At 43.7% G+C, this 72089-nt stretch overlaps 2 protein-coding genes across 2 annotated transcripts in view; both read right to left on the bottom strand.

Annotated features, from left to right (window-relative positions):
- CPN2 (carboxypeptidase N subunit 2) overlaps positions 1–2901 on the bottom strand; it is a 5700-nt gene extending 2799 nt beyond the window's left edge. Inside the window, exon 1 of the mRNA XM_068281161.1 lies at positions 2825–2901. Coding sequence (XP_068137262.1) covers positions 2825–2827 — 3 coding nt within the window. The 5' untranslated portion in view covers positions 2828–2901. The remainder of the gene's footprint in view (positions 1–2824) is intronic.
- Positions 2902–25201: 22300 nt separating this feature from the next.
- LOC137571668 (leucine-rich repeat-containing protein 15-like) lies at positions 25202–69088 on the bottom strand. Its single transcript, XM_068281160.1, has 2 exons — positions 69019–69088; positions 25202–28265 (listed from the first exon to the last, which is right to left on the bottom strand). The coding sequence occupies exon 2, from the start codon at positions 28258–28260 to the stop codon at positions 26458–26460; it is 1803 nt and encodes a 600-aa protein (XP_068137261.1). The 5' UTR covers positions 28261–28265; positions 69019–69088; the 3' UTR covers positions 25202–26457.
- Positions 69089–72089: the final 3001 nt, after the last annotated feature.

The following is a 72089-nucleotide window of genomic DNA, read 5'->3' as shown; positions in this document are numbered from 1 at the left end:
AGCTCTTACTGAATAACACTAGTGTGCAGTGAATATTAATTAGCCATGTGGCTAGGAACAATAGCGGACTCCTGCAGTGTACTCTGCCCGGAGATTTTTCAGTGCTGTGCGCTGGACTGAGTTACAAGCTGCTGAAACTTGATCCTGTAACTTCTCATTAGCAGCCGAGGGGAGGGCCCCAGAATACTTTGCAGTATGGTATGCGGCTTGCGTCCTCTTAAGAGCTTGGGTCTAACAGCTTTGCTGATAAGCACACATCAAATGTAAGAGAGATTTTTAACTACAGTATTGCCTTTTTGGCTTCCTTCTAAACTGTTTAACACAGGAGAATAGAGGTTCAAATTAGCTTCTGCAGCCTGACAGTTACTCTTTAATGTTGTACTCTTGACAAAGACATAGGCCTCAATTCACTAAGCTTTATCAAACACTTTATCAAACGTTTGATAATTTACCTCATGGGTAAAATCTAATTTTGAATTCACTAAGGTGTTATAGATTTATTGAACGTTTTATTGATAAAACATTCGATAAATCTATAACAACTTAGTGAATTCATTAGATTTTACTTAGAAAATTAGAATTTAAAGGTAAATTATCAAATGTTTGATAAAGTGTTTGATAAAGCTTAGTGAATTGAGGCCAATTGAGGCCAATTTTTAAAAGTATACCTGAGACGAACAGGGGGGGGGGGATTATACATACCTGGGGCTTCCTCCAGCCCCCTCCAGACTTTATTGCTTCCTCACCACCCTCCTCCGCCTCCTGGATATTCTACAGTTGGCCATGAGATGTCCTCCAGTCGGGTTCAGATGGCACAGGCGCAGTCTGGCCACGTGCTCTCCCCAGCGGCTGTCCTTTAGCCTGGATTCCTGCTCCTGTGCAGTAGTACTGCACAGGTGCAGAACACTCCCGACCACAGGAGTGTGATGGAGGCGCGCATGCGGCTGGCCCATGATTGTGCAGTATTCCCTGGGCAGTAGGACTTTCTGGGTCCAATTGCAGAAGATCCAGGAGGAGGAGGGCAAGGGAGAGATAAGTCTGGAGGAGGCTGGAGGAAGCCCCAGGTATGTATAACTCCGCCTCCCCCCCCCCCTTCATCTCAGGTTTAGGTGGGGGAGTACACTAATACTGGCCACACTGATAGAGGGACACTAGTGCTGCCTGCAGGCTAGCAATGTGTCTGTTGTTATGGAGGAAGGAGGAGGGACAATGAGCAGCTTCTGGCAGGAGGGTTAGTGGGAGAACATTGTGTTGGGGGCGGGAACGGGGGGGGGGGGGAGGGATGCTCAGGCATTGGTGGTCGCTAAAGATCTGGCATGCTGGAACTTTAGACAAAGTCAGGGGGCTCTTTTACAACTTTTAAATTCTTGTCTGAGGCAATCTTTATCAGTTGCCTTGGTTGAGTTAAATCATGAAAGTGTGTACGTAGCTTAATAGACTAGGTAGATAGGTAGACAGAGAATCAGCACAACAGCCAGGCAAGTAGCATTTATTAATAAGGAATGCAGACTGCAGGATAGCAGCCTCCATATTCCTATATGTTTCCTTTAAAAGTTGAGTATTGATAATCAGAACAACAGTTGGGCAAGTTGTATTCTTTAAAGGAAATCAGCAAATGGAGCCCTCTATCTTCCTCACACCCATTTTCCTATAATGCCCAAATCCAGCCAAAATGTTTGGAACCAAAGGAAAAACAGATATAACAGCTTTTTGGTTTAGCTGCTGTCTCTGTCTCCACATTTCCTTTCCTAACAGATGTGAACGATGAATCTCTACAAATGGAGAAGACAATAACAAAACTCAGATTTCTTCTGCTTCATGTATCTCTCATAGAGAAAACTCCTCTTTCTTACCATCGGGGATAACATGCAGACCTGCAATATGAACCTCAGAGAGCAATAAAGACCTGACAGAGTGTCATCATCAGTGTTGTGAATGGCAATGGTCACACATTGTAGTAAACATGTAGATATTCTGTGAACAATTGCCTCATTGTAATGTGTAGGTGCCCAGATAGCTGAAATAAATATTTGCTGCCATAGGCCTGACAGATTCTTCAGCTGGTCACTTCCACAGCCATCTGTATCAGCCAACACCATCAAAGCCAACTGTCTTTTGTCACATGCGCATGCCCACTCTTCATCAGCATCTCTTATAGTCACAACATGCCCCATGTTCACACTAACATGTTGACAATATTTACTGCCACAGACTTATTCCAAATCAATGATTATCTTGGCATTTTCGGGTACTTTCACACCAACACATTGTGGTGCATTGCAATAAGCACGGCATGCATTGCATGTGACATGCTGCCATTTAGTGTTTATGAACAGTTCACACCTTATCAGTTGCACTGCAATGCCATAGATTTCATTATTACAATGCAGAACACGCAATGTGTTGATAGAAGCACACATGTGGACGTGTGCAATGTCAGTCAATGGAAGTGCAGATTGGTCAGTTGGTCAGTTGCAACGCCCCACCCAGTGCAAAAGTCACCTATGTCTAATGTGATGGCTGTAATGCAATGCAAGCAACGCCCCAGTGCAAAAGGCGACGAAGTCTCAGAAAGCTAGTTAGTAATTATTGTGTTTATGTGCTATATTAGCAGCCAGAATAACATAAAAAAAACCACTTGGTAAATGATATATGTGAAAATGAAACAATTCATATTACAGGCATAAATAAATTCTGAAATCACCATCTAAGTATTTCAAGCAATGTAGCCATATTGTTAGCACAATTATCAAATACAATGTATACATCTCTTGTTAAATCGCTACAAAAAAAGCTAGCTTTTATAGGAAATAAAGGAACGTACCATTTTAAGTTCAATCTGTGTAACATCCACTCAGTGCTTTTATCACAGAGTAATAACTGATTCTGTTTGGGGAGTCACTAAAAACACTAAGAGGATCTGAACTAGCAGTTTGCTGATGGGCGGAGTGTCGGTTTTCTGCTTTCTTATCACAATTTCAAAAACATCTCCAGTCCTTGCGTCTGCCTCTTTTCCTTCAGTGGAAATGTGTGTTTCCTTCCTAAAATATAAGCAGTTTACTGGAAATTGAATGAAAGAGGTACTGTCGTGAAAATCTTAAAATTTAAAACACATACAAATAGGAAGTACATTTTTCCCAGAATAAAATGAGCCATAAATCACTTTTCAACTATTTTGCTGTCACGTATAGTAAGTAGTAGAAATCTGACATTACCAACAGAGTTTGGACTCGCCTATCTTCTCATAGGGGGGTTTTAAGGGTTGTCTTTATTTTTAAAAGCACTTAGTGAATGGCAGTTGCTCCGTCCAACTGCCAAAATAGTGTGCAGCGAGCAGGGAGGCTGGCCAGCATCTTTGTATTAATAGTTTTCAGGAAATGTCTTTATAAAGAATAAAGGCCATGCTGAGAATCCCCCATAGAGAGATGGACTAGCCCAAAACCTGTCGGTAATGTCAGATTTCTACTACCTGCTGTAAGTGACAGCAACATAGGAGAAAAGTGATTTATGGCTCATTTTACTCTGGTAGAAATGTACTTCTTATTTGTATGTGTTTTAAATTTTAAGATTTTTATGACAGTTCCTCTTGAAACAGTTTCTAGGCAAAAAAAAGTTGTCCCAGCTTTCTGAATGAGAAAGAGGAAAACACATTTTAGAGGAAACGTATATAAGAGAAATACACACACCCTCTACAACTCCAGGCACATCTCTACCTCACTTCCAGCCCAGGAACACCCCACCAAACCTCCAGACAAACATCCATCACACCCCTCCACACCTCCACCGCCAGAGGAGGGACAAGGTCCTCCAACACCCAAGACTGAGATACCAAAGTGCACCCCTCCATCCCTTCCACCCCAGCCGTCACACACCGATTGCTATTAGACTAAGAGGGCCACAGGGCCCACAACCTCCCCAACACCTTAATATCTAGTTATCTGGCTTGCAGTCACTGCTATGTATCCCCTTTTCTTATTTCTTTCTGCTTCATACACAATTAGGAATGACAACTGATTGAATTGTGCGCCCCCTCCTACACTGCGCCCTGAGGCTGGAGCCTCTCGAGCCTATGCCTTGGCCCGGCCCTGTCCACCGCACCCTCAGGCTCACCCCACTACACCTCCAGGTACCAAACACCTCTTGACACACCTCCATACACACCTTTAGGTGCACCCCACCATACCTCCAGGCACACCCACACCTCCACCACACCTTCAGGTTCACCCCACTATACCTCCAGGTACAAAACACCTCTTAACACACCTCCAGGCACACCCCACCACATCTCCACTGCACCTTCAGGCTCACTCAACTATAGCTCCAGGCAGAAAACTCCTCCCGACACCTCCAGACACACTTTTAGGTACACCCCCGCACCTCCAGGCACACCGCCCACACCTTCAGGCTCACCCCACTACACCTACAGGTACAAATCACCTCCTGACACACATCCAGGCACACCCCACCACACCTCCCCTGCACCTTCAGGCTCACCCCACTGTACCTCCAGGTACAAAACACCTCCTGACACAGCTCCATGCACACCCCACCACACCTCCAGGCACACCCCCACCACACCTTACTATACCTCCAGGTACAAAGCACCTTCTGACACACCTCCATCACAATGTAACTACTGTTTATTGGGTACAATTATTTATTTATACAGATCTGTACATCAAGCCAAAAAGAGGATCATTAGAAGAAGTAAAAGGGACAAGAAAAGTTGCTTTTAAAAAAGTGCTAGTTGTGAGGTATGGCCTACACCCAATCATTGGTTCCTGACCTTTACCATCTAACCCAAGGCAGATTGGTGTTCTGTTTTCAAGATGATATTCAAATCTGGGACACATTTTGGGGGGGCACTGGAAAGTTGTAGCACACTATGAGGGTGACTAGAAAGCGGTCATACAATATGGGTGGGGAACTAAAAATTTGGGGGACACTTTTAAAGAATTAGAAAGCTGTGACAGTATGAAGACAATGAAAACCTGAGGCTTACTATGAGTGGGTGGGGGTGGAGGTGAGCTAGTAAGCAGTGTGACAACATGTGGAGGGCACTAAAAAGCTGTTTTACACTCAGGGCTACAGAACTCTGGTACACCATATTGTCAGCATGTAGATTTCTCACAAGACAAAGTAAAGGCCCATACACACGCCAAACAAAATTCATGGGAAACACACGACCAACGCCGCGGAAACAGCTTTACCGCTGATGTTGTTGAAACAATGTATTTTCTGCATAGCGATATTGTATTGTAATACTGTGTGAGCAAGTGGGAACAGCAGTATGTACAACATGTCCGCATTCAGTAGGACATTGTAGTTCAAATGATGTTGTACACACATGGCCAACTGCACGATATCTGCCTAACAGTTGTGTGAGTTGAGCCACTGGATGGATCAGACAAAATGCCTGATATTGGATGCTCGTCATGTGCTTTGGCTAAATTTTTGCAAGCAATTGTTGTCCACCAAAGCGAAATCTATTGTTTGTTGGAAGTTTCGAAAGACTTTATTTGAGCGTGTGTATGAGGCTTAAAGAGGAACTCCAGTGAAAATAGTGTAATAAAAAAAGTGCTTTATTTTTACAATAATTATGTATAAATGATTTAGTCAGTGTTTGCTCATTGTAAAATCTTTACTCTCCCCGATTTACATTCTGACATTTATTACATGGTGACATTTTTACTGTGGGCAGGTTATGTAGCTGCTGCTAGCTGTTTTGGCCGTTGGAGACAGCTGTAAACAGCTATTTCCTGTCTGTGAACCTTGTTACATTGTGGCAAACTGTCAAAAGTACCGCGGTCCTCAGAGCTTCTTGGGGACAATATCAGTCATACAGCGCCCCCTGATGGTTTGTTTGTGAAAAGCAATAGATTTCTCATGTAAAAGGGGGAATCAGCTACTGATTGGGATAAAGTTTAATTCTTGGTTGGAGTTTCTCTTTAAAGAGAAACCGTAACCAAGACTTGAACTTCACCCCAATCAGTAGCTGATACCCCCTTTCCTATGAGAAATCTTTACCTTTTCTCAAACGGATCATCAGGGGGCTTTGTATGGCTGATTTTGTGGTGAAACCCCTCCCACAGTGTGATGTCAGCACCTCACAGCTCTGAGGTCCTGACATCACACTGTGGGAGCCTTGTTGCATTGTGGGAAATAACAGCTGTTTCCAACTGCCAAAAAAAAGCAAGCAGCATCTCCTTCCAGTGACATCACCTGTCAGCAGTAAAAATGTCACCATGTGATAAATGTCAGAATGTAAATTAGGGAGAGGAATGATTTTACAATGGGCAAACACTGACTAAATCATTTATACATAAGTATTGTAAAAATTAAGCACTTTTTTATTACATTATTTTCACTGGAGTTCCTCTTTAAGTTCTTCATTTGTGTAACGTTTTGCTGACATGAAGATAATTATCTTGTTTTTTATGGCCAGTCTGTATCTTTCCTTAACTAATGGGTTGTCTGTATTAGGGCCCTGTCACATCAAAAAGCATTTTGTGGGTCTTTTAATTTTTTAAAAAATGCTTCTTATTGACTTGCATTAAAATCGTGGTAAAATCACAATCTCAGCAATTTTACAGCGGTTTTAATGCAAGTCAATGGAAGCATTTTTTTAAAAAAAACGCTCAGAAAACTCTGATGTTCTGAAAAGCACTCAGAAAGTGTTCATAGTGTGTCTACAGCCTTACTTAGGGCTTGTTCACATTTGGAGCGCTAACACGTACACATTTTTGCATTTTTACCATGTTTTGCGCTTGGGATTCCCATACAACAGAACGAGTATCACAAAACGATCGTCCCCAAAGTGCTGCATGCAGCGTGTTTGAAATTGATTCAAATCGCAAACATCACAGTGAGAATGCAATAGTGCTACGTAATATGTTGGCGCTTTATAAATACAATAAATAAATAAATGTACCCATAGGGATACATTAGCAGCAGTGCTTTACTGATCGCCGGTTTCCTCCCACATCCCAAAAACATACAGATAAGTTAATTGGCTTCTCCTAAAAAAATTGGCCCTAGATTCCGATACATACACTACATAATACATACATACATACATACATACATAGACATATGACTATGGTAAGGATTAGATTGTGAGCTAACTAGGGACAGTTAGTGACAAGACAATATACTGTATATACCGGTACTCTGTACAGCCATGCGGAAGATGTTGGTGCTATATAAATACTAAATAATAATAAAATAAAAATGCAAAGACACTTCCTGATAACAGTAAATTAGAAAAAGACACGTTCAGCACTGAACTATGTTGATAGCACTTTTATTTAACAAAAGTAAAATTCATTAGAAAAACACTCAAAAACACTAGTAAACTTCACAGACTAACCCTACTAGTGCACAGCACATAAAATGCAGGAGAATGGATTATCCATTCATTTAATTGGCAGTACAGAAATAAAGTTTAGAGTCAACTAAACACATTTTTAGTAGAGAAATATACATATTTACATAGAAAGACGGACAAAGTCCTGAAAGAGGAACAAATGAGGAGGAAAGAGGGACAGAGGGACAGGGCTCCCAAAGAGGGACTGTCCCTCCAAAAGAGGGACAGTTGGGAGCTATGATAAACAGTACATATATGCAGAGCCGGGACAAGGTCCTCCAGCACCCAAGGCTGAGACACCAAAGTGCGCCCCTCCTATCCCTCCCACCCCAGCCATCACACACTGATTTCTGTTAGACTAATAGTGGCCATACATGGTACAATAAAAATGTTTGATTATCCCGTTTATTCGATCTAAATGATCAAATCGAATGAAAGTTGAAAATACTTTTTTTTTTCGATCAAGAAATTTGAACGTTTATCCCGTTTTTTGGAGAAAAATCAGATCGGACATGCTGGAAAAATCTTTATATTCGATCTAACATAATAATCAAACTAAATAATCTAATCGAAAAAAAAATGAAAAATTGTACCATGTATGGCCACCATTAGAGGCATCCCCAGCCTACCCCCCCCCCCCCCCCCCCCCCAGACACCTTAATCTCTAGTTACCTGGCTTGCAGTCACTGCCATGTATCCCCTTTTCTTCTTTTTTTCAATAAGGGAATGATAACTGAGTGAGTTGTGCACCCCCTCCTACACTGCGCCCTGAGGCTGGAGCCTCTCTCGCCTCTGCCTCGGCCCAGCCCTGCATATATGTCACATGTAATGATATTTTGGTGGCTGTCACTTTTTTTTATAAAGAGGAATGGTGGTGGGGGATCTCAGTCTGAGAGTGATTATAGACTTATATTCGATTTGATGGACACTGACACATTTTTTTGCTCAACAGATCCATTAATTCTGATTAGAATTGAGGAAGAGGATGGGCTGTTCACAATATTTGTGGATCTGTATTGCCGATGACGGAATCATTGGTAGCCCATGAGAACAGATAGTGTCCATTCTTACATGGCTGGGCAAGGCATATGTTTTGCCAATTTACTCCGCTTTCTTCTGTCACATTAGCTTCTACTGCTGCTGCTGGCACTGCCCCTCAGTCCACTGCAGGAGAGAAGCACCGATATACAGATCAGAGCCCCAGCAGAAGCATGGGCCTCCCCATTGGATTGCAACAGAACAATGGGAATCTACTCTCCCCAAGAAGGTTTCTCATTGGTCCGCTGAGTGGTGGACCAATAAAAATCCTTCCTGGTCTGGAAGGATTCCCATCCATTGGGCCTGAGTGGCAGAGCAAGCAGCAGTGGTGAAACAAAATTTGACAGCAGCAGGTGAACAAGACGGGTGTAGATACAAGCAGACTGGATGCACGATGGTGTGTATGTGAACAAGGCATGGACACTGCAATGGAATGCAGTATTCGCTGTGAATGTACCATTGTGCACTTGGTATAGTGATCCCAGCCTTAACCACTCATGTGCCAGTTGTCTCTGGCCCCTTAAAAGGGGAACTTCAGCCTAAACAAACATACTATCATTAAGTTAAATTAGTTATGTTAATTCGAATAGATAGGTAATATAAATTTTTACCCACCCTGTTTTAAAAGAACAGGCAAATGTTTGTGATTCATGGGGGCTGCCATCTTTGTCATGGGGGCAGCCATATTTTTGGTTGAAAGGAGGTGACAGGGAGCATAAGACACAATTCCAACTGTCCTGTGTCCTCCTGATCACCCCTCCCAGCTGCACACACTAGGCTTCAAATGTCAAATTCAAAATGAAAAAAAAAAATTGCACCAAAACAGCAAAACGAGAACAACAACATCAGAAATCCCATCATGCTTTGCACAGTATCAGGGGGAAAATGCCCGGGCAGTTTTCTTCTGTGCAGCTAAAAATGAGGCTTGTATAAGAGAAACAAAGTTCTGATGCTGTGAAACTGTTAAAGAAACACCAGGCCTTTGCAGTGCTGCTGAGTCGATTTTTAGTCTGGAGGTTCACTTTAACCACCCTGGCGTTCTGATTATATCGCCAGGGTGGCTGCGGGAGGGTTTTTTTTGAATAAAAAAAAAACTATTTCATGCAGCCAACTGAAAGTTGGCTGCATGAAAGCCCACTAGAGGGCGCTCCGGAGGCGATCTTCCGATCGCCTCCGGCGCCCAGAATAAACAAGGAAGGCCGCAATAAGCGGCCTTCCTTGTTTTGCTTATATCGTCGCCATAGCGACGAGCGGAGTGACGTCATCGACGTCAGCCGACGTCCTGACGTCAGCCGCCTCCGATCCAGCCCTTAGCGCTGGCCGGAACTTTTTGTTCCGGCTACGCTGGGCTCAGGCGGCTGGGGGGACCCTCTTTCGCCGCTGCTCGCGGCGAATCGCCGCAGAGCGGCGGCGATCAGGCAGCACACGCGGCTGGCAAAGTGCCGGCTGCGTGTGCTGCTTTTTATTTGATTAAAATCGGCCCAGCAGGGCCTGAGCGGCGACCTCCGGCGGTGTTGGACGAGCTCAGCTCGTCCAGACCGCTCAGGTGGTTAAGGACCAGAGACTGCTGGTACCAGAAAACGGGTCTTGCTGGCAAATTTGAGCCTGTCTAACCCTGTCATCAATGTGAGCCAATGGGATTGGCTCACAGTGATCACAGGGTGAGGAGTCAATGAAATCAGCTCCTGACTGGCTCACAGAGCTCTGCTGCCATAGCGACGGCAGAGCAAGGAATCCTGTGGTGAGAGACAGATCGATGAAAGCGGTGATCCATGTAAGAAATCTACACTCTGGCAGGAATAAGCAACCAGTGCCACAAACCGGGCTTAGATTTCAATTACCGCAGTCCGGAAGCAGTTAAAGAAAAGCGATAGAGCTTGGTAAACTAAGTCACAAATTTAGGCCTCTTTTCCACGGGCAGTTGATAAGCAGTGAAATGCCTCTCAAACTCTCACAATTGTTTGCTGCTGCCTAGAAACTGCTCACTGCTTCCTGGTAACTGCTTGCTGAGCACACAGTTCAACAGTCCGTGGAAAAGAGGCCTAAAGGCAGGGCCGGCCTTAGGTTTCACAGCGCCCTGAGCGAAACCGGATTTTGTTGCCCCCCCCCCCCCCCCCATAAGTAGCATAGTTGTCCCCATATAGGTAGCATAGTTGCCCCCAGTGTAGGTAGTATAGTTGCCCCATATAGGTAGCATAGCTGCCCTCAGTGTAGCTAGTACAGTTTCCCCCAGTGTAGTAGCATGGTTGCCCCCAGTGTAGGTAGTTTGCCCCAGTATGCCCCCAGTGTAGGTAGTTTGCCCCCAGCAGTGTAGGTAGTTTGCCCCCAGCAGTGTAGGTAGTTTGCCCCCAGCAGTGTAGGTAGTTTGCCCCCAGCGTAGGTAGCTTGCCCCCAGCGTAGGTAGCTTGCCCCAGTATGCCCCCAGCGTAGGTAGCTTTCCCCCAGCATAGGTAGCTTGCCCCAGTATGCCCCCAGCGAAGGTAGCCTGTCCCAGTATGCCCCCAGCGTAGGTAGCTTGCCCCAGTATGCCCCCAGTGTAGGTAGCTTGCCTCAGTATGCCCCCAGCGTAGGTAGCTTGCCCCCAGCGTAGGTAGCTTGCCCCAGTATGCCCCCAGTGTAGGTAGCTTGCCCCCAGCATAGGTAGCTTGCCCCAGTATGCCCCCAATGTAGGTAGCTTGCCCCAGTATGCCCCCAGCGTAGGTAGCTTGCCCCAGTATGCCCCCAGCGAAGGTAGCTTGTCCCAGTATGCCCCCAGCGTAGGTAGCTTGCCCCAGTATGCCCCCAGCATAGGTAGCTTGCCCCCAGCGTAGGTAGCTTGCCCCAGTATGCCCCCAGTGAAGGTAGCTTGCCCCAGTATGCCCCCAGCGTAGGTAGCTTGCCCCCAGCGTAGGTAGCTTGCCCCAGTATGCCCCCAGCGAAGGTAGCTTGTCCCAGTATGCCCCCAGCATAGGTAGCTTGCCCCAGTATGCCCCCAGCATAGGTAGCTTGCCCTCAGCGTAGGTAGCTTGCCCCAGTATGCCCCCAGTGAAGGTAGCTTGCCCCAGTATGCCCCCAGCGTAGGTAGCTTGCCCCAGTAAGCCCCTAGTGTAGGTAGCTTGCCCCCAGCATAGGTAGCTTGCCCCAGTATGCCCCCAGTGTAGGTAGCTTGCCCCCAGCATAGGTAGCTTGCCCCAGTATGCCCCCAGTGTAGGTAGCTTGCCCCAGTATGCCCCCAGCGTAGGTAGCTTGCCCCCAGCGTAGGTAGCTTGCCCCAGTATGCCCCTAGCGAAGGTAGCTTGTCCCAGTATGCCCCCAGCGTAGGTAGCTTGCCCCAGTATGCCCCCAGTGAAGGTAGCTTGCCCCAGTATGCCCCCAGCGTAGGTAGCTTGCCCCAGTATGCCTCCAGCATAGGTAGCTTGCCCCCAGCGTAGGTAGCTTGCCCCAGTTTGCCCCCAGCGTAGGTAGCTTGCCCCCAGCGTAGGTAGCTTGCCCCAGTATGCCCCCAGCGTAGGTAGCTTGCCCCAGTGTAGGTAGCTTGCCCCAGTATGCCCCCAGTGTAGGTAGCTTGCCCCAGTATGCCCCCCCCCCCTTTATGTGGCAGAGACCGACTCACCTGACATCCAGCTCCAGCGCCGACGTCACTCTTCTCTCCCCGCCTCCGCTCCATCTGTAGTTAAAGCAGGCTACAAGAAAATGGCCGCCGTTTGTCTGCATTTGTGGACATCGGCGGCCATTTTCTTGTAGTCCTGCTCTAAATATAGACTGAGAGGACACCGGGAGACAGCGGGGCGGCGAGGGGCGGCAAGGGGCGACAGGGCACATGCGCCCTTGAGAGCACGGCGCCCTGAGCGACCGCACAGGTCGCTCATAGCAAAGGCCGGCCCTGCCTAAAGGTGGTAAAGAGCTAGTAGTTTGGGTTAGAAGTCTGTTAACGAGAATGTGGATTAAAGGGAACCAGAGAGGAACGAGGGGTGAAAAAGGGCAAAGATTTTATACATACCTGGGGCTTCTTCCAGCCCCATAAGCCTGAATCGCTCTCACGCCGCCGTCCTCAGCTTCCTGGATCCGCCGTACCGGGCCCGTCACTTCCGGCGAACGCGGCCAATTGTCCGCATCACAGGGGCTCCCTCCATACATGTACGCATGCGGCTGCGCAGTAAGCAGCCACATGCGTATCTGTATGGGGAGAGCACCCTGTGATGCGGAGAATTGGCCGCGTCTGCCGGCCGACTTGCTGACTCGCGGCAATGACGGGACCCGGTGGCGGCGGATCCAGGCAGCGGAGGACGGCGGCGTGGGAGCGATCCGTGCGTATGGGGCTGGAGGAAGCCCCAGGTATGTATAGTTCATCCTCTCTGGTTCCCTTTAACAGATTGGCTGTGTTAAGCAAAAAGTTAAAGCCCACTTTCAGGATAAACACTTTCAGATGACAGACTGCCTCTGTTTAGGGCAGCGGTCCTCAAACTAAGGCCCGCGGGCCGAATGTGGCCCCCTGAGGCTTTTTTACCAGCCCCCCACACAGAAAATGTATTACTAATAGATGCAGTTCGCATATGGAATATCAGTGCTGGCACCACCCATCCACATGGAAGCCAGAAAGTAGTAATTTCACTGGTTTCCAATCAAATTTCACATCAGGTGACACTGTGGTCCAATTGGACTGCAGGTTTTCACCTGGGTATGCTTCACTGTCTGGCCCGCCAAGACTTCTACATAATCTTATGTATGTTCCGCCCCCCCGGCAGTCGGAAGTACGTTGACTCGGCCCTCAACCCAAAACGTTTGGGGACCCCTGGTTTAGGGCATATTTTGTCATATAAAACCCATGGCCTACTTCCGTTTTATCGACGACATCTTGATCATCTGGTCTGCAAGTGAGGAGGATCTTATCCAATTTCACAGGAACTTCAATGCCTTCCATCCCACAATCAAACTGAAATTGAGCTACTCTCACAGGGAGATTAACTTTCTTGACACCACCATATACATCAGAGAGCACAGCTTACAAACGTCCATGTACCGCAAAACGACGGATCATCCCACATACCTCAGGTATGACAGTTTCCACCCCAAACATATAAATAATTCCATAATTTACAGCCAGGCAATAAGATGCAATCGGATCTGTTCTGACAAGGATGACAAAGACAAACACCTGGATTACCTGAAGAAGAATTTCATAAAACAGGGATGCACTCCTCTAATGGCTGAGACCCAAATCAAGAAAGCTAACAACATCCCTAGGACTCAGCTCCTGGAGTACAAGCAGAGGCAGGAAGAGAGCCGTGTCCCACTGGTAGTCACCTACAACCCACGCCTGGAAATCTTAAGAAAGATTGCAAAAGAACTTCATCATGTTCTACACAAGGATCAGAGACTGAAAAAGATATTCCCTGAACCTCCCCTCCTAGCGTTCCGACAGCCACCCAATCTTAAGCAGATGATAGTGAGGGGTGCCTTAAATAGGCAAAAACAGAATGGAACATTCCCCTGCCGAGGGAAAAAGCGTGGGACCTGTAAACACATCCATTCCACTGACAGGATACTAATACCAGGTACACAACAGGAATACAAAGTACAAGGCACCTTTTCCTGCGACTCATCTAATGTGGTATACGTGATCATGTGTGCAAAATGCCCCAAAGGAATTTATGTGGGAGAAACAAGTCAACCACTGCGTGATCGCATGCCACACCACAGATCCACTATTAACAGCAGGAAAAAGGATATTACAAAATAAACTGATCTCCTAATACCAACACACTTTTGTTTACCTGGACACAGTTTAAGCGATTTTCGCGTCACTGTATTAATGGGTGGCTTCAAATCGGGAAACATGAGACTAACACAAGAAACTAAGTTTATACATTGGTTCAAAACTGTAGAAGATGGTTTAAACAAGGACTCTTAACTTCTTGTGCTGGTACAATGGGTTTTAAATGCCACAATTCTTTTAATTTTAATTTTTCTATCTTTTCATTCATTTTTGTGCCATATGCTGTGTAAGATGGTATTTACTGTCACTATTCATTTTATTTTTTTTCACGTGCTGGCTTTAAATGCCACAATTCTCTTAACCTATTTTGGTTCCTGGACGTAGAAACTACGTCCAGGAACCATGAACGCTGCCGCGCGCTCCCGCGGCTGATCGCGCGCGTGCACACGCACTCCCGGTCCGCGGTTCGTTAGCCAGGCAATCAGTGAATCGGGCTATGGTGCCCGATCACTGATTCCTCTCCCCCACTGAAAAAGCGACAGCTTCTCTTGGAAGCTGCGCCTTTTCTGGCTGTTACCTCCCCCATGCGTCGCTCTAAGCGTATGTTACGCATAGAGTGACGTCATGTAAACAAACTCATGGCCGCCATCTTGTGGTCAAAAAGTAATACTACAGCTAAAAGTAAAAAAAAATAAAAATGAACACACATTTACATTATAAACCTATTGTTTACATCCCACCCTCCCAAAACTACCCAAATAAAATGTTTAATAGAAAAAAAAATTACAATAAAAAAAAAAAAACATGTAAATATTTACCTAAGGGACTAAACTTTTTAAATATCAATGTAAAGATGATATATTTCTATATTTTTTTTTTATTTTAAACTTGTAAATAGTGATAGATGCAAAACGGAAAAAATGCACCTTTATTTTCAAATAAAATATTGTCGCCATACATTGTGATAGGGACATAATTTTTAACGGTGTAATAACCGGGACATATGTGCAAATACAATACGTGAATTTTAATTATGGAGGCATGTATTATTTTAAAACTATAATGGCTGAAAACCGAGAAATAATTATTTTTTCCGTTTTTTACTTATTCTTCCTGTTAAAATGCATTTACAGTAAAGTGGCTTTTAGCAAAATGTACCCCCAAAGAAAGCCTAATTGGTTGCGGAAAAAATAAGATATAGATCAGTTCATTGTGATAAGTAGTGATAAAGTTATAGGCTAATGAATGGGAGGTGAACATTTCTCAAGTGAAAACGACGGAACGCGAATGGGTTAAGCTTAGAATTAATGGTGCATGTAACCAGGCCAGTTACCATTTGAACTCGGAATTTACAATGTCTCCCCATCACCAGAGTCTGCTTTATGTCATGTTGAGGATTCTATTGATCTTCTCAATTTAGATAGGATGCCTGGGAAAGCCTCCTCAGTAACAGTTAAAGAGAGTCTGAAGCGAGAATAAATCTCGCTTCAGACCTCATATATAGCAGGGGCACATGTGCCCCTGCTAAACCGCCGCTTTCCCGCGGCTTAACGGGGGTCCCTTGACCCCCAAATCCCCCTCCGTGCAACGGGGGAGCGCTTCCTGGTTGGGGCAGGGGTAACCGCCGCAGCCCTGCCCCACGCGCGTCTGTCAGCGCGTATCTCCGCCTCTCCCCCGCCCCTCTCAGTCTTCCTTCACTGAGAGGGGCAGGGGAGAGGCGGCGATGCGCGGCTGATAGACGCGAATGGAGGCAGGGCTGCAGCCGTTAGCCCTGCCTCCAGGAGCGACCAAGCCTGCGACCAAGTGTCGCAGTGGGGGGTTTGGGGGTGAAGGGACCCCCGTTTAGCGGCGCGTATGCTAACTATGAGCTCTGAAGCGGAATTTATTCTCGCTTCAGAGTCTCTTTAAGGCATCTAATTACATTTATGTTTGCTAAAGAATGTTTCTCCTCTCTATGTCAGTGTATATAAGCTGTGTTTTTCAATTGTGGTCAGGAACCAGTCCGACAAAGGCTTTTTATAAGTCGAAAGCTCACTGTTTATCCATCTCTAAGTTAGCCAATAAATGGTATCATCCTGATTCAAAACTTCTTGCTTTTACTCATGGCTAACACGGTACAACACTTTACCAAATCTTCATCCACAGAGTCTGCCTGTCTGGAGGACTGGAAGGAGGTTGAGTTGGCTAGCTATCTCTACCTCAACTCAAAACCCCTTACAATGCATCCCACAACACCCATGCCTTAGCCACACACCCTTTCCCATGAAATAACTGGAAGGCTTGTAAGTGGCTGCAACAGCAACACCCCCTCCAATCACCAACATTAGAAGAGTAAGGATCCTTGACTGCTCTTCCCGTGGACTCACCTGTTTTTGTTGCTTTCAGTGGGCAATCCCAAGGGCTAAGACCTGGAATCATTTGCTGCAAATGAATCCATGGACAACTAGAAGCAGCGGTCTATCAACCCTAGTGAGATACTTTGGTGAAGACCAGTAGCTACTTAGATTCTCACAGAGCCCATGGCAACCATTGGTATTATAGCCAACAGCCTAGCCATAGCAGTTTTTTTTCCTGACATCATACATGAGTTACCAGCAAATCCAATTCCCAGCAAGTCCCTGAGAAGCAGGTGACAGATTTGCACTACGTTTTGATGGGAAGCATCATTTCCTGGCACCCTAAACTAGTAAATGAATTCTGTGAACAGGTCTGAATTAGAGATAAAATTGTCTAAACGAGTTATTTTTCTCCCCGTCAGATGAGTTACAGTAATATTCTGTTGGCAGTGAATACACAATTGGATTATGTCATTTTGAAGTTGCCTGATGATTTTACCCCTCACCATCACTCAACACTGATGACATGGGTACCTCTCAGAAATGGGGAAGTAGTGGTGAGGTAGTTATTAGATGCGACATGAGGGAAAGGAGGAGAAAGTCAAATAGCATATTGCATTCTGGTTTATGTAACAGTCTTGCAGCTGCTCAATGCCCTGAATTGCTTGGACCGTGTCTGGTAGACCTGCCTTTTTCCAATGCCTTTGGCAAGTCAACCTTGGTTGATAGGTATTCTGGTGTATGGATACCCACATCCAACATATGAATAAAAGACAGTAAATATCTTCTATAAAATACATTTTTTATTACAAAAGAAAAGTTTTTTAGAAAAAGGCATTCTTACTCCAAAACATCAGAATAGATAACGCAACAGAATTCAAATATCATGAAATCAGAGTCTACGATGCTTAGTATATACAAACATGTTGATATCTTCTTGTTTCAGCATTATACGTGTAGAAGGGTCTATGCAATGAGCTTGATGACGTAGGAAATTACACCACCAAAATGTATTCACTAGTTTGATGGTAACTTTAAAAAGCTAAAACTTCATTTAAAAATGGTTTAACATACTGTATATCAATATCAGTGCTACACAAGCAATTTTGTAAAACTGCACTAGTAATATGTGTGCTTTTCCCAGGCATGGCAAATGATTTAAAACGTGCCTCCTTTCAGCAAGGACAGGTATTACATCTGCATATTCATCTTACCTGACTTAAAGGACAACTGATCCAAGCAAGACTACCTAAGGTAAACACACAGGTATGTTCTTGCTGGATCCACATACCTCTATGTGTTATCCAATACTTTTCTCTTTCCCCCTAGTCCCTCTAATCACTACTTGCAAAATTTAACTTTTGGCTAAAGTCAAATTTTTAGGCAGGAAGAGGTAGGCTTGCTGTAATGTTTCCTCCTATCACCCACCCTCTTCCCTGCCTCATTCATTCCTCTTAAGAAGATGAAATGGGAGGGTGATGGGAGGGAACATCGCTGCAAGCCTGCCTTTTCCTGTCTGAATATTTGATTTAAGCCAAAACATTTTTCAAGGAGTAATTACAGGGAGCCGAGGAAGTAAGGAGAGGAACAGACAGTGCACAGAGGTATGTGGATCCAGCATGAACATTCTTCTGTGCCTACTTTACGTAGATTTGCGTCAGTTCAGGTATCTTTTAAGGAAAATGGAAAGTGTCCTTGCTGACTCCCTATTAAAAACATTACTTACCTGGCTGTTATGCTGATGCTCTACCATCATCTAAATTCATAAATAACTGATGCAGAGCTAGTATGCCAGTTAGATGTTCTAACAGTTTGGCTAGATTCACAGTGAGAGTTACATTGCCTTCCCTGTACAAGCAGGAACGCAAGGGAAAGTTGCAGCTTTGTTATACGTGCATTGCGTTGCATACAGTGAAGCAGACACTTAATGAAAAGTATGCTTCAATGTCTCACATGTTTTGTGGTATCACAGTACAAACAGTGCGTTGGGGTGCCACACAGTGTTAAACCACATTGGCTGCACTGTTAACGCCACATAGGTGTTGCATTTCAGTGTAACATTCCGCATAACAGTGCGACTGTTATGCCTCACCGCAGCACACCACTGTGAATGTAGCCTGGGTGACATTGTTATTGTCATTGTATTGTACAACTGTTATTGTAGATTGGCACTCTTTAGAATGTTATCAAGACAGCTTTCCTCACAGTCCATGCAGACAGTCCTGTGACACAGAGGTGCCTGGCTCTTCTACTGACCACATATGCTATTGCACCATTGTTATTGCCTGATGAAGCGGGATCAAACCTGCGAAACGCGTTGCATATTTGGAGTTCATAAATAAAATATATTGACTGTCTTTACTACAGTCGTTGTGTGTCTACTTGGAGGAGGTAAGTCCACCACTACCTCCTCTATATACCAAGAATTTGTTTTAAGCTCATTTAGCTTCCTTTTATCCTTTTGGCACCTCTGTTCTCCTGCATAATATTGAGTCCTCCCTGGGTGGAGGGTTGAACCCCCTTTTTTCTCATCTACAGAGAGCGACTTCTTATTCCTGAGTGGGGTCAGGAAAATCTCCCCACCTGCCTTTACAGTGGTTGCCTAATGGTAACCCTGGTTTGTGAGTATTAATATTTACTCTATCTAGTAACCATTTACCAGTACATATTACACTATTGGGGCTCTTGGTGTTCCTTGTTTTTTCCTCACAGTCCAGGTTATCTATAATTTAAACGTGCTGCCTTTACATTTTACCGTTCAACAGTTATATAAAAATACAGTGAGTGATCTGCACAGCTATGTGCGTATTTCTATGTAATGTTTCTTCATGCTCAGCCACTCTCCAGTTAGTTACCACATTCCAAGATTGTGCAAAGCTTTTTTCTCCTCTCCTGGCTGGATCTGTATGATATTTTGAAGGAACATGTTTCGTATAACGATTCATGTAACCATGACAACACTGCTAGGGCTCAACCCTGTTTAGAGGCAACAGATGATAAGGTGTTTTTTTCTACATCCAGTCATAGATTTATCATTATTGCTGACTGGGTGGAAGTTAAATAGATTCCACTGTGCAGCTGATGAACTACTAACCTTCTTGTGGTTTTGTGATTCAGCCTGTCAGGCGGCACAGAAATGGCCCAGTCAGTCAAAAAAACATGTGAAAAAAAAATGTACAGACTTAACCTCATTCACAAACTGATGTTATAGAAAAAAGCTGCTGTGTTTATAAAGCTTACAACAGTCCCTCACTTAGAGGTGCAAGCCCTGTTGGTAATCCAAATCCATTTGTCTTTTTCTACCTCAGTTTTCCCTCTTTAAAAAACACTTCCGGACCAGCAGTCTGGCTCTGTAAGGACCAGAGACTTTTTGGTAAAAAAAACTGGGCTCACCAAAGTCACACCGCATGGACCCATCTCGCTCGCTGTTCGCAAAGATTTCCTGCTGCTGAAACCCACTCTGCTCTGTGAGCCGGTCAGGAACCAATTTCATTGGCTCCTGACCCTGTGATCACTGTGAGCCAATCACAGCCAATCACAGGGTCAAGAGCCAATGAAATCAGCTCCTGATTGGCTCATGAAGCTCTGATGTCATACTGACAGCAGAGCGAGTGGGCTTCAGCATAGGTTGAGCGGTGTGATGAGCGGTAGCGGTGGGAGTGTGCAGCGTGGTAATTGGCAGGGATACCAGGACCCAAACTAGATTTCAATTAGCAAAGTCCGGAAGCTGCTAAAGTCTGATGTACAGATCTATGTAAATAAAAGTATCTGCTAAAAGGGGTGTTTATTAGGGATGGTCAGAAAATATCCACGGTATACTCATTTCCAAGTTTCCGCTCGGAAATGAGCTTACTACCACAGCGGTAATCGTAAATAGGTCTCTGAAATCAGTGTTCCACGGAAATACCGCATTACCACAACTCAGAAATTTTTGCCCAATCACAGAGCTTGGAAGCATTGGACCACATCACAGGCTGCATGACACAATAAAACTAAACCTTTCTGCAAAAATCAGTAATCAGTATCTGAAATTCAGATTTCCGTGGAAATAGTAATCTGCATTTTCCGTAATTGGAACTTCCATGGAATTGGAAATCAGCATGTCTGACCATCCCTAGTGTTTATAGCTTGTAACATTTTATTCCCTTTTGGCATTATTAGCTTGTTTATCTTTAAATGCTGACATTGGCCTCAATTCACTAAGATCATGCTGGAGATAATAAGGCAAGAGAAAACCTACCTCCACACAGTGAGAGTAATCTTATCTCTTCATTCCTTAAGTTACCTCCTCTGTAGTTAATTTACCTCCTCTGTAGTTATTCTTACACGCAGTTAATTAACTTTAACTCTGGAGTTATTTTAAGGATTGGAGAGTTAACTTAAAGACAGGAGAGTTAATTTTAGGTAAAATGTTTCCTGAATACCACATGCCTTATCACCATGGTGATGACTCTAGAAACGTTATTAAAGACAGGAGATAAGCTTAGTGAATTGAGGCCATTATGTGGAAGTGGTGATGAAAATAAGAGCTAGTGTCATGTGAACATGATGAATCCAAGAACATAAAAACAAAAGTTGTATAGGTCATACCTTTCATTTCTAACCGTATAAGATTTATTTGCAAGCTTTCAAAACTTTAAGTTACTTCTTCAGGTACGATACAGAACTGATTCAGAACTGTGCGTGGAAATCTAAAGGTGGCCACTAACGATCCAATTTCTCACGAAAAATCATTTGAGCGATCAGAAATTCGGATCGGATGTGAAAGTGTTCACTACACCATCAATGGACCAATCTTTGCTTCCTATCTATCACAACCAACAAGAAAATCAAAAATTTTTGTTTGATGAAAATTTAATTGGACGACTGTTTTAAAAATGGTTCGTAATCGTTTGTGCCCATCAACGCAGATTAATTACAACCAATCCGATCAGAATTTCTGATTGCTCGAATGTTTTTTTGCTAGAAATTGGACCGCCAGTGGGCGCCTTTATAAGGTTAGTCATTAAGGTCTCATTCACACTGTGAACGCGAAATTTGCGAACATTTTCGCATTTGCGCGTGATTGCGAGTTTTTCACACGCAACCGCAAATTTCTGCATGAAAATTTGCATTGCGTGCAAACGCTAAAATACGCGCCGAAACGGCTGTGATATGAGTTATCACGGCTTAGTGAATCAAGCCCTGTATGCACTGCCATGTGCATGTCAGACTCAGCAGCGCATCTAGTGTGTGACACACAAGAACGTCAGAAGTGCATAGAGAGTAATTCTGACGTTTAAACTATATGCACTGCATAGCAGTTCGATGCGCTATCGCACTGCTGCACGCATTTTTCGGCAAAGCGCAGCGCTGATACCATTCACTGTAATGAATGAGATCAGCAGCACACGGCAGCGCATATCACGTGCGATCGCGTGTGTTGCATTCCGAATGCACGGCCATCTGTGTTGCCTAAATTGAATGAGGCCTTAAGGTATCACCTAAACAACTTTTGTTGTTATGTCTTCTCTCCATGACTACCTGTAATACCGGACCACATGCAACTGGCTTTAACATGATGAATATCTCTGTTGCTCACGCATTATTCATAGTCTGTGTGACTGAAGGTGTGGCAGATTTGTAGGAAAAGTCTGAAATCCTCACCTAGGTCAAAGCTTAGCACAAAAAGGATTTCTGAAAGGAGGGGCAGACAATGGGGTTGATTCACTATCACTATAGCTCCCCTTACTGCATGCGTAACATGCCTTATCAGAGTAGCATAGCAAGCTCTACGAACTTATGCCTGCTAATTGACAAATGATGAGAGCTCCACTCGTCCTGCCCTGAGCCCCTGCAGGTCCAATCACTTTAAAGGACATCATCCCCATACTTTGACTGGCCCAATAGGCTGCTTGTCACTTGACAGGAAACTTGACAGGCAGCCTATTGGGCCAATCAAAGTGTGAGAATAATGTCCTTTAAAGTGATTGGACCTGTAGGGACTCAGGACAGAACGAGTGGAGCACTTGTCATTGCCAATTAGCAGGCATAAGTTGTAGCGCTTGCTATGCTACTCTGATTAGGCACGTTAACTCTGATAAGGCACAATAACTCTGATAATGCATGTTAACGCTGATAAGGCATGTTAACTCTGATAAGGCACGGTAAGGGAGCAGTAAGGGTAGCTATCGTGATAGTGAATCAACCCCAATGGTTGTGGTATTGCTATTGCAATCACAATTACTCATGAAGACAAGGGGATTCATTTTTAAAATGCTTATTTTTTACCTTAGAGGGTCACTTAAGTCTCTGGAAAAAAATAGTTTTACTCATCTGGGGCTTCCAGCAGCCCCCTGCAGCTGTATTGTGCCCACGCAGACTCCATCAGATGCTCCTGGCCCCGCTGGAAGATACTTCCGGTTTCGGTGACAGGAGCCGACAGGCCAGGAACGCGAGCGATTCTTCGCGTTGCCGGCCACAATAGCGCCCTCTATGCTGCTATAGAATATAGCATATAGCAGCATAGAGGGGGCTATTGTGGCCGGCAACGCGAAGAATCACTCGCGTTCCCGGCCTGTCGGCTCCTGTCGCCGAAACCGGAAGTGGCTGCCGGCGGGGCCAGGAGCATCTGATGGAGTCTGCGTGGGCACAATACAGCTGCAGGGAAGCCCCAGGTGAGTAAAACTAATTTTTTTCCAGAGACTTAAAGAGAATCTGTATTATTAAAATCGCACAAAAGTAAACACACCAGTGCGTTAGTGGACATCTCCTATTACCCTCTGTCACAATTTTGCCGCTCCTCGCCGCATTAAAAGTGGTTAAAAACAGTTTTTAAAAGTTTCTTTATAAACAAACAAAATGGCCACCAAAACAGGAAGTAGGTTGATGCACAGTATGTCCACACATAGAAAATACATTCATACACAAGCAGGCTGTATACACCCTTCCTTTTGAATCTCAAGAGATCATTTGTGTGTTTCTTTCCCCCTGCAGCTATCTTCCACTGAAGTGTCAGGCTGTTTCTTCCTGCAGAGTGCAGACAGCTCTGCCCATATGTAATTCATCAGTATGTGAAAGTCCAGCCAGCTCAGAGGAGGATTTATCCAGCTTGTAAAAGATAAGAGAGAAGCTGCTCCAATCTAAATAACACACAGGCAGTGTGCAGAGAGGGGCCTGGATGGGGGAGATGCATCACAGAACCACAACACTGAAGAACTTGGCAGCCTTCCAGACACAGGCTGACAAGAGGGAGATAAGTTGATTTATTACAGAGATGGTGATAGTAGAACGTGCTGCAGTAAGCCAGAACACATTAGAATAGCTTTTGGAACTTGTAGGATGATAAAAACAGGATGCAATTTTTGTTACGGAGTCTCTTTAAGTGACCCTTTAACTGTAGGTTTCCCACTTGAGTGGAGAACAAACATTTTTAGTCCATTCTCCGCTCATCGTTAAACTAACAGTGAACGGCACTCCTATTTTATAAATAGGAGGCGTTCACACTTGTCAATCTGCTCCATTGCAGTAAGTGGGGCGCACTTCTGTGCAGTTCCCGATAATCCTGGGGAGGCGGATGGGGTAACGCATCTGCCCCGGGCATCAGCCAGACCAAATGTCTTGCTGCTTAAAACCGCCGATCGGTCCCTGTACACAGACCAGTAGCTGGCAGAAGCATGGGGACCGCCATTAGGCTGCAAAAGACCAATGGGAATTTTAAGCAACAGGGAGAATTCTTATTGAGTCATGGTGGACCAATGAAAATTCTCCCTGTTGCTAGGGAGAATTGGTCTACTGCATCCTATGGAGAGCCCCATGCTCCTTCTGGGGTATAGAGGGGCCTAGGGGCAGCAATCGCAGGCAAAGTGGATAAACAGGTGCAGAGTGGACAGCGCAGAACGGATGCAAAAATGGACAGAGTGCTTACGTGCCCATTTTGCATCCGCTCAAGTGTGAACCAGCATTAAGGAGAGCTAATGCATGAGTTAAACAGATCTGGAGAGATAAATCATGAGTTGTCAAATAAGGAGAGACAAACCATGAGTTAAGTCATTGAAGGAGAGGTAAATTGTGAGTTAATAAGTATGATAATTCGACAGATGAACTTTGTGAATTTTTTTTTGGTACTGCAGAGTGCTGAAAAGAAGATGATAAATATCTCCTAGGAGAAAACTTAGAAAGAAAAGTGAATTGAATAAGGGCCAACATTATTTTAAAATGTTGTTTCTGTGCACATGTGGATACTATTTCAGTGACCTTTTAGTTATCAAGGGTTGCAGACTGCTCTAATCTGTTATCAGACAAATTGTAATTAATTCATACAAGGTTTGCTTGCTCACTTATTTTTTCCACTGTTCTCTAGGGTTCTCCAGTATTAGTAAATCAGGCCACATTTTGTGCAGGTGTTTGTGCTCCTCTGTGGCCACTCTGCCACTCTCATGTTCAGATGTGGGTGAGGGGAAGGCCCCCTTAGTCCCGGGCTCTTCTTACTAAGAAGACACAGAGGCCCATATGCAATTAACTATTTTCTCCTGAATTTTTTCCCAGGTGATAATTTTTTACTTCTCAGTAAAATGCCCTTTAACCTCCCTGGCGGTTTATTTATTTTGCCAGGGAGGCTGCAATGTGGTTTTTTTTTAATTAAAAAAAAAATATTTCATGCAGCCAACTGAAAGTTGGCTGCATGAAAGCCCACTAGAGGGCGCTCCTGATGTGTACTTTCGATCGCCTCCGGCAATCGAAAGTAACAAGATAGGCCGCAATGAGCGGCCTATCTTGTTTCGCTTTCCTCGTCGCCATGGTGACGAGCGGAGTGACGTCATGGACGTCAGTCGACGTCCTGACGTCAGAGCCGCCCGATCCAGCCCCTAGCGCCGGCCGGAACTGTTTGTTCCGGCTGCGCTGGGCTCGGGCGGCTGGGGGGACCCTCTTTCGCCGCTGCACGCGGCGAATCGCCGCGGAGCGGCGGCGATCGGGCAGCACACGCGGCTGGCAAAGTGCCGGCTGCGTGTGCTGCTTTTTTCAGAACCGAAATCGGCCCAGCAGGGCCTGAGCGGCGACCTCCGGCGGCATACCCCGAGCTCAGCTCGGGATTACCGCCAAGGAGGCTAGACCACATGAAAGCAAGAAAATACTCAAAACAATTTTTACCTTTTCAGTACTTTTTCTGTTGAAAAATACTGGAAAGTTATTTTAAATAGAAGATGAAAAATTATCTCCTAGGAGAAAAAGGGAATTAGCCTTAGCATATTAGCCAGAATCTGCACATCTTACTAAAGGAGGGGGGGGAATAGTGGCCACACTTTTTGCCTGGCTGAGTGTCAGGTGACCTTCCCTAAGGTGGCAAAAACTTAAAGCGGAACTGTAAACTTGTAAAAAACAAACGGCGGGGGACAGGACGGCTGCTGGGGGCTTGGGGAAGCCCCAGGTAAGTGAAACAGTTTGTTTTTTTACAAGTTTACAGTTCCACTTTAATAACCGACCCTAACTATAACTAACAGCCCCACACATAAAAAGACCAACACCTTGTATATAGAACAAAGTTGCCGTATGTCCTTGTGCAAGTATGTACAACTTTCATTCTCTATACAGCTTTCCAATGGCCTTTATACTAATTTACATCACAGGAGACAGGACTAAAAATGAATTCCCATTCACTGGCATGAGAATGCTCACTGTATTCCTGAGTATGTTTTTGTCATATTTTACAGCCGTAGGCATACATTATTTTGACTTTTGGTGATGACAACAAGACAATAACATTATCATTTATATAAAACTAGCATTTAGGGTCTTGGTTTGGTTTCTTAAAATGTGAATATTTCTTACTAACTATACATGGTAGCTAGGTTTTAACATTTGATATATTATCGACAGTACATTTGCAAAATTGGTTGTTGGATAGATGTCAAGGTAAAAGAACAAACATCCTACATTCATATAAAAATGAAAAAGACTGAATCAGTCTCTCAACAGTGCATCTATTCATTCCTTTCATAATCTGCAATAGTTCTTATCAGTAATTTTAAGTTATATAAGTTTCTTTATGCTTCATTTTGCTGCTTCATCCTCATGAGTACCACATGGTTCTTCTTCTTTTTGTTATAAAGTATACAAGCGACAACTGTGCATACAATAGCTATGCAACATAAAACTATTATTGCAACAACGACACCAATTAGCCTGTTTCCACGATACTCCCTATCATCTGGAGGGACATAGGTTGGGTCAAATTCGGAGTCATCTGAATCTGGAGTTGTTTCCTCTGTGAAGTCCTTGTCGGAAATTTCTGCTTTTGTGGTTGCAGAAAATTTGAGGGTTGTTTTATACAGATTTGTTGTTTTGGAAAAATGAAAAGGAGCATCAGTGCTGCTTACTTCAGACATAGATGTGGTATATTCCATCACAGGGGCAGTTGTGGATTTGGAAATGAATGACGCTAATTGTTGGTCATTTAGCTCAGCTATGGGCTCACCTGCGAAAGGTGGGTTGGCACATATAACTGTGCTGTAGTTCCCAAGTTTGTTTAGATGGTCAGAAATCCAGCTCTTCAGTGGAAGGAGTTGAAGGTCACATTTCCATGGATTACTGTAAAGTTTCACTTCATCTAAATTGACTACCGTATCAAAAATACCCTCCGGAAGCCGCTGCAGTGAATTGTTCTGTAACTGTATGTTTTTTAGAGTGGCCATATTTCGAAATACACCTGCGGGAAGATGGTCTATCTTATTGGTGTGGAGGGATATGTTCTCCAACTTGTGTAATCCCTGAAGAACATCTTCATGTAAAGTAGTAAGTACATTGGTATGCAGTGAGAGTTCTTGGAGCTCTTCTAACCCACCAAAGGCATCTGGAGAGATAGTGTGGATTTGATTTCTAGATATAACGAGTAACTGCAGTTGGGTTAGATTGGAGAAGGCATTATCTACAAGTTTCTCAAGTTGATTATCATATAGCCAGAGTTCCTTCAGCTTTTGCAAATGCCCAAACACCCCGGTAGGAATTGCTTTTATTGCATTTTCAAACAATGTTAGTTTAGAAATCTGGGGTGTGTTGAAAAATAGTCCCTCTGGCAATGATGTGATCTTGTTATTTGATAGGTATGCTTTTTGTAGTTCAGGGTTGTTAGAGAACAGCCCAGGAAATAGCTGACTGATCTGGTTGCTTTGTATTGCAAACTCCTGAAGACTTGTGAGTGTATTCAAAAGTCCTTCTGGAATTTCCTTTATCTGGTTTTCATTAAGTCTTAGGGTTTGAAGTTTGGTGACCTTTTCTAGAGTTTTGGGGTGCAGGCGAGTGAGATTGTTCTTGGCAATGTTTAGCTTAGTGAGTCCACTCATCTGATCTAAAGTACCTCTTGGGATAGAACGGAGATTGTTTCCCAGTAGGTTGAGATCTTTCACATTCAATAATGGAAGAAATAATGAAGGATGAATCTGACCCAACATGTTGTTTGAGAGAAAAAGGCTTTCCAACTTGCCTAGGTCTCTAAACAACCCAGCCGGTAAATCATGCAATTTATTGTTCATCAAACTGAGGATTCGAAGACTTATAAGGTTATTGAATGCATTAGGTTCGATAGTGGACAGTTCACTTTTTTCAATTTTCAGAGCCAGAAGGGCTGTCATATTTTCCAATACTCCATCTTGTAGTTCTGTCACTTCCGTGTTTATAAGTGAAAGGCCCCTAATATTCTGGGGAATAGAGTGTGGTATCTCAACAACGTCGCGCCCAGAACATTCCACCTGTTGACTTCTGAGACACTTACATTCTTTAGGGCACTGTCCATAAGTCAGATGGATGATAACAAAGATTACAACTCCGCTGATGTGCCACTTCCAAGCCATGATTTCTAAAAGAAAAGAGAAAAAGGATTTTTTTTTAATTATTGAAGAAGAGTCGTGTCAACAAATATTAATGACTATCCATGAACTTGCTAATGAGTAAACACATATACAACAGATTACTAAATTCTGGTCAGGTTTTAGTGGGTTCTGTGACTCTAGTAATTCACTGGTAAACCTCAAATCCCTTTATTATTAGTATTATTATTATTATGACCTTAATTGACATCAGGGCTGGGGAGTTGCCCACCAAATAATCCAATCTTAAAGCACAAGTGGATGGTCTAGGTCCTGGGTTCTCAACATGTGGTACGCGTACCCCAGGGGGTACTTCTGATGGTTCCACGGGGTACTCAGGCTTGATATACTTAACCAAGAATAAAAAAATTAAGAGTTTTAGAAAATGATACATCTCATTTAAACACCACCAAATTAGTGTTTTAGTTAAATAAAAGCAATAGTAAATGTTTGGAAATTGTTTAGAACAAATTATCAAGTACAACGATTCCATATATAATTGTAAAGGGGTACTTGTGATAATGTTTGCTAAGTTAGGGGGTACTTGGTGAGTACAGGGTTTTAAAAGGGGTACCTACCAATAAAATGTTGAGAAACACTGGTCTAGGTGACTCAGAGTTCAATATACCTTTATTGGCTATAATCCAGCATGTTATTATCAGCTTGGGGATGGGGTCTACTAAATCTTGGAAATGTATAGCAAGTAACGGAATACTGAACTCTAAGTCACCTAGACAGTCTACTTGCGCTGTAAGATTAGGATCTATTAAACAACTATTTACTGAACACAAATTTTATAGTTTCTAGATTAAAATTTAAATAGTAAGAATAAGCTTTAGCTTTCATGTTCAGTGTCAACAAAAGATTAATTTCATCAACTTTTTACTTATTTATTGGCTTGCTATTCTGGTAAACCTTCCCAGCCATGCACTAGAGAGACAATTATCTGGGTGCACAGTATCTCAATCAGTTCCCATGGTGATTGGCTCCAGCATCCTTAGCAACTCCTATCTAGTATAAGCTATGTAAAAACAAGTAAAAAATAACCATTTCAAGGATGCATAAAATACACAATTCCAACAGTGACCTTTGTTGGAAATGCTCTGCCTGTGTAGGAACTTTCTTCCATTTTTGTTGGGAGCGCCCAGTCATCTCTCTTTTCTTGAAATAAGATTTTTGCATTCTTATTAAAGGGATGAATCTCACAGCAACCCCTAGGGTTGCACTACTTGGTCTGTTGGATGGTTCCCTAGCAAAAACGCATAGCCAACTCCTTATCCGCCATTTATGCAGTTATATGGGAAATTATTATAAACTGAAAATCAACAAAAAACCCTGACATTAATAAGTGGATAATATCCATTAACACGGTGCTACCCCTCTATAAGCTAACCTACAAATCTCCCAAAAATGTTTACGAAATTTGGTCCAGTTGGATGAAGAACTTTGAGACACATCCTCAATAAACTTCTAAAGGCATGAACATCCGGGGCCAAGGGAGGGGGAAGTGACTGCTATAAGTTACATTTCTTTCTCTTCCCCCTCCCCCCATTCCATTATCGTCATTGTTCTTACTAAGGGCTCGTTTCCATTATTCCATGCAGAGTCGTGCACTCAGTGTAGCTCTGCATTGCACGTGACTCCCCAAATGGGACTCCCCAAAATGCAGGCAACCATGCGCTGCGATTCAATGGATTCAGCCCTAACTATTTATACCTCACTCAAGAGTCTTGCTATCTCTTGCTGTTCCTTTCAGCTAATAGACACGGTCTGCTGAAGGCACACAGCTCTGTAATATAAAGATTGTCTGGGCTGAATGATAACTGCAAGGATAGAATCCCCATAGTTATGAATTATTTTATATAAAAGCGATATGTTTCCAATACCTTTTCCTCATAAATAAGGATGCACTCATGTGTCGTTAGTTTGGTATAATTAGTCAATGTCTGGCTACACTTCTTTGTAATAACTTTAACGTGACCAATGTGAGAAAATATATTTGTTGGATCTTCTCTTTCTTATGTCTGTAATTTCCTTTTTTTTATCTGTTAATTAAACAACAAATATATGTTGTTAAAAAAATAACAATTTTACAATACTGCTCATAGAAACTAAAGCTTCATTTTTCTTTGTCAAATTAACAAGTTCTATATTTAAAGGACCACTATCGCAAAAAAAATAGGCAGTTAAAAAATGTGACAGATGACAGGTTTTGGGCCAGTCCATCTTTTTAAGGGGGATTCTCAGGGCTTTCTTTGTTTTCAACAGCATTTCCTGAACAGCAGTTTAACTGCCAAAATAGCAAGATACCAGCCGGCCTAATCACTTGCACACTATTATGTCAGTTAGATTTTGCAACTGTTGTTCAGGAAATGCTGTTGAAAACAAAGAAAGCCCTGAGAATCCCCTGTAAAAAGATGGACTGGCCCAAAACCTGTCATCTGTCACATTTTTTAACTGCCTACTTTTTTCGCGATAGTGGTCCTTTAAACCATTCCTGCTTATTACCATGTGTACTAATTTTTTTTTTTGTGTATAAATACCTACTTTGAGATTTACCATAGAAGCTTGTTTACCCCTTTTCAGCACACATAGGCATTGCCACCCTTTTATAAAAGGGCAAAGAAGCAAATGCCAGAAATAACGTGAAAAGAAAACACAATCAGACACACTAGAAAGCATGAAATAACAAAAACCTGCAAAGAAGATGAAACAAATGAAAGTAGTCTCTCTAGATTGCAAGCTCATGAGGGCAGCAAACATACTATGTTATGTGAACATATGGTTATAGAAGTAGCTACACATTTCTGCTGTTTGTGAATTGTATCGATCTCGACAATGATATAATTTGCAGGCAGAGAGGCACTGCACATAAATAATATTCAGTAACTGTACCGTAACATTCCAGAGCTAAACACAATAGTGGTTCCATATGTTATACAACTTGTGCAGATGCCAAAAGTTCAGAGCTGGGGATGAAGCAGACCTCTGAATGAAAACAGTAGTAGCGTCTGGCTTACGAGCAGATGGGATAGAAAGCCCCCTCTCAGATATACATTAGATCAGCTGGGATAAGAAGACTGGAATTACAGATAACACACATATAGGCCGATGTGTCTGAAATCTATTAAACCTTCTAGACAGAAAGTTCACAGGGGCATCAAAATAATAACACAGAGTTAAATTTATCAGTGTCTGTCCCATAGCCATCAACAGAAGTTAATATTATTATCACTATTATTAGACATTTAGTTCATCCTTCAGATACTGATAAGTGAATAAATTGAAAAATGAACGGGATGAATGTTGTTGCTCGGGTCTCCTTTACACTGGTTTTTCCTCTCAACCAGTGTTATATAGGGACTGCCATAGCAGCTGCTTTGGGTCCCATTCCAAGCGCCGTAGCATCCTTGTATCCATGACTACATAGCCCTCTCTTGTCATGTGGGTTACATGATGACAGAGGGCGCTGTGATTGTAGAAAGACTAGGAGTAAAGATCATCGGTGGAGTCCAGAGAGGTATGTTACTTCCCTCCAGCACCACTCTTCTGCTGATACACTACATAGGGGGGGGGGGGGGAGGGCACCTATACTTTAGTGGGGCTAATCTGGCCTTCTGTATTGGGATCCCCTCTGGCTATCCATACTGGGAGTACCTCCCAGTATTGGTACAGTGTCTACCTATACTGGGGCAGCAAAATGCTACTGGGGAGTATCTCTAGCTCCCTGTACTGAGGGGCTACCGGAGGCACAGTACCTTATAAATTGTTTGGGGGTACCCAATCAAAATTTTGCTATGGGCCCTATTTTTTCTAGCTACGCCCCTGTTCACAACCTGCTTTTGTGATGATTGACAAAAGGACAGAATGGGAGGTGAATTTCAAAATGTTAAAGCTGTTCTCTGAACAGGTGCTTCACATACAGTAAATCTGCAATAAAGATGGGGGCCTGTTTACACTGAGAATATTGCAGTGAGCTTTCACTGAAAGCTGAGCTGAAACACAGCTCTGTTGAAGGAATTTTCCATGTTTCCCTATGAGACAGTTTTGGTCTGTTCACACATATGCATTTTAGCACTGTGCTTTAGACCCAGTATCAGTACTTTGTTATACATAGAACAAGTACATGACAATATGTGCCTTAAAATGCACACATTTTTAGAGTAAACTAAGCCTAAGTCATAGGAACAGCTCACAAAGATAGAATTCCCCCTTTCCTTTGGGGAGGTTTCCTGTAAGTTCCTGTCCTGACCCCTGATTCCTGGACAGGAAATGAGGAGAATTCTCGCTAGTAGTGACAGGAAAAAATTCCTATTGTGTTGTTTAGTATTAGCCAAGAGGCAGAATGTTTAGCAGCTGATCCTATCAAGCTGCAGCTCTGTTAATTATTGAAAGATTTGCTAATGACAAGTTCTGCAATCTGGGTGAAGCTAATTGGCTTGTTAGGAGAATTTTTCACTCAACGCTTCTCCTTTGGGAGCAGTCCTAATGCTTAGGCCCCGTTTACACTTAATCAGTTGCTCTCAGTTATAACTGAAAAGACAACTGATTTTCAAAGTAATGCCCATGTTTTCCTATGGCACCTTTCACACTTAAAGGGAACCTGAAGTGAGGAAAATTATTTAAAATAAAGACAAGACAAGACAAATAACATTTATATCACGCTTTTCTCCTGGCGAACTCAAAGCGCCACATAACATATAACGTAGCTGCAAATGAATATTCCATACTAACCTCACCGTCAGTTCCTCTCAGAAGCTCACCATTTTCTTCTTACAGTGATCCCTTCCAGTTCTGACAATATTTTGTCAGAAGTGAAGTATACCAGTTGCTGTCAGTTATATATCAGCAGCTGTCAGTTACAACTGAATGTGCAAGGTAAAGTCCATGTTTCCCTTTGGCTCAAAGTGGGTGATATTACAGTTTAACAGTGTGCTGACCAGGAAACTGTTGTGGGGTAGTGACCATTTAAAAATGGAGGACAGAGAATTCCATTGATCACAGTGGACAAACAGGACGCAGGAGAGGAGAAAGAGATTGAGGAATAGACTATACAGGAGGTACATATAACCTGTGTATGGTTATTTTGACTTTTTATTTTCAGTTCAGGTTCTCTTTAACGCATTTTAACTGAAATATTTTTCACAATGCACTGTTATGGAGAAGAAAAAAGAACGCGTACCAACTGATTAAGTGTAAACAGGACCTTACCCCCTTTTCCAAAAGTAAAAATAAGGTTTGTTCTGAGGGGGTTCCATAGAAAAGCAGCACTCCTCTCAAAGAAATAGTGATAAGCACTGTGCTGTTAGTGGTGTGTGGTCCAGTGGAGTCGCAAAGGACCTTTCAGAGGGAACAAAAACCAAGACCAGGACACTAGGGGCCCCTAATAGTGTAGTATATCAAGGCTATGAGAAGATAAAAAGCAAATTGAATTACACTCACAAGTGTAGATTGCAGAAATTCACAGCCACAGTGTAAACGCCGAGGAAAATCCATCCTCATAGAGGCGCTCCCAGCAGGATACATGCTTTTTTAAGACTCTTTTTACAGATCTGAAGAAGCGGACTGTGATCCGCAAAACGTTTATTATCACAATTAATAGGAGAAAAAAACTTTCTATTGATGCTCACGGTACCTATCCAAGTGAATACTAAGATACAATCATAAAAATGTATGAAGTAAATTTTATTCAATAGATCAAATCCATAAGCAAAAAGTTAAAATAACATGAGATGGCCATCTCCTCATGCAGACCCACATCGCAACCACCACTCACCACCACTCATATAGATAACTGGCCAGATGATTGTCAAAAGTGAGCTCACAGAAAGAGTGTGGGACCTCTATATATCAAGGTTGTGATCCGCAAAACGTGTTATCTACAGAGTGTCTGATTGTCCATTTGTTTACCTACTGTTACTTGTCCTCTAGTTTAGTGGTAATCCAGTTTTATCCTATATATATATATATATATATATCCTATATAATAAAACCTAACCTGTCCCTGTGTCCGTTGTTCTTTCCTACTGCGCATGTGCATAACACGGACAGCCGTTGGGACAGGAGGACGAGACCAGGGAGGCATGTGGGCGTGTGTGCGGTCGGTTGCACGCGCATGCGCTCTAATATGCGACGGTGTCACAAGAGACCTAGAGCTTGTTTTAAATGGGCTTAGGTCTACTAGTGTGTATATATATATATATATATATATACACAGTGGCTTGCAAAAGTATTCGGCCCCCTTGAAGTTTTCCACATTTTGTCACATTACTGCCGCAAACATGAATCAATTTTATTGGAATTCCACATGAAAGACCAATGCAAAGTGGTGTACACGTGAGAAGTGGAAGGGCACATGCGACCCTTCCAGCACTTTGGGGGAGGGCAGGGCCCCCAGAAGCCCTGGGCCCCTCACTGCAGTGTCAGTTGTCCCCGTCCCCCCGCCCCCCCTGATGAGTGCCCTGGTTTTTCGCCTTCTTTTGGATCAACAGGGATATGTGAGGGAGCAAGCTGGAGTTGTACTTTGTTCTCTGGTTGAACTTGATGGATGTATGTCTTTTTTCAACCCAAATAATATATATGCACAAAATATAAAACAATCCTCAGAGAGAGATATTGTAGTTCCAGTCAGACATTTCCTTTGCCTATTCTTCATCTCTCACCATCAGTACACTTGGTTTCCTCCTGGAATTTGTAGTTATGTTGTCTCCGTCATGTCAAACAAACCAGAAGTGGGTGGAGAAGCTGAAACCCCACTAATGGAAGCCATGTGTTTCTCTAGTGCGAATTTCCAACTTTATTTAACACAGACATCCTTTTTCTTTCAAGATATAAATAGTGCATGGATCAGCCGGGCTGTAACGTGATAAGAATTAGCTGTGCTTTGTGTGGAGCATCATGTATATATCATGCATACAAATCTGTATAGATCCATTGTTTTGGTTTTATGCATTGTTCAGCATAACAGCAACCTCTCATCTTAATCCAGCACTAATAACTGGTTCAAACAAGGCCTTTCCAGCAATGACCAACTTTTGACTATTTCATCAAAACAGTTTTAAAACTATCCAATAACATATAGAGTATTTATTGCATTACCGATCTTGCTCCTGTAACAAGATTTTACAAGCCAGCAGCTGCCTGTTTCCATTCAGCCTGTTAGTAATCACCCTTGTCTGCAGCGTTAGTCCCTGCCTGTTAAAGAACCTCTGCTAACAGAAATAGTAAACTGGCATCAGCTGTCTTACCAGTCACAGGACTGGAAGCACTTTTGCTCATCGTTTTTCCTGTTTAAAAACAAGGAACACTCTATAGGCAGCTGCAGCAGCTCGGAGGAATCTGGAGGCAAAACCAGGACACACATGGGCAATATACCCCAAGAACTGGTTCTCTAATTGTAAAGTAAGGAAGTATACTGGAAACTTGTAATGAAGCTATAGAAGAGCAATGCAGGTTGATTGTATATAAACAAACAGGCTTGTTCTTTTGAATTATACTTAGCAGAGCAAACCAGGGGCGTAACTAGAAATCACTGGGCACCCCTGCGAATATTTGGATGGGCCCCCCCCATAGGTGCCAAAGAATCGTAATGGGGCAGCGTTTCACTGTAAATTAATTGTAAAGTGGGCAGCATTTTACCAGACAATCGTAATGTGGGCAGAGTTCACCAGAAAATCATAATGTGGGCCAGAAAATCATAATGTGGGCAGAGTTCACCAGAAAATCGTAATGTGGGCAGCAGTTACCAGAAAATTGTAACGTGGGCAGCAGTCACCAGAAAATTGTAACGTGCGCAGCAGTCACCAGAAAATTGTAACGTGGACACCAGTCACCAGAAAATTGTAACGTGGACAGCATTCACCAGACAATCGTAATGTGGGCACTGCGTTCACCAGAATATCGTAATGTGGGCCAGAAAATCGTAATGTGGACAGAGTTCACCAGAAAATCGTAACGTGGACAGCATTCACCAGACAATCGTAACGTGGGCAGTGTTCACCAGAAAATCGTAATGTGGGCCAGAAAATCGTAATGTGGGCAGAGTTCACCAGAAAATCGCAATGTGGGCAGCAGTCACCAGAAAATCGTAATGTGGGCAGCAGTCACCAGAAAATCGTAATGTGGGCAGCAGTCACCAGAAAATCGCAATGTGGGCAGCAGTCACCAGAAAATCGTACTGTGGGCAGCAGACACCAGAAAATCGTAATGTGGGCAGCAGACACCAGAAAATCGTAATGTGGGCAGCAGTCACCAGAAAATCTTAATGTGGGCAGCAGACACCAGAAAATCCTAATGTGGGCAGCAGACACCAGAAAATCCTAATGTGGGCAGCAGTCAGTCACCAGAATATCGTAATGTGGGCAGCAGACACCAGAAAAGAAAATGCCCCTGTAAAAAAACATTCCTTACCTGTCAGGAGTCTCTCCAGGCCTCTCAGCTCCCCGACGATCCTCCTGTGCACTGCAGCACATCTCCCGCGCTGACAGGCACTGTGCAGGGCTACGGCAAGATGGCTGCCGAAGCCCTGTACTGGAGACACAAATAGTCTCCAGTACAGGGCTTTGGCGGCCATCTTGCCGTAGCCCTGCTCTGCCTGCCGGAGACTATGCAGGCTGCTGGAGTGGGGCTGCGGGGAATGAACTGGTGCAGCGTCTATCAGACGCTGCGGCCAGTTGAGCACCTTGCTGGGGGGTCCAGAGTAGTGCTCCCCCCGCGCACAGTGAGCGGGCCCCAGAGCAGCCCCGGGCCCCCCTGCGGCTGAAGGGGTCGCATCCCCGGTAGGTACGCCGGTGGAGCAAACTCATTACAGCAACTGCTATGCATTTGAGACAGTCGGGCAGAATTATTCAAACCTGTGAAAGGCCAGTTGGAGCAAAACTGGTGAAAACGGGAGCAGATGCGCAGATCAAGGTTTCTGGTTACTCTGAGCAGCTGATCCACTATTACATCAAATGTTCTCCTGTAATAAATCTGCCCCAATTCCTCTGGTGTGTATGTATGTAATAGTCCTTGCATGTCAAGAAGGATGTTTAAGCCCAATCAGTTTGGATTCAGCTTCAGTGTCTTGTGCACTTGTCTAAATCGGCTGCTCACTCTTGAAGAGGGAAGATCAGAGAGATGCAAATATTTCCAAGGTAATGCAGGAGTATGTCAATTTTTATGCAAGTATATGGAGCTTGAAAATGGACCCACCCAGGCTTATACTGATTGGTCCATTTTCAAGCTGCATATATTTGCATACAAATTTACATAATCCAGCATGAACTTGGAAATATTTGCATTTTATTGATCATCCCTACTCTTGAATCACCTGTCAATGACCAAGCTTGCTTTATTACAAGGTGACTTCATCAGCTTGGTTAATCTTACTCTCCATGATTACTCAATAACAGCCTTGGCCTGCCCAATCTTACTCTCCATGATTACTCAATAACAGCCTTGGCCTGCCTAATCTTATGCTCCATGATTACTCAATAACAGCCTTGGCCTGCCTAATCTTACTCTCCATGATTACTCAATAACAGCCTTGGCCTGCCTAATCTTACTCTCCATGATTACTCAGTAATAGCCTTGGCCTGCCTAATCTTATGCTCTATGATTACTCAGTAATAGCCTTGGCCTGCCTAATCTTATGCTCCACGATTACTCAGTAATAGCCTAGGCCTGCCCAGTCTTACTCTCCATGATTACTCAATAACAACTTTGGCCTGCCTAATCTTACTCTCCATGATTACTCAATAACAGCCTTGGCCTGCCTAATCTTACTCTCCATGATTACTCAATAACAACCTTGGCCTGCCTAATCTTACGTCCCATGATTACCCAATAACAACCTTGGCCTGCCTAATCTCACTCTACATGATTACCCAATAACAACCTTGGCCTGCCTGACCTTAATTTGCCTGACCTTAATTATACCCCACTAACAAGGATAGGCTGCGTCATCAACCCTGCTTCCACCTGATTCATTTTTGATGACCTCAGTCTGATGGACCCTGACATTGCCTGACTGCTCATTGAGGACTTTAGCCTGCCTGCTGTCTCCACATCTACCTCATCTCTCGCAGCAGACTCCCATTATATAACTTGCCGATAAAGCAAGTCTCTGAGCTTCTGCAACCTGGAGGTCCATTCAGGAATGGCATCCACTAGGAGTATTGATCAAATATCCCTGGCTGAATGCCCTAGTGAAGACCGGGGACACCTTAGCCCCAGATAGCTAAGCTCCATGCCACCTGGCAACAGCTGTTTATAATAAAACTGATATCAGAGGAAGAGGATACATTTAAAGGTCTCTATGAAGGAAGATTTAAAAGTACCATTTGCTTTAACAGAGATGTTATTGTTCTTCTTACACACTTAAAGCTGATAGTTTGTTTCATATTTGTAATATGAAATACAATGTTTTTAAAAGCGACAGGGAATTGAATACAATGCTTAGGTTTTATAGTGGTAAATATGCTAGAAGTTGTTTAACCACTTACCGACCGCACACTCATACCATGCGGCGGCAAAGTGGTAGCTGGAGGACCAGCGACGCAGATCTGCGTCGCCAGGTGCCTCCCTAATTAATCAGGAAAGGCCGCTCACGCCATTTCCTGTTAGATCACGGAGCGGGTCTCCGTGAATAGCCTGCGAGCCGCTGATCGCGGCTCTCAGACTAAATGTAAACGCAGGAGACATTTGTCTCCTTTGTTTACATTGCACGGCGCTGCCGTAAGGCAGATCGGCGATCCCCGGCCAATCAGCGGCCGGTGATCGCCGCCATGTGACAGGGGATGTCCTGTCACAGGCTGCACAGGACGGATAGCGTCCTGTGCAGCCCCGATTACCAGGGGGGACAGGTAGGAGAGGGAGGGGGAATTTCGCTGCGGAGGGGGGCTTTGAGGTGCCCCCCCCCCGCAAACCTCAGGCAGGCAGGAGCGATCAGACCTCCCCTGCACATCATCCCCTTAGGGGGGGAAAAAGGGGGGCGATCTGATTGCTCTGCCTGCAGCCTGATCTGTGCTGGGGGCTGCAGAGCCCACCCAGCACAGATCATAAAAAACAGTGCTGGTCCTTAAGGGGGGGGGGGGGTAAAGGCTGGGTCATCAAGTGGTTAAATGCACAAAAAGGTAGGTGATAACAATAATCCCTGGCAACCAATCGAAAATCAGAATGTAGAAGTTTGTAGTGACAAGAAGACTCCTTAACAGCATGAATCCCGGTTCACAGAGCAGTAAGGTCTCTTTTTGCTGATGCCTCTTTCCTAGCAGTTACATCACTACTGGTAATTGCTAAATGGATCAGTCAGAAGTCAGAAGAGATGGTAAGCAGATACACACACTCACGTGCCCACACACACACACGCACACATACACACGCTCACGCACACACACACACTCACACACTCACATGCACACACACGCACACACTCACATGCACACACACGCACACACGTGCACATACACACGCACACACACACACTTATACATACACCATTACAGGCAGCACCTCTTCCTCCGGTATTTCCATGTATTATTTTATGAAATAAGACCAAATGTCAACTTGGTCATTTTAGATGGGATCTTCTAAGCAATATATAACTTTAATTTAACCTCCCTGGCATACTGATTTATTGCGGCGCACAGCCGCGCTAGGGCTAGCGCTAGCTACATGCTCCCCCCCTCCCTTCACTTTCCCACCCACCCCTCCGATTGCCGCCGGCACAAATACCCAACAGGAAATCCCGTTCTGAACGGGATTTCCTGTATGGGCTTCCCCGTCCCCATGGCGACGATCGCGATGACGTCATCGACGTCGTGATGTCAGGGGGAGTCCCGATCCACCCCATAGCACAGCCTGGCGATGATTGGCCAGGCTGCGCAAGGGGTCTGTGGGGGGGGGCTCTTTTGCAGCGGATCAGCGGCGAGTGGCGGCGATCACAATAAACATGGAGCTAGCAAAGTGCTAGGCTCGTGTTTGAAAAAAAAATTGCGCAAATTGGCCCACCGGGGCCTGAGCAGTGCACTGCGGCGTTACTGGACGAGCTGAGCTCGTACGTAACAACCAGGAGGTTAAAACATACCGGTTTTAATACCAGCCCATACCGTCACTGATATTTTAGGGCTGGGTTGTTAGTAAGGATGATCAAAGATATGCAAATTCTTCCAAGTTTCTGCAAATGTACACATATTTTATGCATCTGTATGCAGTTTGAAAGTTGACCAATCAATTTAAACCCAGGTTTAAATTGATTGGTCCTTTTTCAAGCTGCATATATTTGCATAAAAAATTTGCCTAATTTCATTAGTATTTGCATCTCATTGATCATCCCTAGTTGTTAGCGGCTACATTAATCATTTGCTGTTTTCTATATGCTTCATGAACTCCCAGTGATGGGATATCCCTATTGGACGTCTAAGTTCTACATGTCTACAGCAGCCACTGCAGATGGTCATGATGGCTTGCCACACTACTGACGGGAACTGCATAATAAGTATAAACAAATCAATGCAGTAGAAGGGGGATAGATACCTTAATCATGGCCTTATGGCATGAAGTAGACACAGAAAATGTAACTATACAGGATATACAGTATATCCACTAGCAGGGCCGGATTTGCCATAGGGCACTGTAGGCACGTGCCTACAGGCGTCTGATGATGGAAACGCAGTTCACTCCCCTCCCTTAGTGCTTCCCTCCTTTCCTATGCAGAGTCCTGATGATGATGAGAGGTTACCTCTGGCTACCTAATGCTAAGGGACACCTGTAGCTACCTAAGTAAGGGAGAAGGGACAGCTGGGCCAGCCAGCACACTTGCGGTGCTGTTCGGCGGGAGTTTGTAGGATCATGGAGGGCGAAGTCTAGGTTGCCAGGACATCTGTGCCTATAGGCTCCTCTGATGTAAATCCGGGCCTGTCCATTAGATAATAGTCAGGTGATCACACAGATATAGTGGATTTCTTCAGCAACTATATGTGGAATAAAGACTTTTCTTTAAATCACTTTGAGTCACTTGTGCAGCTCAGATGTACGCCTCTGTCCTCTGTACCACATGTAACTGCCTGTAAGAATGAAAGCTAATACTGTATATTGTATTCCAGCTTGCTTGTGTCTGTAAAGGTGCGTACACACGTTGGACTGACACAAGCTACCAGTCGCTCGGCGGATCATCCAAAAACAGCCTTATCAGCTGGCCGACAGACTCTACACATGTGGAAACTGTTGTCAGAACGTCCGCCCCGTGGGCGGGTCTGACGACTGGTAGCTTGTGTCAGTGTGTTATAATGCTGCAGGGCTCCTTTAAGAGGTCTAAGCTGTAATATGGAAGCGTGAGTACACAGTATATCGTTTTGGAGCACGTACTTGCATAGCTTAGTTTCTATAGCCAGTGCCCCTCTCCCTTCCATCCACCAGAGAAATGAAATGAAAAGCGTAATCAAAATAAAATGCATATTGGCACAAGACCATGAGAGAGTTTCCAGAGCAGGGTAAAATTTCCATTCAAACTCTGTCTATGAATTACCCAGATCAGTGGTTAGACTTGAGAGTTTCCAACTGCCAAGGCTGAGGCTTAATCTCAATTCCTCTATTCAGCAGTAAGTAAACGCAGGCCAGTCTGTGCGCCGGGCTGGAAACACCACCCCTGCATTCTAAGGTACATTATGTCCTTGTGCTTTTACAGGAGCAGAAATGGATTCCTTGCAAAGCTGTGTCCTGAACCATTTACTGTATTTTCAGTCTTGCCAGATCTGTTATTGATCAGCTAAGGCTTGGTTCACACATAGATCTGTACATTTCAGTTTTACCTCATTTTTTTATCAGTTTTACCTGGCAGGACCAGAAATCTATACCTTTTATGAGGGAGCACGCCCATAGAAACCCATACAAAACTGACAGGACTGAACCAGCCCAGGGTGTGAACACAGCCATAGAATCATGTGCAAAACTGATGCCAACTGTCAAAAATTCACAGCATGGGACTGGATACCGTTTTATGTGTGAACCAAGCCTACTTTGTCTTATCAGTTTGTGCCATTTTAAAACCTTGCTTAAAGCGGAACTGAAAACTGATTAAAAAATAAGAGTTTCATTTACCTGGGGCGTCTGCCAGCCCCTGCAGCTGACCTGTTCCCACGCAGCCACTCACTGATGCTCTGGTCCCACGCCATGGCTCACTTTCACTTTGCGCAGTTCCCCAGCGCCTCCTCGTTCATGTTCCCATAGCCAGACATGTACTGCGCAGACGCAGTCAAGATTTTCTTGTCCTGTGCCTGAGCAGGGTGCTCCTGGCTACAGGAACACGTACGAGGATACGCGTGGCCGGCGTACAATGGAGGACAACTTAGAAGTTACGGGAAAAAGAGCAAGGGCAAAGGTCGGCTGCAGGGGGCTGGAAGAAGCCCCAGGTAAGTGAAACTCATTTTTTAATCAGTTTTCAGTTCTGCTTTAACTTTTATGTATTATGTTTAATTATGTATACGGGCAGCCCTATTCGCTGATTATATTGCTGAAGTTGTGCCTAAGGAAGCTTCATACACACAAGCAAGGGGAGCTATGCTCATCCTTTCAAGGGCCCAGGATTTAGATTGGAAAAGAGCTGCTGACTGCTGAGGGGAGTGAACAATTTACATTCAACCAATCATTAACTCCCTGCACTCAAACTTTTACAACAAGCTGGAACTCTAGTCATGGTAAAGACAACTATGTATTCGGTTGCACTAAACAGAGGATATTCACTTCCAAAATGGATTGTATGCAAAAGCTTTCCGTATTAGACCCTTACACCAGCGTTGAGGTTCCCCCAAGTCTACAGGGTACCTATTCTACCCACTCCAGTCAGCAAGCAGGCATTTCATGCTCATGAACCTGCCATTCACGCTGAGGCCTGTCAGGTTTCTACCATTACAGAGAACACATGCATGCACATAAATCAGTCTAAGATATCCGGGGTGCGATAAACTTCACTACTCACACCAATATAGAAATGTGCTGCACTGGCACAGAAACAAGAGAGCTACAGTCCACCCACATAACAAAAGGAGAACATACAACCTCCATATAGATTGCTTCCCGGCTGGAAATCAAACCTGGGCTTCCAGCATTGCAAGGCAAGAGTGTGAACCAGACCACTTTCACAATTAAAATTGTATACTATATATAAGTGCTACAGGCGTCATTACATCATTTCATGTTAGTAAACATTATGTTACGATTACACTTACCAGCCCAGCAAATATTTTTAAACTGATCAGAATTTAAAGAGGAACTATTTTGAAATTGACCTAATGAATAAAATTGCCGTTGCTGGCTGTTACTGTCTGTACAGCATTGGTGCTCCGCAATGTCACCTGCAGGATTGAGTTCAATCCTGGCGGGTCACAAACTGAAGGAAAATTGTGCCACTATCCACACTTTAACTGTATCTGGAGGATGTCCAAGCAGGCAGAAGAAGTGACACTGGGCAATGGCAGCCTCCATTTTTCTCTCACTTTAGGTTTCCTTTCAATCACTGGTAAAACACACAGACATATTATACCTAACCATGTCTAGTACAGTTATATACCATGTACAGTTTGCCCATCTGCCCCTGAACATGTGTATACCATCAAGGTATACTACAGTGAACAGTATTTTCTTTCCTACAGGAAATTTTGCCATTACCTGAGTCCCATGTAGCTCCTCAGTGTGCTGTTGCTTGTCACCAAATAGATCATACAGATGGCCCTCCTGTCACTGGGAATGCCAACTCCATGAGTCACATGGGGACATGCACTGAAAATGCCTCAGTCATGGGGGAGGTACATGCTCAGAAACGCTTGTTTTGGTCAGAAAATGTCCACATTGACAGCTGAAATATAGGTGGTATCTAACAGTATAGCCTACAAAGTATCAGGTAATCATCTGTGACTTGAGTATAACTTGTGCAATACATTGTAGACGAGTCTTATTATTTGCATTATTTGCAATGGTGCACTGGACATAGTTACTCAGTACAGTTATAGAGCTCAGGCAGGGGACACACTTTACTGCTTTTGAAAAACTGATTTAAAGTGTACCTGAGATGAATCAAAATGAAAAATTCATACATACCTGGGGCTTCCACCAGGCCCCTTCGGCACAATCTATCCTTCGCTTCCATCCTCCATCTCCTGAATCCTCTGCATTCCCCCCAGTAATTTTCGGCCAGTTGGCACAGACGCAGTGTGGCCGCACTCTTTTCCCCGTCACGGTCCAATGCCCAGGGGCGTTCTGCGCCTGCGCAGTAGTACAGCCAGGCGTGTGCCCGGCTAGGCTGCGCATGATCAATAATCCCTGATTCCTTGAGTTACTGGGAGCCATAGCGGAGGAACAAGGTAGCAGAAGAGGACAGCAAAGGACAGATCAGCCCGAAGGGGGCTAGAGGAAGCTCCAGGTAAGTATGAATTTTTCATCAATCTCAGGTTCTCTTTAAAGGACGACCCAGGTGACACGTGACATGACGGGATAGACATCTGTATGTACAGTGCCAAGCACACAAATAACTAGGCTGTGTTCCTTTTTTCTTTCTCTGCCTGAAAGAATTAAACATCAGGTATGCAAGTGACAGTTTCTATCCGGGTCCGACTAAGACCAGAAATCCACTAGGAGCGATTTTCTATATGCTATGGGTTTGATCCCACTTGAGCGAATTGATTTTATAAAAATCCCTTATAGCATTGTATTAGCAAGAGCTTTTTTAAATCGGTAGCGATTACAAATCGCTTCTAGTGGGGTTCTGGCCTAAAGCATAACCCTCACTGATAAGTAATTACAGCCATAAAATACTTTACTGTCAGTAAATGGCTACCTGTAACAGGAAAGAGATAAAAAGGCTTAATAATTCATAGATTTGAGCTCTAGCATACTTCAATGAAGGTGTCATTGAGCAGAGGCAATGCAACAGTAAAAACTAGATTTAACCACTTAAGGACCAGGCCATTTTTGCCTGATCTGTGCAGCGTGGGCTCTCCAGCCCACAGCACAGATCAGGATAGAGCCAGGGCAACCAGACTTCCCCCCTTTTTTCCCCACTAGGGGGATGTCCTGCTGGGGGGGGGTCTGATCGCCGCCGGCTATTTTCGCCTTGCGGGGGGGGCTCCTCAAAGCCCCCCTCCGAAGCGATTTTCAGCCTCCCTGTCCTTCTCTCCCTCCCCTCTTTCCCCTTGGTGGCGCAGGACGGAGATCCGTCCTGCGCCGCCTCTGACAGGCTTCATCCTATCAGATGCCGGCAATCCGATCGCCGATCTCCTTTACGGCGCTGCTGTGCAGCAGCGCCATGTGATGTAAACAGCGGGGATTTCTTCCCCGCGTGTTTACATTTCGCCTGCGAGCCGCGATCGGAGGCTCGCAGGCAGTTCACGGAGACACCCTCCGTGAACTGACACCTAGGTCCGCCGATCGGCTGATCGTGGTCGTTAAATGGTTAAATATAAAATAAAACTGTGGGGTATCTAAAAAAAGTCATTTTTAGGAGAAGGAGGATAGATACAATTGTTTTTCTCATTCGTTTATTTTCACCGCGGATGTCCTTTAAAGAGACTCCGTAACAAAAATTGCATCCTGTTTTTTATCATCCTACAAGTTCCAAAAGCTATTCTAATGTGTTCTGGCTTACTACAGCACTTTCTACTATCACCATCTCTGTAATAAATCAATTTATCTCTCTCTTGTCAGACTTGTCAGGCCTGTGTCTGGAAGGCTGCCAAGTTCTTCAGTGTTGTGGTTCTGCTATGAACTCCCCCATCCAGGCCCCTCTCTGCACACTGCCTGTGTGATATTTAGATTAGTGCAGCTTCTCTCTGTTCTATTATCTTTTACAAGCTGGATAAATCCTCCTCTGAGCTGGCTGGGCTTTCACATACTGAGGAATTACATACAGGCACAGCTGTCTGCACTCTGCAGGAAGAAATAGCCCGACACTTCAGTGGAAGATAGCTGCAGGGGAAAGAAACACACAAATGATCTCTTGAGATTCAAAAGGATGGCTGTATACAGCCTGCTTGTGTATGGATGTATTTTCTATGTGTGGACATACTGTACATCAACCTACTTCCTGTTTTGGTGGCCATTTTGTTTGTTTATAAACAAACTTTTTAAAACTGTTTTTAACCACTTTTAATGCGGCGAGGAGCGGCGAAATTGTGACAGAGGGTAATAGGGGATGTCCCCTAACGCACTGGTATGTTTACTTTTGTGCGATTTTAACATTACAGATTCTCTTTAAAGAAAACCTGTATTGAGAAAAAGCTTTCCTGGAGGGTACTCACCTGGGGTGTGGGAAGCCTCCGTATCCTATTGAGGCTTCCCCCGTCCTCCTCAGTCCCACAGCCGCGGAGATAAAGCTCCCCGAACAGCGGGATGTAAATATTTACCTTCCCGGCTCCAGCGCAGGCGCAGTATCGGCTCTCCGCCATGGAGATAGGTGGAAATAGCCGATCACTGTCGGGCCGCTCTACTGCGAAGGCGCAAGTCACCTGCGCCTGCACAGTAGAGCGGACCCGACGGAGATCGGCTATTTTCGCCTTTCTCCATGCGGAAAGCCACAACAGCGCCCCCCCCCCCCCCCCCTGCTAGAGCCAGAAAAGGTAAATAAATCAATGCTTATCAGCACTTGTCAGGCTTGTCGAGGGAGGATTCCGGGAACTTCGGGGAAGCTAGCGCTGGACTGCCTGCAGCTAAAGGGGAGGGGGAAGCCTCATTGGGACCCTGAGGCAGGGCCGGGCCGAGGCATAGGCTGGAGAGGCTCCAGCCTCAGGGCGCAGTGTAGGAGGGGGCACACAATTCATTCAGTTGTCATTCCTAATTGTGTATGAAGCAGAAAGAAATAAGAAAAGGGGATGCATAGCAGTGACTGCAAGCCAGATAACTAGATATTAAGGTGTTGGGGAGGTTGTGGGCCCTGTGGCCCTCTTAGTCTAATAGCAATCACTGTGTGACGGCTGGGGTGGCAGGGATGGAGGGGCGCACTTTGGTGTCTCAGCCTTGGGTGCTGGAGGACCTTGTCCCTGCTCTGCTGAGGCTTCCCCCTCCCGAAGTGAGTGCCTCCCAGGGGAACTTTTTTTTTGATACAGGTTCTCTCTTTACTGAGAACTCATGTTAATCAATGGACTAGTTCACGTTTAATGTGTTTTTCGCGCGCACAAAAAACCTGACAACCTGCAAGATAATTCAACAAATTTTGTCAGTTTTTACCATCAACTAAATTAGCTGCTGTGAAAAAAGTGCATTTTTCTGCATACAAACACACATGGTATGCAATAAAACGCATGCAGAAAAACACGCAACAGAAAACTGAAAGAAAAGTGTGTCCCCTGCCTAAGCCTTACAAGTATTGAGAAACCTTTTTCAGTAACAGCAGTGTGTGGGTCTCCAACTGTGGAAGACCTACAAGCTCCAGCACATGCTGACAAAAATGAGCAGCAGACCGCACATCTACCTGTGAGATGAGCAGTCTGCGAACTAGTCACCAGCTGTCATTACCACATGCAGATGTTGGTATGCGTTTTGAAAGTGAAATGTTTTGAGCAGGAAAATTAGTAATATGTTTGTCTGTTTACATTTCTCTATATCTATTGTATCATGTGATGTGTGATTATAGTGAGACTGAAGTGTGTTTATTTGTCAGAGCTGCAAATGTACAAGCGCTTATCAAGAGGAAACAGCTAAGTAGTAGAAGAATCCAGAATGCAGCCTCTTATCCTTATATGCCCTCCCATCCTAACGGTCCAGTCCAGTCTCATTTACACTTCCTGCTGCTGGAGTAGTTTCTCATACACTGTACGTCTCTTCACAGAGCATACAAGAGGACGTGCATGATACATATTGCTGACTGAAATGCAGATGGAGCAGAGGAGCTTTTGGCAGCTGAAAGTCACCACTATTACGGTTATGTGGGGATTCTGTTTTGCAATTGGTTTGAGAATGATTTAGTTGTGTTAAGCTCAGATCACCAATTAACTGTACGCACATTCCTAGGGAAGTATTTACAGCCTTGCTGAACATTTTGCCTGAGCTTCTCAGCGCAGTCTCAGTGGGAGCGCATGTCTGAGGCTGGGACCACACTTGTGCTCTCTTCCGCACACTATTTTTAACACATGCTGCCCATTTCTGTGTGCTTAAACGTGCGCGTTATTCAACAGCAACTGATGATTTGCTATGAAGAAACACACGCAAGGAGTCATTTTATGTTACAAAAAGTACACCTTTTTTTGTGCAGCATGTGAAAGGATGGTTCACCGAGATTTTGAATCATTCCATTGACTAAAATAGGATTTTATGTGTAATGCAACTTTGCACCTGGACAAAAGCATGCAAATTTGTCAAGCCTGGTCCCAGCCTTATGTCTGCAACAGATACTAAGGCCCGGTTCACACTTGCGTTAAGTGTCAAAAGAAGGATCCGTGAAAACTGATCTGAGTACCAGTCAATCGGATCTGTTTTCACTCCGTCTGCCTTCAGCTGCCTCTGTTCCGTTTCCCCATATACCCCAACAACACCCCCCGATTTCTATCAGCAAAGTAAATTTTGGAATTTTGCTGTATAGAACAGTCTGTGTGAAGAAACGTTCCGTTTTCTCATTGCCCCCAATGCAGTGTTTCAGCTTCCATTTCCGTTCCGTTGGGTTCAGTGGTCTGGAAAAATTGCTGCAGAAGGAAACTTGCAGTCCGTTCAGCAGATCGTGCGGAACGGATACGTTCGAATGGACGGATGTGAACGAATCTGTAGGTTAACACTGGATCCATTCGTTTCCGTTCAGATCCATTCCTTTCCAATACGCAAACGTTTTTTAGCGCTAATGTGAACCGGGCCTTACAGCAAATGTTAGTATTGGGATCATAACTCAACACTACTAGAACTAATGACAACCTCTCATTATTCTGCTAAGCCTTGAAGTGTGCCAAAACTTGGAAACCCTGGTGGGCTAGAGAACTTGTATCTGAATGTCTTTATGCTGCTCATTGTCTTCAAAGTCCCTCGTGTTCAGGGAACTTTTTCAGCCACCCACAGCCTCCTTTAATTTCACCAAGTGATGACCAAGTGAATCGGAACTGGACATGCACTATTTCCAAATCATCCATGCCCTGTGAAAAAAAGCACTTGTTTAGTTGCTCTTTCATTCATATCCTGGAAGTCCTAAAATTGTGCAGTCCCGGTTCAAAGGAGCTAGTTCAGATTAATAGAAGCACAGTGAGCAGCATTGAAGGCGGAGACCTGAGGCGACAGTGACGCTGCTCTACAGCACTTGGAGTGCAGAAGTCAGGTGAGTAATTCTCTGCCCGTCTGCTTGCCTCTGCATATATGGAGGGGGAGAGAGCAGAAGGAGGGGACCCAGGTGAGGGTCCCCGCCACTGTCCCCGCTGCCCCTCCTTCTTGCACTGCTTCCCCTCCTGCTCATGGCCGCTGTAGGGGGTCTTGGCGACACCCCCCTTCCTGTCAATCACTCGGTGCGCCACACCCCCTTGCACCCAATGGTATGAATGCACCTGACTGACAGCAGTGGCGCAATGGCATTGAAATAGAGTGACAGCATAGCCTTTACCTCCCTTCCAGAGCACCATACACACTCATAAAAAGCCAAAAAACTTGGGCGCCTACTAGCAGTGGAAGCTTGGGCGCCACCATAGGGGCCCATTTTATTATTGATAAAGAGGGGAAATGTACGCGCCATTAGGTAACTTTTTTGCGGAAGGGGGGTTACGGCAACGGGGACGGTTATGGTTAGCCATGGGAGTGGAAGGTTAAGGCTAGCCGTGGGCGGTGGAGGATTAAGGTTAGTCATGGAGGTGGTTGGTTAAGGATGGCCGTGGGTGGTAGGGTTAAGGCTAGCTATGGGGGGTAGGGTGAACGTTAGATGTGGGAGGTTGGTGGTTAAGATTAGCTGTGGGGGATGGTTGGTTAATGATGGCCGTGGGTGGAAGTATTTGGGTCAGCCTTGGGGAGGGAAGGGTTAAGGGTAGGTATGGGGGTAGGGTGATTGTTAGATGTGGGAGGTTTCTGGTTAAGGTTAGCCATGGGGCTGGTTAAGGTTAAGCATCGTTAATGGGAGGGTTCAGTGCTTAGATTGAGCTGTAGTAAAATATCTGTATTTAATACCGATATTTTGCTATAGTTTTTTCCACTTTAGTAGTAGAATACTGGTAAACTTACAAATATTCCACTATTGGCTTTTCTGGATGCCCACATTTCCAGGTGTCCTTTTTTGATGTACGCCACTGATAATGGGCACAGGCGCACCTGGAGGAACCCCCTGGACTGATTGGTTGGCCAGTAACAGAATCACAGGTGAGGTAAACCTCACATTCACTTTGCTGAGCATGCAGTAAGCTGCAGTAACTGGCAGTAACTTGTGCACAGGGTGCTGAATTGACCCCATTATGTCTTTTATGCATTGATTCAGCTCATCATGTGTGAATGTCACCCATTCAAAACCACTGATTTTTTACAGGAAACATATTTCATGATGTCAAAATTAAAACAAAAAGCATTCTGTGTAAACAAGCCCTGGCATAAATAGACTAGTGATTCAGTAGGAGGCAATTTACAGGCTGATTCCTGTTGAGCTAACACTCCAAACACAGCAGTGCATTCAATCTACAAAGACACACCCATGTTACGGATATTAGTACAGATTCATCTACAGAACTCTGTTGTGAAGAGTTGAGATTGGGAAGTAGAAAGCAGGATCAGCAGCAGATAGCAAGCTTTGGGAGTGGGGACTAGAGACTGGGGAGCACAGTTTGCATGGGGGACAGGTGACCTGTTACTCAAGGGAGTAAGGAGAGGAGTGGCTGGGTACATCAAGTCTGTGCAAAGACCAGATATTTGCTATGTGGACCCATGAAATGTAGTTACAGCCCTAATTAGTGTATTTGTTTATCATACTGAAGGCCTCACTGGAGACCAGAAATTAATCTGCATATTATCACAGGTACAGTATATGCGGCCTCACTTCGAGACAGAATATGTTCAGTGGTAAAAGTAGTTACATTTTGGTATGCGTGAGCTAGTAAAGGTAAAACTTAATGTGAACCTGAGGCCTTTCTTCTTTTCAGGTTAGATAACAACGGGTTGATTCACAAAGCGTTTCTTTTGAATTATCTCACCTTATTTATTGACTCAAATGATCATGATGTATCGCTCCTTATCTAACTTAACTCATGATTTATCGCTCCTTATCTAACTTAACTCATGATTTATCACTCTTTATCTAACTTAACTCATGATTTATCACTCCTTTTCTAACTTAAATAACCTCTCCTTATATAACTTTAATCATGGGTTATCTCTCTCATGATTCACAAAGCTTTTCTGTTAAATTATCTCACCTTATTTATTAACTCACAATTTATCTCTACTTAAATGACTTACATCATGATTTACAATGGGATGCAAAAGTTTGGACAACACTGTTAATCGTCATTATTTTCCTGTATAAATCGTTGGTTGTTACGATAAAAAATGTCAGTTAAATATATCATATAGGAGACACACACAGTGATGTTTGAGAAGTGAAATTAAGTTTATTTACAGAAAGCGTGCAATAATTGCTTAGACAAAATTAGGCAGGTGCATAAATTTGGACTCCACAAAAAGAAATTAAATTAATATTTAGTAGCTCCTCCTTTTGCAGAAATTACAGCCTCTAAACGCCTCCTGTAATTTCCAATGAGAGTCTGGATTCTGGTTGAAGGTATTTTGGACCATTCCTCTTTACAAAACATCTCTAATTCATTCAGGTTTGATGGCTTCTGAGCATGGACAGTTCTCTTTAACTCACACCACAGATTTTCAATTATATTCAGGTCTGGGGACTGAGATGGCCATTCCAGAACATTGTACTTGTTCCTCTGCATGAATGCCTTAGTGGATTTTGAGCAGTGTTTAGGGTCGTTGTCTTGTTGAAAGATCCAGCCCCGGCGCAGCTTTAACTTTGTCACTGATTCCTGGACATTGGTCTCCAGAATCAGCTGATACTGAATGAAATCCCTCAACTTTGACAAGATTCCCAGTCCCTGCACTGGCCACACAGCCCCACAGCATGATGGAACCACCACCATATTTTACTGTAAGTAGCAGAGGTTTTTCTTGAAATGCTGTGTTGTTTTTCCTCCATGCATAACACCCCTTGTTATGCCCAAATAACTCAATTTTAGTTTCAGCAGTCCACAGCACCTTATTCCAAAATGAAGCTGGCTTGTCCAAATGTGCTTTAGCATACCTCAAGCGGCTCTGTTTGTGCTGTGGGCGGAGACAAAAGGCTTCCTCTGCATACAGCATCTCCTCGTGTAAAATGTCCCGAATGGTTGAACGATGCACAGTGACTCCATCTGCAGAAAGATGATGTTGTCGGTCTTTGGTGCTGGTCTGTGGTTTGACTCTGACTGTTCTCACCATTCGTCGTTTCTGTTTATCCAAGATTTTTCTTGGTCTGCCACTTCAAGCCTTAACTTGAACTGAGCCTGTGGTCTTCCATTTCCTCATTATGTTCCTAACTGTGGAAACAGACAGCTGAATTCTCTGAGACAGCTTTCTGTATCCATCCCCTAAACCATGATGGTGAACAATGTTTGTCTTCAGGTCATTTGAGAGTTGTTTTGAGATCCCCATGTTGCTACTCTTCAGAGAAATTTAAAAGAGGAGGGAAACTTACAATTGACCCCCTTAAATACTCTTTCTTATAGTTCGATTCACCCGTCTATGTAGGTCAGCGGTCACTGAGCTTACCAAGCCAATTTGAGTTCCAATAATTTTATTTTTTTTTTGAAAAAACATTTTATTGATTTTCAATAAAGCATAACACATACAACAGATAAACTTCAATGACCCCGTACAGAGTATCTCCCCATCCCCTCCCCCCGCGCCCACCCCACCTCCCTCCCCTACCCATAAACACATTGATATGTATAGTACCATCTCCCAGCATAATGGTCAGCATGTTAGGATTATATGTCAATTTCAAATTTTTTTAGCCACCCCTTCCACACCTTGTAGAAATTCTTAGTGGACCCTCGGTTCTCGTACACGTTCTTATATATTGGTATGTCTAGATTTATGGAGGACTTAAATTCAAAAATAGATGGCGGTTCTGGTTTTTTCCAGGCTAGGGCTATCGCTCTCCTCGCGTAGAATAATAATAGTTTTGTAAAGTATAGTTTTTTTTCGCTGAGAGTGGTTTCCCCGAAGTGATTAATTAGCATTGCTGAGGCTGTGAATGGAATTTGTGGATCCACTACCTCTGCGACCAAATCGTGCACCAAGGCCCAGAACTGCCTGATTTGTCCACATTCCCAGAAAATGTGAAAGAATCCTGCACCCTCCAATCCACATCTCCAACATGCGTCCCCCGCAACCAGTCCCATCTTGAATAATCTGCGGGGGGTATAGTATACCCTGTATAGGTATTTTATCGCACTTAGCCTGTGCCTAGCTGCAATTGGGATTTTGACAAAGTCTGTTATCGTTCCTTCCCAGTCTTTAAGAGAAAGATCCGGGAGGTCAGTACTCCAAGCCGTAAACAATTTGTTGGGCGTTTTAGTGGGTTGGGTAATAAGGATGTTATATACTTGTGATGTAATACCTTTAAGGCCTGAGTGCATCATCATTTGTTCCATCTTGCTGGTGTGCAAGATTACTGGCTTAGAGCAGAACTGGGCCTCATACGCATGTCGGAGCTGCAGGAACCTAAAGAACATAGAGTTAGGGAGTAGGTATTGTGCTTTAAGTGAGTTAAATGACATCAGTCCCTGTTCTCCTACAATGTCTTTTAGTTTGAGGATACCTTTGTTAGCCCATATGGAAGGATCAGGGATCGTGGTGAATTCTTTTAGGCTGATATTGTTCCACAGGGGGACATGGGGGGACCATTGATTCTCCTCTAATAGATATCGTTGTACCATTTCCCATACATGTGCCGTAGTTTTCATCGGGGTTGTTAGGGAGGGGATGGCCCTAGATCCTCGGTACGGAAGGGCAGATAGAGCCATATAAGAACCGATAATGGTGGCTTCCAGTACCGTTGAGTTCCAATAATTAGTTCTAAAGGGTTTGGAATCAATTAAATGACAACAGTGCCCAAATTTATGCACCTGCCTAATTTTATTTAAACAATTATTGCGCACTTTCTGTAAATGCAATAAACTTCATTTTACTTCTCAAATATCACTGTGTATGTCTCCTATATGATATATTAAACTGACATTTTTAATCAAAACAAACAATGATTTATACAGGAAAATCATGATGATTAACAACGTTGCCCAAACTTTCACATCCCACTGTATCTTCTTTCTCAACTGACTTAACTTTATCTCTCCTTGGGCCTGATACATTAACCCCAAGAAGAAATAAATCATGAGTTAAGTCAGGTAAATAGAGATAAATCATGAGTTAAGTAGTTTAAGGAGAGATAAATTGTGAGTTAAGTAAGGTGGATTAATTCAACAGAAAAGCTTTGTAAATCAGTCCCAGTGTAACTAAAAAACTGAAAGCAAGGCTATAGATTTTATAATTATCAGGTACAGTTATTAAATAATAACTTAGTCACAATCCACATGGCCAGAAAGTGGCGCTGTTCTCCAAGCATCTATTAGTATAGTAACTAAGTATGTTACCCCATTTTTCAAGATTTCTGCAGGCGCAGTGACCCATTGATTATGAAAGTGGGTTGCTGGGGGGGACCAGAGGATCGGTTTGTCCCGTCGCGGGCACAGGACGTCTGCAGGGGGGCGGTAGAAGCCCCAGGTAAGTGTAACTCTTTTTTTATGTGTCAATCAAGGTTCACTTTAAATCCCTGCAGTATTTTCTCTTTATAAGTTCATCTCTTCCAGCTGAAGCAGAGGGTGTGTTAGTTCCCAAATCCTAATTAACCTTCTCACATGTGGGGAAAGGAGTGCTCCCCATCCCCAGACTTCCATGACCAAGCCGCTTACATGGAGGTCAGCGGCTGGCACGAAATGGACTGAAACAATCACATGACAGGATGGTTAAGGGAGAAGGGGGGTATATTACATAAATTGTATCTCACTTTTTATTGAAGAAAATACTACAGCTGCTGCACTTGGGATGAAAAACGCATCCAAAGGAATGTTTTGTATAAGAAACATTATAAATAGGATCTGGTTTTGTGTGGGTGAACGAACCATATAACATCCTGCATATCTGTTCTTAGCTGTATGCATGCATGCAGATATAACCCTCAATGTACGCAGATACATGTAAATAAAGGTGCACTGTAAAGAGCAGTCTGTGTTTACCAGTGGGGTTTAATTAATGGAAATAGGGGATGTCTGGAAGCAAGTAAGTACAGCTTATATAAACATGGAAGTAAATGCTAGGAACTGATGGTGACCACACACCATGCTGCCATATTACAGCTGATTATGTCTGTTAGTGTGGGATCTCACATAGTTGCTGGTCTAGACAGTGATCCAGCATGCCCCCAGAAATTACACTTATGTCATCGCAAGGTTCCTTATTGGGAGGTTCATTTTTTTCTACAAGTGCTCAGTGCCCTTTAAAGGCAGTACACTTAATCAGTACACTATTGAGCTGGTCCTGGATAGGTAACAGACACACATTTGTTTAAGTTGGGCTGGATTGTCTGTCACCAAAAAGCATCAGTTATCGATCCCTTGGGCAACAGCTCGGGAGGCGAGCACTGTGAATATGCCCCCCTCTCCTGCATCAGTCTGGGATCTGTTGCTAAGGGAAGGGAAGAGGGACAACAGGTGGTGCACAATAGAGCTACGGAATATGTTGCCGCTTAATAGCGTAAATTAATAATAATAGTAGACCGTCTTCTGGAAGGCAGGGTTAAGAGGGGAACAATTGATTCCATGCTATTGGTCACATAAAGATCTTGCAACCCCTTTTGTAAATACTTAACAACTGTCTGGACCCATCGCAGACACCATGATAAGTGGCTACCTAAAGCCTGGTACAAACTACCAATTTTGATTGGCCAATAACTGGCCAATATTACCGCATCCATGAAGTATGAGGGGCAACAGATTTTAAATACAATAAAATGATTGTGTAGGTAATTTCCCATACTACATGGGGGTGGTAAAAATAGCCAATCCAAATCAGATGTGTCTATGCACCCTAATGGTCATTGAGCACCCGGCTTGAAGGTGGACATTAGGTGTGAGTGAAAAATTATTAAGATATAAAAATTAGCATTACTTAAGTTGGGACTATAAAATCAACAAACAACACACATTAAGACATTGGTTAACTGTACCCAAGCTATGATTTGCTAATCTCACGTTCTTCTCCCTGCATGGGCCACATTAGGATATTATTATTAATTAAACAGAGCAGGATCATCTACCAGACAACCATACAGGTGCTAGAGTGCCAAGGGGCCCACCAGCCACCTTCTTTGACCTTTCTCCACTTCAGCTTACCAAAAAGACCACAAGGGGGGCCCAAATGATCTACTTCCTTGCCTAGGGCCCCCCATTACGTCTTAATCCTATAAGGCTTTGATCAGCCAGAAAAGTTGATATAGATCTGTTCAGACAACCACTAAGGACATTTCTGGAACCAAAATAGAGATGATTAACAGAGATGCTAGTAATTCTGGATTGCATGAAATTGTATGCAACTTGCATGCAGGCCAGAATTAAGAACATCTCATTGACCAATTTCAGTCTAGACCAATTGTTGTTACCCCCAAAACAGGTTCCCTGGGTTGGATATTTCTGCCCGGGGGCTTCAGAATAGCATTGCATATCTCTGTGACAGCAGAAAAGCGCTGGAATTCCACATGACTGGTACACCCAAACATGCTGCGCTCACAGTAGACACAGAGACAAGGAAAGAATTACCAGAACCACTGAGTCAAAACAGGCAGAGTTGATAGATGTGTTTGCTCAGGCAAACTTATTGGTACGTAGTGCTTGGTTTGGGCACACATTACTGGTAGGCAGTAGGCACCTGTGGTAAAAACGTATATTAGCCACAGTTGGTTATGGAAGTTGGTTATGGAAGGAAAGACTGGGTGCTAGATGCTGAAACAGCACCAGATGAGGAGAGATGAATAGGAGGTCAGCTTTAATTGGTAAAGTTGGAAGGTTACGGTCAAATATATGGGGGGAATTAGGATTAGGCAACCAGAAAGAATTAAGTTATATATGTATGTGTGTGTGTGTGTGTGTTTGGGGGGGGGGGGGGGGGGTTGGGAAGGATATTAACCATGAAAGACAACCAAGGTTGTACAGAAGAAAGACTTTAGTGTAAACCTATTTGATAGTGATACTAGTATCTGCAGGTGCCAGGGGATATAACTCACTCGCTTTCCCATAATTGGGTGTTATTTTGAACTCTGCCCCTCCCCATCAGCAAGCCCACCGTGGGCATTTTAGTGTGAAATGTCTCAGCAGCTTTAGACATCTACATCTGCATTGCCGCAGACGTACCCTAGCTCAGCACCCATCTGCAAGGCCGAGGCTACCAAGCGGGGCGGGCCATGGCAACACAGGAGGGAGTGACCACGGCTTCAGAAACACTTCAGGCAAAAACACCATGGTGGTTTTGCCGATGGGAGACGTAGTTTCAAAAAAATACAGAATTACGGGCAAGCAGTGAGTTACTTTGCCTGGCACTCACCAATACTACAATTACGGTCAAAGAGGTTTACACTAATCTTATTGTTGATTATACTGGAGGTCCTCTTTAAGGGTACCTTTTATAATTAGGTGGGAAAGATATGCCAAAACACTGATGAATGATAATAGTGCTGCAAACCACAAATAGAGTACTGACTTATGCATTGTCAATACTACAATGCATATTGGGCACTCACTATAACTACCTTCACTAGCTACAAACATACACATTGGGTAGATTTCAAATCTTAAATCATGTCAAGCCAAAAAAAAAACAAAACAGATACTTACCTGAGCAGAGTGAAGGCTCTGGGTCCTATAGAGCCTTCCAGTTCCTCTCCTCATCCTCTTGTTTGCCCAAACGCTCCTCAGTTTAAATATCCTGCCGTGGGAGGCTTCAGCAGTCTTCAGGAGGCCAGAGTTCTCCCAAAGGCGGGTGGCTCTGTACTGAGAACGTGCAAGTGCGCGAGAGAGGGCGCTCGCATGTGCGCAGTATGGAGCGGGCCGTCTCCAGGAACGCAAGTGCTCCCGAAGACTTACAAAGCCCACCCGCAGCGGAAGAGGACAACCTAATCCAGTCAGTTCTGACAATATTGTTAATAACACCTGATCTGCTGCATGCTTGTTCAGGGTCTATGGCTGAGCGTATTAGAGGCAGAAGATCAGCAGGAAAGCCAAGCAAATGGTATTGCTTAAACGGAAATAAATATGGCAGCTTCAATATCACTCTCACTTTAACATGGTGGCTACTCCAGTATAATAATTGCTTATATTTTCTTTTGTCTGTATTGTGTTTCTTTCTCTATAACCTTATCCAGAGTGAAATGGCTATTGCTTTCTCACATTCCTCAGCACTAACATGGCGGGAAATAAATCCTAACAGTGCTTGCCTTCACCGCCACACATGAGGTAATACACTCATTCACCACAGAAGACCTTCCAAACAAGTCATGTATTTCCACTCCAACGGCACTTAAGCCAGCGCAATCCCCTAATGTGCTCTCTAGCACAGCTCAAAATAGATGGGAAAATATGCTTGTTATAGTACTAACAGTTTAAAGCAAACCACTGTCAAAAATGTGCTAAATAAGATAGATGCATGTATAAATATATCAAGTGATAATTAGGAGCTGCTTTCTGATTTTTTTCCCATTTTAAAGTCTGCAAATGCATATTTTAAAGGACAACTGAACTGAGAAGAAAATGGAGGCTGCCATATTTATTTTCTTTTAAACAATACCAGTTGCCTGACAGCCCTGCAGGTCTATTTGGCTGCAGTAGTGTCTGAATAACACCAGAAACAAGCATGCAGCTAATATTGTCAGATCTGACAATAATGTCAGAAACACCTGATCTGCTGCATGCTGGTTCAGGGTCTATGGCTAAAAGTATTAAAGGCAGATGATCAGCAGGACAGCCAGGCAACTGGTATTGTTTAAAAGGAAATAAATATAGCAGCCTTTATATCCCACTCAGTTTAGTTGTCCTTTAAATCTTTGTTTAGAAAAGGATGTTTCCCTGCATTTGTATTCCTTAGTCTATGTGAGAATTTATCTCCATTCCACTGACACAATTTTCCTGGTCCCACTTGTGTTGGTTTAAAAATGAAATAGAAATATAATTGTTAGAAGACATTTGTTGACTGCTAATATTATGTCTTTTAAAGATCCCAATTTGTACACTTGTGTTATGAACAGTTTCACCTTTTTGTGTATCGTGCAATTTTTATTCTATGTTTCAATAAACATGTTTAAAAAAAAAAGAAATATGATTGGATGCTATGAGTAGCAAGCATCCAGGGTGCTTTCAGGGTGTGCTAGACGTGCTTCTGATCTGGAAGGATTGTGTATTTCTCAGTAAGACTAGAGTTCAACCATAACTGATACCTGAAGTGACACGATGAGCTAAGCATGTACAGTATATATACATTTCCAACCCTACATAGACCTAGCTTGTGTTCCTTTTTCTAACCGTAAATGTTAAAAAATCTAGGGCGATTATTCTATTTATTTTTCTCCTGAGTTTTCTCCTATGGAATACATTTTCAATCTTCTCCCCAAACTAACATATCAGCACTTTGAAATTGAAAACGTGGTCAAAAATAATGTCAAACACATTTTTTGTGGTTTGCAAGAGGATGGGGGGATAACGCATTAGAGGTCATAAAACTCCTGTGCGGCTGAGCAGAAAATAGATACAAAGTTGTATAGTTCAAGATGTTTTTGAATGGGAGCTGAATAAGCATTATTATTCATTTAAGACATTCAACACTTTAAACTTGCTTTTTTAACTTTTTAAACCAAAACAGATATAAGAGATTCCAGAAAAGTCCTATTTAGAGTTAGGAAAATGATACAGTTGTTTATTTCATCAGTTTATTTTTGCTTTGGGTTTGCTGTACTTCTGTGGCTATGCTGTGTTTTGAGCTTTTTGCTTTTTTAAATTTTTATAATGGTGTTATCACAGCTTAAAATGCATTGTGACTTTGATTAATGAAAGCACTAAACAGCAGAGACAGTACCAGTGCCCACCCTGACTGGGGGGTATACAGCAGAAAGCAACATTGTGGATGGCAGGATAGAGGAGCCTATCAGATATCATCAAGAATTGGAACCGATACCAGCTTTTTGGCAAAGACTGCTTGAAGTTGGCGGATAAGTTAACCAAGACACACAACACTGTCTAGGTTTAATCCTCCTTGGCTTATCCAATTTTATTTACTGAAGCATCTGCAGAGTTGATTGGAAGTGGCACATTAGCATGGAAGAGTTTATTTGTACAGGAACAGACACATATTTTCTCAGAATACAGCTGAAGTCACTGAAGATAAGAATACAGGGAAAGGCTAACTCTACATAAATCAGCACAGAACAGCACACTACTTCCAGTAAACACAGCAGTCAGGAAATGCATGCAATGATAAATAGATTGTGTCCTCTAGTCAGCAGAGAGCCAGGTGCTGACTATTCTATTTTAAGTGTATTTCTAGCACAAAAATAACATTATAGGTGTGTCCCATTTCAACATATCCCGACCTGGGCGGAGATCATCTGAAATTATAAGATTCCCCTACAGTGCCACATGCTGGTGAAATCTAATACTGCTTAGTTACATTTTAAACATACCAGAGTCCTTATTTACCTGTTTAAAGGGAACCTTAACTGAGATTAAAAAAAAAAATTCACTTACATTGGGCTTCCCCCAGCCCCCTGCAGATGTCTTGTGACTGCGCCAGCTCAAACCGATCCTCTGGTTCCCCGTAGGCAGCTATTTTTTATTTCGGCAGTGCGCAGTACACATATTACGTACATATATATGCGTACCATACATACTGCGTCTGTGCAGGACAGTGGCGCACAATCGAGTACGCGCTCTGCCAGAGTGCAATCAACAGCGACTAATCAGTCACCGGAATCAAAACTAGCCGCCTGTGGGGGACCGGAGGATTGGTTTGAGACGGCACCGGCACAGAACATCTGCAGGGGGCTGGGGGAAACACTAGGTAAGTGAAACTTTTTTTTTTAATCTTCAGTTAAAGTTCCCTTTAAAGTATGCCTGAACTGAGAGGGATATGGTGGTTGCCATATTTATTTTATTTTAAACAATACCATTTGCTTGGCAGCCCTGTTGATATCTTTGGCTACAGTAATATCTGAATCACACACCTGAAACAAACATGTTGCTAATCCAGTGAGACTTCAGTCGGAAACACCTGATTGGCATGCTTGTTCAGGGTCTAGGGTAAAGCGTTTTAGAGACTGAGTCTCAGCAGGACAGCCAGGCAATCTGCATTGTTTAAAAGGAAATAAATATGTCAGCCTCCATATCCTTCTCGGTTTAAAGCTGATCTAAACTCAGAACTTCCTCTCTGCTCTAATACCTTAGCCACAGCATGATAACCTTTATAGGGGCAAAAAACTTCATTAGAATTTGTGGAAATCCTAAAAAAAACCTCAAGTTTTAACCTGAATTAACTTTCCAGGCAGCACAGAAAGGGTTAAGCCTCAGTGTTTACTTAATAGTAGAGAGCTAGCAAAGGCAGCATTTCTCTGCAGTCTCTTACAGCTACTGTTACACAGGATGATCTGGCTGTACAAAGAAACTCACAGCAGTGGATTTGTTTTTAGCAACTCTATGTGGAATAAGACTTTTCATTGTGAGCTGTACAAGAGTTCGGGTCCAATTATATAAAATTGGAAAACCACAATTGGCAGTGACGTAGCAATAGGGGTTGCAGAGGTTGCAACAAGGCCCATGGATCTGAGAGGCCCATATGGGGCCCTCCTCCAGCTGCTGTAGTGGTAAAGATCACCTCTATATGTGCTTTGCCTTTGAAAAGTGGAAATCATTGGTAAACCGTTGCTTTCCCCACTTTGCTCGTTGTACAGATATGTGGTACTCAGCAGTTATATAGCTACAGACCTACAAGCCCAATTGCAAATTTTACACTGGTCCCCTCCTAGTACATAGCACAGACCACTAAACCGGCTTTATAAGGACCGTTACTGTGTAAGAGGCATAAAAGCAGAGGGCAAATGATATGATTTGTTAATGATTACCACTATTCAAAGTGAATACAGAAGTGATTATTAGCACTACAGCAACAATAGATCTTCCATCTTCCCAGGGGCATAACAATAGCCCCTGGAAGGGATGCAGCCGCGGGGGGGCCCTTAGGAGGAGAAGCCTGAAGGGGGGCCCTGGCTCTGGGGCCCTCTAGGGCAATTTCTAGGGGCAGGAGGAGGTGCAGGAAGGGGGAGCATGCGCAAACAGCAGCGGGGAGGGGGAGCCCCGACTCCCCCCTCACATTGGGCTACTATTAACGATCCCCCTCCAGCAATGACACCTGGGGGGGGCCCATCCAAAGTTATGCAGGGGGGCACAGTGATTTCTAGTTACGCCCCTGCAGCTTCCTGATGTCTTCTGTAATGTACTGCAACATTCAATGTCCCCTCCCTGTAGTATATTCCAGATTTCTAAAGTTATTTGTAGTGTATTTCAGCTTTCCAGTGTCCATTATAGTGTATCCCAGCGGACTACTGTAATATATTCCAGATCTACACTGACTCCTGTGATGTATTCCATCATTATAGTGTTTCCTGTAGTATGTTCCTGCTTTCCAGTGTCCCTGTATGTATTGTAGGTTCCCAATATTTCTGGTAGTTTATTTCAGTTTTCCAGTGTCCATTTTAGTGCATTCCAGCTTTGTAATGTCCCATCTTCCTGATGTCCCTGTAATGTATTTTAGTTTCTTAGTGTCCACTGTAGTGCATTCCAGCTTTCCATTGTCCCTTGTAGTGCACTCCATGTCTCTAATATTCATTGCATGTATTCCAGCTTCCCCATGTCCACTGTAGTGCACTGTAGCTTTCTGATGTAATTTGCGGTACATTCCAGCTGTCCAATGTCCTTTGTAGTGCATTCCAACTGTCCAAGGTCCCCAGTAGTATATGCTACTTTCGCCTGTAGTGAAATACGGAATTCCAGTGGTATTTGTCATGTATTATAGGATTCCAGTGTCCACTGTAATGTATTCTGGCTTTCCAATTTGCTTGTAGTGTATTCCAGATTTCCAGTTTCTCCATCTAATGTATTCCAGCATTGCTCCCTATAGTTAATTCCAGCTTTGTATGTATCCCCGCATTCCAATGCCCTTTGTAATGTACCCCAGCTCTCCCGTGTTCCCGGTAGTGAATCCCTTGGCTGATTGTATCATGGTTTCCACATTGGGGTGCCACTATACTACCACCTTGTACACAGTTCCTACTACCTTCTACTCTACCTCTTTACCCCATAGACTGTAAGCTCATTTGGTAGACCTCTCTCCTCCTATGTGTCATTACTGCTGTGTAAGGTGATTACATATTTTCCATCCTCTTGTATGATCTATTGCTTACCTTTTCAATTGCTGTCTAACCCATTTCCTTGTAACTATCTGTGCTGGTGCTTTGTAAATTATTGTTATTACTATGATTATTAATAATAATTCTCTAATTCATCTACACTGTAGTATGGTGTGTCATTGAACTAGATTGTGGGGAGGGGGAGAGATTGCTTTGCTTGAGGCCCCAAATTGTCGAGAAATAATGCCCCATTGTACGAAACAAAGATGTAATATGAAACGGTTTCTGTTATGACTGCTAACTTTTTGGGCGATAGTCTGAGATAACTATGCACAGCAGGCAAAATAAGTGCAGTGAATTTTCCATTTTCTCTGCATAGAACTGACATCACCAGCAAGATGGCAGCTCTGATACAATAAAAAGACAGGCAATAGAAATCAGCTATGGGGGAAAAAAATAATAAGGGACGAATACTGTGATAAGCATGTCTGTTATTTCAGGCTGCAAATAATTACTTACATTTTTTAACTATGCCTCAAAGGGAACTTGAAGTGAGAGGGATATGGAGGCTGCCATATTTATTTCCTTTTAAACACCTGGCCGCCCAGCTTATTCTCTGCCTCTAAAGGTCTGTACCCATGATGTCGCTGGATCCATCTTCCTCTGTCGCATGGTGAGTATTCAGCTTAATACCTTTAGCCATAGACCCCAAACAAGCATGCAGATGAAATGTTTGACTAAAGCCTGACACGCTTGTTTCAGGTGTGTGATTCAGGCACTACTGAGGCCTAAAAGATCAGCAGTACAGCCAGGCAACTGGTATTGTTTAAAAAGGAATTAAATATGGCAGCCTCATTATCCCTCTAACTTCAGGTGTGCTTTTAGGCAAAGGTTTGACTAAAGACAATGCAGAGAGAAGCAGTGACATTCAGAATATACTAACCCATATCAACCAAGTAAATGACACCATTCATTTTCTAAGATCAATCAGAATGATAAACCAATAGTTTTTTAGTTGCTTTTTTGGTGGTTACTGGCCCAGCAAGCAGCAGCCTGGAAGAATGTTAGAATAACATGACCCTCGATCAACAAGTGTTATGTAATTATGCATTCGTGACCTTTAGCCAGGGCCACTGAAAATGGCAGCTGTTTCCACATTATAAATACATTGAAGTAATATAGCTGTGTGGGAAACTGTGTGTAACACTGTCTCTACTGAAGGCACAGATTCTTAGTTATACAGATTCCCAGGAGAGCTGACATCTCACTGACAAACACCAAGACTTACCCATGTCTAGAGATCATGACAGGCAACTTCCCACCATTCATCTCACTTCAACCTGTGCAGGATGTGACTGCCACTGACGTTTTTTTGTTTATTATTTCCTGTAGTTGTATACAGCCAACATCATACTCAGCGCATTGAACTGTGTACAGAACCATTGACATCCATCCCCCACCACTTACATAATGTCCCAGCACCACATTCACATGAGTGCTCACACATTCTAAGGTTAGCCTGCTCAGCTGCCAATTCATCTCCTAGTATGTTTTAAATTATGGTAGGAAACTCATGCAAAGACAAGGAGAACACAAACTCTGTGCAGATGGAGGCAGCGGTGGGAATATAGTCCTGTATGGATTCAGCGAAATGGCTTTAAGCATACATGCTGGGTTAGGCAAACTGATTTCCAATACCTGATTCATGTTTTCAATGTATTTGTCATGGTGTTATTGTCTCTTCTCCCCATTAATTGAATAAGTCACTAATCCACTTGGCGAAAAAACCTGATGCCTATCCCTAAGCTCCTCCCATAAAGTAAACTATTTCTTGCTGCCTTCCTGACCCTAACTTTCCCCCAACACTAACCGCTTCCTTATGCCTAACCCAATCTTTATAACCCTAGCAATTAACAGTAACCTCAACCCCATTCACGTTGCAAATCACTGAACACAGAGGGAAAAATGCCAATGTTTTTCCTGTGCACTTGCTATATGATTTCTGGTGTTCTTCAGTTGCAATAAATGGAATGCAGACTCAATACCATTGCACCAATCATGCAGAATTCACTGCATTTGCTGATCACACCCCACTGCCATTGTGCCAGTATTATAGGCTTTCTGTGAGAAAGCCCACTCTCCAACTGTTCATGTTCTAAAAAGCAGAGGGAAATAAATGTTGCATGAACAGGGCTTTATATACTAATCTATGCCTAATGCCAGTCAGTGTTGCCAACTCATCCCTTGAATTACTGACACATAAGAATTATACAGGTTTTGTGGCTAGGTAGATGCAGTTAAAGCACTGATTATGTGCAAATAGCCCCAGAACCTGTATAACTTAGATGTGTCAGTAATTAAAGGGATGAGTTGGCAACACTGATGCCAGTAGATAACCCTTACTGATATCCACCTTTTGTCATCAGAGTGCACAATCTAAGGACCATGGGTCAAAATCATCACCGCCCACCATTAGAGCAAATAATAGCTGAAGAGTGGTATCCAGGGGCGTAGCAATAGCTATAGCAGCCATAGCAGCTGCTATGGGGCCCTGAAGCATAGTGTGTCCAGTGGGTACTTAAAGGGACCCTGAGCAGTAACCTAATTTAAAAGATTTCACTTGCCTGGGGCTTCCTCCAGCCCACCGTAGGCCGCGAGATCCCCTGGCGTCCCCCTGGCTCCTTTCCATGTCCTGCTGGTGGCTCCCCGTTACCAGCGACACCCGGGCCGGGCCACTCTTCTTGCATTCTGACACTCGTCGTCATCACGCTGGCCGCTACGTGTCATCGCGCCAGCCGGCCTGGCAAGTCTGGACATGCGGGGTTTAGAGTTAGAAAAACGCGCATACGCAGTCCTGTCACACCGGCCGCCGTGTTGACGATGAGCGTCAGGATCCAATAAGAGTCGGTCCGACACCCGACCCGAGTGTCGCCAGTAATGGGAGCCACCGGCGGGACATGGAGAGGAGCAAGGAGGACGCCGGGGGACCTCGCGGCGTATGGTGGGCTTTTAATTTAGGTTACTCCTCAGCGTCCCCTTAATGTATTCACCTTTAATTTTTTTAAACTATAAACTATGTGCAGTTTTGATTGCATGTTAATGTAAATTTACCAATTAACTCATATCCACAGGGTAGGGACAGGTGGCATTGCTTAAGAGCGCCTACATCTGAGGGCTCCATAAAAGTTTTGCTATGGGGCCCAATGATCTCTAGCTACACCACTGGTGGTATCTATGCAAGGTAACCCCTCGTTGCCAACTTTCCATTCGCAACCGATAAATCCTCTGGGTTCCAAAACCAGCTATGTCATAGCGGAGAGCCAGTACCCTAACCAGCCTCATCATAGTGAACTTATCTGGCCCTTATTCAATTCACTATTTCTCCTAGGTAAAATAAATATGGTAAAAGTAAAGTTAAATAGGTAAAAGTAAGATAAATAAAATGCCTTTTAAGCGACCGGCGAGCAGGAAAACACTCTTAATAATTTTGAGAATATTTTTTCGCCCACTTTTTGGTTTTTTTCAGCTGCGGAGTGTTGAAAAGTTATTTTAAATAGAAGATGAAAAAATATCTCCTAGGAGAACTTAGTAGGAAAAGTGTATTGAATCTTTGTATCCAAGACAAAACAGCTAAAAATGGCGCATCAGATTTGGAGCTAAGCCACAGGGTTAGGATTAGTTGTCCACCAGGGGGAGTTAAGGTTAGATGCCCACCTAGAGGGGGGTTAATGTTAGGGGCCCACCAGTTGGGGGGGAGGGCTGGTTAAGGTTAGGGCTGCACCTAGAGGGGGGTTAATGTTAGGGGCCCACCGGTGGGGGGGGGGGCTGGTTAAGGTTAGGGCCCCACCTAGAGGGGGGTTAAAGTTAGGAACCACCAGGGGTGTTCTGTGTGAGTATAAGGAGAGGCTAAGTCATAGTGAAATATCTGCAAATATTACCAATATTTCACTATATGAATTAAGTAGTAGAAGTAGGTAGATTGACTGATATTCTACTACTGACTGTTATTTCCTGCGCCTTTTAAACCAAAAATGTTTTCTGGTAAACCCCATGCCCAAATTAGCTTGGGATGCTTTTGAATGTACACATCCAAGACCCTAGGGCTGCAGTGCAGACCAAACCATTTACACACCTTACTACCCCAGTGCAGCGCATCCACGAATAATGTGCTTTTCCTCACCACATGTGTTGGAAACAAAAATGATCTGTAGGCAGATGCAGTTTTTCTTGGAGACCTTTAATTAGCAGCCAAAGTATTGTCCCGGTGTTTTAGAAGGATATTCTTACAAAGAGATTCATGTGGTCCCAGAATAGTGTTTTACGTGCATAACATCCTTCCAAAAATAACGTCATTGTAACTGGAAGACATCCAGCACTTCTCATTCAGGTCGGAGATTTCTGCACTTCAGCACTTTGGATGCCATTAGATTGCTCTGGCTTGTGTGTACACACTATTAAAACTATTAAACTTACAGCAGGATAGAGTGGCAATCTGCTGCATCCGATCCACAACAAAGCATGGCAGTAAAGTAAATGAAAGGGTACATTGGTAAGAAAGTTTGTTTCTTCCCATTCACTAAACTGAACGGAAGAAACATTATTCAGGAATAAATGTACGGTAAGTTTGTGAAGAAGTTTAACTCTAGAAAATGTAAAATGCCAAGCAACATTCACATTTAGGGTTTTTTTGCACTGTGCATGTTATGTTGTGATAATATCGCAATGCAGAGGTGCCATTAGCTGTGCTATGTGACCATACAGTGAAGCATACAGTAGAATGAAAGTATGCTTTACTACCACTGTAAATGTGCACAGTGCGCAGTAAACGCACAGCATGTTGGTGTTACTGCTTTGGAACCCACCGCACCACACTCAGTGTGAAAGCACCATAGGAATATCATTGCATCGAGTTGTGATACGATAACATTTGTCGGTTGTGATGAAACAGTCACAGTGTGAAAGAACCCTAATGGTAATATCCTGCGGATGTTTCATTGACTTCATATTATATCAAGTAATTTCACTGATTGCTTTAACTTCGCCAGTCTTACTAAGTAATGTTATATAGAAGTAAATGCAGCTGCTAGTAAGATTACTAAAGTACAGACATATGGTGACTGAAGAAACCACATGTTAACTTGATTTAGAAAGGTCTTCTCTTTCATACAGATCATATTACAGTTACAGCCAGATTCTGCATCAAAACTTAATAAAAGAAATGAGTGTACTGCATAGATTGGCATGCTGGGGAATGACAGGAGAAATCATAAAATCCACATGTCACCTACCCTATTAGCTGAGTATGGTCCTAACTCCTAAGGTGATGCTGGTGGAGCTGTGTCTGTGTTCTGCAGCTGTACAGACTAAGCAAAGCCTTCCACCCCTCCCTCTATTTAAAGCTTTTTTAGATCAATGAATCAGCAGAGGGGGATGTGTCAATGGGTTAAAAATCTTTCCCCTTTTTTTTTTCCACAAGTTGAACTTCATGGTGCTTCGCACTGCAGCTCCCACCTCTTTGTTGCGTGTCTGACCATAGAATGGGATTTCCCGGTCGGTGATGAGGCTTGTTAATCAGGGACAGAAGAGATGCTGTTCCAGTATTAGTTGTACAGTGGAGTCTACATACATTCATGTGATTTTACTCACCACTAGAAACAAGCATCTCCCATTCAGCTCACCCCTCCTGCTGGCACTGGCAGTCATAGACTCCACACAGCACTCCACTCTTAGCTTTATGTTGTGTTTAAGCTTAATGTGTATGATTTTGCGATTGTATGATTATTGTATGTATTGTATGTATAATTAAACAGTGGCATAAGGAGTTATGGGCCCCATGCGAGTTTTACATGCCCTCCCTTCCCAAGCACTCTATACATAAAGGTGCCCATACACTCGTCGGATTGGCAGCAGATAGATAAGAAATGCATCTGATGATCTATCTGATGCGTTTTTATAACATTTTTTACCAGGATACAATTCCAATAGATTTCCGTTTGAAATCTATTGAAATTCGATCTGATGGCATTTTTTTGCCTTCAGATTTCCATTAAGGCCAATGCAAACTGATAAGCAATCTCATCAGATCGACCTAAATTTTCCACCCTTCCAGTTCGATGGAAATCTATCGAAATCGATCGAAATCGGCCATCGATCGGTCAATTGGCCAACCGATTTGCAATCGATCGATTGGGATCGATCGGTCGGCCAGAAAATCGGCTGAGTGTATGGGCCCCTTAACAATTGATACGGCACACCAAAACCTGCCAAGGACAAGCACAGTGTCAGAGGTGCAAGAATGGGATGGGGAACAGTGTGTTAAGGATTACTACCATTCAAAGCATTCATTCAAGTGATCATTACAAGCACAGGACCAATAAAGAGCTAATACTGCAGTTGAGAGAGGGCCATCCAGGGGCCCCGGTGAGGTTGAGACCTCGGCAACCCCTATTGCTACGCCATTGTGAGTTATAATTCATCTGACACTAAACAGGCCACAGTAAATTAAAGCTGTTTTCATCCATATATTCATTAATTGACCCCTAGGTTTACCGTTTTAGACATAAGCGTTGTACAAACATGCTGCTTGGCCGTTGCATAAAACCATGTCTTGTTCTATGAAGAGAGGAGGGAAAAGGGGCAGTGTTCCCCTGAATGGAGAACAACATAAAATAATGCTGCTCGTTTGTTACTTCTCATTTAGCAGGGGCAAACCCAGGATTTTCAAAGGGGGGGGGGGGAATTCCTAAAAAGGTCTCTCTCCCCAGAGCTGCTCTATGCTCTATGCTCTGTACACATGCTGCTGCTACATCCAAAGTCAACTGTAGCAGGGAAAGAAAGTGGGCAGTGCTGTGAGCTCCAGGATGCCTGCAGATATTCTGGTGTCTCAACTTCTGCCTGTCTCCAGACACTGCACTGGCACTGGTCTGAGGGGGGATTCTGGGTAGCTGTAATCCCCCCCGTGTTTGCCTATGTTTAGTGATCTGCAGTGGCAGTTACACATGCTAGGTTCTCAGTTGAGATGGTCCCAAATGAATATCCCAGCTTGGGTATTTATTTATTATCTGTAAAGGGCATAACTGTAACCATTGCGGTTGCACGTCTACTTACTCCAATGCTGGGTCCTCGTCCAAGGCAGGTAGGGAGGGGCAAGGCAGGGAGGGCTGGGGCTAAGGGATGCAGAGCATGACAGCGAAAGCGTCATACATTACCTGTCGCCTGCGGAGCTAGCGACGCATCCTCTTCTCTTCAGCTGTGCCTTACAATGTGTCTCTTTGTGGCACCTGATGCATGTCACATGACATGCAGAGACAGGAGCCATAAGGAATTACACTGTATGGCACTACTGAATAGAGGAGTAAAGAGGACATGTCACCAGCTCAGCTGTCAACAGGTAATGTATGATGCTTCTACTGTCATGCTGTGCTCACTCGGTGGAGTGCTTCTTTCTAAGGGAGGGTGGAACTTAGGTGGGTAGGGCCCATGCAATTTTCACAGATGGGCCCCATGGTTTGTAGTTACATCACTGTGTATCCGGCTTAAAGGGAACCTTAAGTGGCAAGTGACATGATGATGATAGACGTGTATGTACAGGGGCAAGCAAACAAATACATAAGCTATGTTCCTTTTATTCTTTTTCTGCCCGAAAGATTAAACCACTTCACCTCCCTCGGGATGAGTATCTACGTCCCTGCATTGTCCCCACTTTCCCTCCCCCGGGATGAGAAACTACATCCCATGCTTGTGCGTGCTCCCGCTCGCCCGCCTCCTCCCCTGCGCACTCCCGCGCTCATTACTGCCACTGATCGCTAGACAGTAGATCAATGAATTGGAACACAGCTCTCATTCATTGATCTAAGTCCCCAAGGGAAAGACCGCGGCCATCAATGAGACGGCGCCGTCATTCACAAAAAAAAGATATTTACACGTCCACGCATAACTTCCTGTTTGCGTAGTAATACCATGCATAGGAAAGTTATGCGCAAGGACATCTTGTGGCCAAATAGTAAAACTACATCTACAAACATTTTTTCATTAAAATACTTTTTTTACATTTAAAATGAACCCCTTACCTCCCACTTTCCCCAGTAGTTACCCCCTCAAAAAATGTTGTAAAAAAAAAAATATACAGTTAAAAAAATACACAAATAGTTACCTAAGGGACTGAACTTTTTTAATATATATGTCAAGAAGGTATTTTACTGTTATTTTTTAAATTATGGGCTTGTAATTAGTGATGGACGCAAAACTAAAAAAATGCACCTTTATTTCCAAATAAAATATTGGCGCCATACTTTGTACTAGGGAAACATTTTTAAACATTGCAATATCCAGGACAAATGGGCAAATAAAATCTGTGGGT

This window comes from Hyperolius riggenbachi, chromosome 4, assembly GCF_040937935.1.
Source record: "Hyperolius riggenbachi isolate aHypRig1 chromosome 4, aHypRig1.pri, whole genome shotgun sequence".
NCBI classification, from domain to species: domain Eukaryota; kingdom Metazoa; phylum Chordata; class Amphibia; order Anura; family Hyperoliidae; genus Hyperolius; species Hyperolius riggenbachi.
This window is presented reverse-complemented; position numbering and strand designations above follow the sequence as displayed.

What these genes read in the sequence shown, in the direction of transcription:
- LOC137571668 (XM_068281160.1), bottom strand. Translation starts at nt 28,260, where the DNA reads ATGGCTTGGAAGTGGCACATCAGCGGAGTTGTAATCTTTGTTATCATC.